At 53.4% G+C, this 65,950-nt stretch overlaps 4 protein-coding genes and 1 pseudogene across 6 annotated transcripts; 2 read left to right on the top strand and 3 right to left on the bottom strand.

Annotated features, from left to right (window-relative positions):
• Positions 1 to 12,391: 12,391 nt before the first annotated feature.
• Positions 12,392 to 14,132, top strand: LOC128845984 (ribonuclease-like). The gene is made up of 2 exons (XM_054045081.1): positions 12,392 to 12,728; positions 14,065 to 14,132. Exons 1-2 carry the CDS (start codon positions 12,392 to 12,394, stop codon positions 14,130 to 14,132), a joined length of 405 nt encoding a protein of 134 aa, XP_053901056.1.
• Positions 14,133 to 16,918: 2,786 nt separating this feature from the next.
• LOC128846609 (ribonuclease-like) lies at positions 16,919 to 20,972 on the top strand. 2 transcript variants are annotated; one of them, XM_054045835.1, is made up of 2 exons: positions 16,919 to 16,957; positions 18,930 to 20,972. In XM_054045835.1, the coding sequence occupies exon 2, from the start codon at positions 18,948 to 18,950 to the stop codon at positions 19,392 to 19,394; it is 447 nt and encodes a 148-aa protein (XP_053901810.1). In that variant the 5' UTR covers positions 16,919 to 16,957; positions 18,930 to 18,947; the 3' UTR covers positions 19,395 to 20,972. The 2 variants fall into 2 exon arrangements, with proteins under 2 accessions (XP_053901810.1, XP_053901809.1); XM_054045834.1 differs by lacking the exon at positions 16,919 to 16,957 and adding an exon at positions 17,414 to 17,825.
• A 15,251-nt stretch (positions 20,973 to 36,223) lies between these two features.
• LOC128845983 (ribonuclease-like) lies at positions 36,224 to 55,272 on the bottom strand. Its single transcript, XM_054045080.1, is given in 4 exon segments — positions 36,224 to 36,433; positions 36,435 to 36,689; positions 52,289 to 52,390; positions 55,231 to 55,272. Coding segments are annotated over 4 exon segments (609 nt in total).
• Positions 55,273 to 56,166: 894 nt separating this feature from the next.
• LOC128846670 (ribonuclease-like) lies at positions 56,167 to 60,339 on the bottom strand. 2 transcript variants are annotated; one of them, XM_054045912.1, is made up of 2 exons: positions 60,284 to 60,339; positions 56,167 to 57,084 (listed from the first exon to the last, which is right to left on the bottom strand). In XM_054045912.1, the coding sequence occupies exon 2, from the start codon at positions 57,064 to 57,066 to the stop codon at positions 56,626 to 56,628; it is 441 nt and encodes a 146-aa protein (XP_053901887.1). In that variant the 5' UTR covers positions 57,067 to 57,084; positions 60,284 to 60,339; the 3' UTR covers positions 56,167 to 56,625. The 2 variants fall into 2 exon arrangements, with proteins under 2 accessions (XP_053901887.1, XP_053901888.1); XM_054045913.1 differs by lacking the exon at positions 60,284 to 60,339 and adding an exon at positions 60,258 to 60,282.
• Positions 60,340 to 62,655: 2,316 nt separating this feature from the next.
• On the bottom strand, positions 62,656 to 64,798 carry LOC128846948 (ribonuclease-like; annotated as a pseudogene).
• Positions 64,799 to 65,950: the final 1,152 nt, after the last annotated feature.

Raw genomic sequence — 65,950 nt, 5'->3', positions numbered from 1 at the left:
GAGCAGTCCGGAGCCAGGTGTGGTGAGCAGCTCGGGGAGAGCGAAGGGGACCCTGGGCAGTGGGCCCAGCCCAGGGAGATGCCCCCAGCCGAGACGCCTTGCAGGCCAGACTTGAAGGGGGATCGTAACCCCGACGGGACAGGGGTGATGCTGGGAAGAAGGATCCTGACACCTAGAGCCTGAGAGCGTGTGGCCACCGCCAGAGCAAGTGTCCAACCCGCAGCATCCCTGCAGCACAGCCAGGGCCTGAGAATGAGGCCTGGGACGTGTGAGGAACAGACTGAACTGCCCTTACATTCCAGAGATGCTGTTTGTGATGCCCCATGCCACAGAGCAGGGTGACTTGTTTTCCTGTAACCTGTCCCATTTTTAACTTATTTTTTTTTAAATGGTTGCTGTTTAATAAATTGTATTTGCTTTGAAGTGTATGTAATGATCAGGGGTCAGGGAAGCATCCAGTGCAGAGAGAGCACCCCAGAGTGGGGACACCCTAGCCCCTGCCTTAAGTGACCACAACAAGGTTGGGGATTGAGCCCCCCAGGAATCCTAGGCCCAGCCTTGTTGGGGTTACGAGGACTCTGCCACACAGGAGAGTGGAAGGGGAGTCCTCTAGGTCAGGCAGGGCTCTGGGTAAAGGAAGTGGAAGCAAGGACTCAAATCCTTTCACTAGCCTATTTCGCCGGGGTAGTATATAAGCCAGGAAAGTTCCCCACAATAGCGGGACCATTTCGCCGCTTACATTAGCAAAGTCTTGACCATTACTTTAGTTCAGGCCTCATACCGGGCCTCTGATATAAGGGTTTATGTTTCAGGGCCTCATCTTACTACACCCCTCCTCTTGGGAAGCAATTAATCTGGTGGCGTGTGCACTGTACACAGAAAATGTGCTGCACACACATTCATCTAGGAGGTCTTGTATTTATATCCACTAGCTGGAGGGGATGGCATAATCCCCCACCAGCCCTTACTTGTTGCATGCCTTTTCTGGCTCTGATTTGGTAACCACATTCCATACCAGACTGGACATGACAGCACTCCCTGCCTGTAGCAGGACACAACCCCAGTTTATCTTTGTCTTTGTTCCCTCCTGCCTTGTGAAATAGCTCAATGTGAGAGAACAGCACGGTGGGGGAAAAGCAGACCAAAACGATGAGGTTAGCACAGCATTAAGGTTTCTTGGTGCTATGTCGTCCTCTCGCAGAACATTTCGCTGGGCAAAATGAAATGTTCTGAAAAGCAGGCAATGAAAAGTTAAGATGCCAGCACAACCTTAACTCTGTCCTCTTTTAGCCAGGGCCGGCTTTAGGAAGTGCGGGGCCCAATTCGAACATTTTTAGCGGGGCCCCGGCAGGGATGACTAAAAAAAAAAATTCATGTAAAAAAAAGCCTTTCATTTCTTAGCAACCGGTTCCCTATAAAAAGTTCTGATTTAAGGGATGTGCCACAGTATGTATTTTTTGTACCAATAGGGTTACCATGTGTCCATATTTTCCTGGGAGGAATTTTTAAATTTTAAATTTAAAAAATTCCTCCCAGATTTTAAAAATTCCTCCCAGACGGCGATTTAAGAACCAAAAAGCCTGACATGTCCGGGAAAATACGGATGTATGTTAACCCTACCTGAAGTTCTTTTTTTAAAAAGATGGGCCTGAACTAGAAATGAGCTCCGTTTCACATGTGAGGGTCCCCACCACTCCCTGGGGGTGTGCACATATGTGGGTCCCAGCTGCTCCCTGCCCCCCTCATTGAAGTTTCCGGGAAAGGTGTGCAGGGTTACTGCCCTGGGAACTGCAGGGCACCACTGGACATGGGGCTGGCTGGAGGCAGGGCAGGGGCTGACTGGAGGTAGGGTCTGGCTGCAGGCAGGGGAAGGGGTGAGGGGCTGGCTGGAGACAGGGGTGTGTGCGGTGGGCTGGCTGGCTTCAGGCAGGGCCGCAGGGGTGTGTGGCATGGGTTGGCAGGGCTGGAGACAGAGGAGTGCGGGACTGGCTGGCTTCAGGCAGGGGTGTGCGGCAGGGGTTGGCTGGAAACAGGGCAGAGGGTGCGGGGCTGGCTACAGGCAGGGCAGGGGGTGCAGGGCTGGTGTGGGCAGGGCATATGTTGCAGGGCTGGTGCGGGCAGGGGTGTGTGTGGGGCTGGCTGGCTTCAGGCAGGGCTGCAGGGGGGTGCGGCAGGGGCTGGCTGTGGGCAGGGGGTGCAGGGCTGGCTGCAGGCAGTAGCAGGGCAGGGGGTGCAGGGCTGGTGCGGGCAGGGGGTGTGGCAGGGGCTGGCTGGAGACAGGGCAGGGGATGTGGGGTTGGCTAGAGACGGGCTTGCTGCGGGCAGGGCAGGGGGTGTGGGGCTGGTGCAGGCAGGGGGTGCGGGTACAGCCCACCCTGTACGGTGAGTGCCCCCTCCTCCTCCCTCCTCCACCGGGGTAGCAGCAGCAGCAGCAGCCCGGGACTTGGGGGCTATTTAAAGGGCCCGGGGCTCCCCTGCTTCCATGCCCCAGCCCTGTATATAGCCAAGGGAGCCCTCGGGAAGCGGCGGGGCTCCAACGGCTATTTAAAGGGCCAGGGCGGTAGAAGCAACAGGAGCCCTGGACTTTTTAAATAGCCCCCAGAGCTCCGCAGCCCTACCCCAGAGCTCCAGCAGTGGGGCTCTGGTGGCAATTTAAAGGGTCTGGGGCTCAAGCCCCTGCTGGGAGCCCCAGGCTCTTTAAATTGCCCCTTGGGGAAGCCGGGCCACCCTGGTACTGGGGCTTGGGCGCGGGGCCCTTTTAGGCGCGGGGCCTGATTCAGGGGAATTGGTTGAATTGGCCTAAAGCCGGCCCTGCTTTTGGCAATACCTAATACACCCCACTAATGTTTATTCTGCCAACCTGGTTCACTTCCATGTACAAACCCATTCACCCACAGGATTCCTGTTAAGGCTAGTAAAGGACAAAGTGGCATTAGCAGCATCATATTCCACTCAGTGTGGGCAGTATCCTTTTTACAAAAGTCCTATGGCCCGCCACTCCCGCAACCTGCAGCTATGCAATTCTCCATCGGGGTTCTCCCATCACTGACGTTAATCCACCTCCCCAAAGGGCACAGCTAGGGGAACGGAAGAATTCAGAATTCTCACTGTTCCATCTGGGGATTTTGATTTGTGTACAAATGCAAAGTCTTTGAGATTGCAACTCCATGGCATGGACACCCAGAGTTAGCCGAGGCAAACGAGGCTGCTACCTCATGCTCATCGGGTTAACAAAACGGAGCCAACCAGCGGCGAGGGTAACCTATAACGGAGGGCAGTACCGCATTGTTTCTAGTCACAACATCTATGTACTTGGGAGCCGCACATGTGATGCTGACTCTTTGTTCTACCGCCTGGGGACACACCGAGTAATAACCCCAGTCCCAATCTTTGACAATGACTCTATAATGGACAGGAAACCAGATCCCAGGAGAAGCTGGGAGAGTCTGTCCCAATCTTTAGCAGCATACATATCAGCCCCTTAACCAGGCCCCACTAACAGGGCGGGGCAAAGAGGGCAATTGCCCAGGTGCCCAGGCAATTTAAAAGGGCCTCCCATCCCCCCCCCCCCAGCTCAGGCCGGTGCGAAAGCAGCCAGGAAGGGGATGGAGGGGGAGGAACTACTGGCAGGAAGGAAGGAAGCAGGAAAAACAATGAACAGAGACATGGGGGTGGAGCACTGTAGCCTCCAGGGGGAGCTGGGAGCCTGGGCTCAGCAGCTGCTCCTTCCCCAGCTGGGCCGGTGCCAGGGACAGACTTTCATTGAAAGTCTTTGTGTGCCCAGCCCTGGGGGACTTTCTCTGGCTGGACTCAGCCCTGGGCTCTGCCGCCCCTGACCTGGAGCCATAGGCACCAGGTGCGGAAGAGAGCTGGGGCCAGCGCTGGGGCGGGCAGGGAGGAGGCGCTGCACAAAGGCCCCAGTAGCTGCAGGTCTTGTAGCCCCTGGGGAACACACCTGTGCAGGGCTGAGACAGCGATGGAGCCACTGCCCTCACGCTGCCCCCAGCTGGGGCAGGCTCTGCCCTGGGGCAGTGCTGGGGGCTCGGATGGGGACAGAGCAGGCGGGACATAGAGGGGTTTCCCTCTGTGTGTCTGGGGGCAGGGAATGGGTCAGGCAGGGACGGGCTGGAAAATCAGCCAGAGATGGGGGGAGGGGAAAGACGGTGTGAAATGGTGCTGGGGGGGGGTTGAATTATCTCTGTGCAGCCAGGGACCCCCAGGGGCAGCCGAGCTGATGCTAGGGGGCCCCCCTCCGATTTGGCCACTTATCTCTCCAATAGTGAGAAAATTCTCCCCCATTTCTGCTGCTTATCACTGACGGGTATAAAATCCAGGCAGGTTTCTCCCCTTTTCTCTCACGTTACTGACCCTTTCTCTAGTCTCCACCTCAGATTTTGCCCCATTTTCGCTCTAGTTCATCAATGTCAATTTAAAATCTCCTCAGATTTGGGATATTTTCCCATCCATTTGACCTGCAGCAAATTGTCTTTGGTAGGTGGGAAACTGTTACCCTGAGTCATACCCCAAATGGGAAGGGGGTTAGTGGGTGCAGCTTGCACAGCCTGGAGATGCGGCTGCCCGTTCTCTGCCAGCAACAAGGCATGGAATGGCCCAGGAAGGATGAGGAGAAACGTCTGCAAATGGAGGCTGCCCAGGCCCAGGTTACTCACTCCTAGCTGCTGCCCCCCACAACTGCCCAGTGCAGCTCCCCACCAGCCACTAGCTGATAGTCACCTGCCTACCCCTGCTGCTGCCCCCTCCCCACTGCTGGGGAGTTTTCCTGCTCCATACCCCCTCACTTGCCCTCTTAAAATACCTCCCCAAATGGTTCCCTGCTGCCCATGTAGACTGGTGGTGGTGAGGAACTATTACGTTTGCTTTATTAATTGAACTTTCATATACAGTCCCCCTGGGCCCTTTTAAATCGCCTGGGCGGGCTGCAGGGCTCCTAGGCACGTGTGGGGTGGTACCCCTGGCGGCGAAGGCAGCCAGGCGGGCGTGTGGAAGCCCTGGCCGTACTGGAAGAACGTGCCCAGCAGGGCAGCTGGAAGCAGCTTGCTAGGCACCAGCCAGCGCAGGCGCAGCACCACCCAAATGTTGGGTGGACCATGTCCGGACGGGCACGGCTTATGCATGCGGCGTAAACCTCAGCCATCCCTTTCTAGGGGCCCCGTTGACTGTTCTGCCCTGGGGCCCAAAGTTGCTGTCTGCAGGCCTGCCCTTAACTTTAAGCATAAAGGCTTACTCATGTTCTACAAATTAGCAACAGCATGGCAAAGGCCAACAATTCCTTAACCCACCAGATGTTACATGGTGGAGATGGAGAGATTCTTTTTACACTCGGACAGAGAGAACATATAAGGCTCTGATTACGTCACAAACTGTTAATTGTTGTCGCATTGATTGTGCTTTGTGGATTAAGATGCATGGTTACACAACAAAGGCCAACTCGAATGTTTTGCAATTTCCTCCATGCCGCAGGCCAGAACAGAAGCCAGTTTGTATGTGAGACTTTCTGAAGCGGTTGCTAGTGTCTAATGTAAGTGGTTGAAGGGAACTTCTACGTGAACTGCAAGTCGCATGCATATGCAACATGCTTTTCAGGGATTTTTGTCTCTGACTAGGTGTCTCTCTCAGTTGGACACTCTGGACAGAGTTCCAGGGTGGGTGGGGGGAGAACAGGTAGGTTGGAACCCAGGGGCCCTAGTTTCAGAGGCAGCCAGGCTGTGTGGCTGACCCTGGAGGAAGAGTGGGATCCCAAGGCACACTGAAGGGGTCCCTGCAAGGGACTGCTTAAAAGCTGGGGCATAGCACCATTTGTGTGGATCTGTGACAACAAGCCAGAATGGATATTGTGATCACTGAGTGTGACCTGCATAGAGCACAGGCCAGAGACCTTCCTCACAATAACTTCTAGCGCAGAGCGGTCAGAGAAACACCCAGGCTTGATTTTAAAATGGCCAGCAATGGAGAATCCACCACGACCCTGGGTAAATGGTTCCGATGGTTAGTGACTCTCACTACTAAAAATGTACCCCTTATTTCCAGGCTGAGTTTGTCTAGCTTCGATTTCCAGCTGTTGGATGGTGTTAGACCTTTCTCTGCTGGATTCAAGAGCCTGTTATCAAATATTTGTTTCCCACATAGGTACTTATAGACTGGGATTAAGTCACCCCTTAACCTACTCCTTGTTAAGCTAAATAGATTAAGCTCCATGAGTCTACTGCTAGAGGGCAGGTTTTCTAATCCTCTAATTATTCTCTTGGCTCTCCTCTGCACCCTCTTGTGGCATGTTCGCTTTACACGGAAGGTGCACGTCACATACATGCATCGGAGACTCCATGTGTTGGCAGCAGATCTGTTCACAGCCTCGAAGGCACTTGATTTGTCATGCACCCGTCTGTGCTTGTTCTGTGCCGTTCCTGTGTGCGGTTTGGTAGCCCCACTCCGTACCGGTCGGGACATGAAAACACTCCCTACCCGTATCAAGACATAGCACTGATCTGTCTTGTCTTTGACAGGTTTTGTGCTTGCCAGTGTCAAAGCTGACGTCAGGTTGCAAAGGGTTCCGGAGTCTAGGTCAACTCGAGGGCACAGAGCTCCTCTAGCCCCCTATGGGCGCCTCCCCCCAAGTTCGGACTTAGGTGCCAAACTCCCAGAGGCTTGGCTCACACTCCTCTCCTTGGCCTCTCCCACTAGCTACCCCCAGTGGCTCCTCACCTAGGGCAATGGCTTTGGGAAATCCCACTCTGAGCCGCTATCTCTCTCCGCCCATCATAAAGGGAGCCTGGGCGACAAACGTAGCCTCGGTGGATCCCAGGGGGTTTCTAAGCACCTGAAAGTCAGGAGACATGACTGTCAGCATCCCAGCGCCAAAGTACCTCTGTGAATCTAGCCCTTACAGGCTAAAGGGGCCAAGCAGACAGAGAAAGGGTTATTAGCGCCCATTGCACAGGGGGAAACCAAGGCACAGAGCAGCTAAGGCTGGCTTTGGTGATCCCAGTAAGATGCCCAAGTCCCATTGGAATACACTGGGATTTAGCCTGCAGACTCCTGAAGGGCATTTAAAAGTCCCATCCTAAAAGGGAATGAAACCCAGGTCTCCTAAATCCCAGTGGAGAAACTGAACCGCAGCCCCAGCCTGCCACTGTCACTTGTTTGTCAGTTGTGTTATTGGTCCTGTCTCCCAGCCCCACCAGACTCAGACCACTAGACCCCACTCCTCTCCCAGAGCCAGGGCTAGAACCCAGGAATCCTGACTCCAGATGTCCCCCAATGTTCCTTTCACTCTCTTGCTAAGATTCTGATCTCAGCAGTCCCAGGATCAATCCGGAGTCACCCCTGAATGCAGTGGGGTCAGGATTGGATTCTGCTCCCAGCCCCGGTGTCATTCTGCAGTGACCCTCCCTCTGCATTTCCCCCCTGGCTGGAGTCTGTTCTCAGGTCACCCAATTCCCGGGGCTCCTGTCAGAGATGGATCCACTGCCAGCAGAACTAAGATAGGGTTACCATACATCTGGATTTTCCCGGACATGTCTGGCTTTTTGGTCCTCTAATCCCCGTCCGGGGAGAATTGCCAAAAAGCCGGACATGTCTGGGAAAATAGGGAGAGGTCTTGGGGCTTGGGTCCGGGCTGGAGCCGCTGGGGCTGGCGCCGCTTGACCAGGGCCGGGGCCGGGCCGGGGCCGGGCCCGGGCCCGAGCCGCTCGGCCGGAACTGGGGCCCAAGCCGAGCTGGGCCGGAGCCGCTGGGACCGGGGCTGCGGGTGCTTGGCTGGGGCCGGTGCCCCAGGGCCCGAGCCGAGCTGGAGTCACTAGGGCCGGGGGTGGTCGGCCGGGGTTGGGGGTGGTCGGCCGGGGCCGGCACGCTCGGCCGGAAGTAGGGCCGGTGCCCCAGGATCCGAGTTGAGCTGGGCCGGAGACGCCGGGGCCAGAGCCTCTTGGCTGGGGCCGGCTGGCCGCCAGAGGGAGCCGGACTGGGCCGCGACTCCCCCGCTACCGCCCCAGCCCCAGCCCCAGCCCCAGCTTACCTGCTGCCTCCCTGTTTCAGGCTTCCCGCGAACATTTGATTCGTGGGAAGCAGGGGAGGGGGAGGAGCAGGTGGGCGGAGCGTTCAGTGGAGGAGGTGGAGTTGGGGTGGGGCCGGGGCCCCGTGGAGTGTTCTCCTTTTTTTTATTAAAATATGGTAACCCTAACTAAGAGTCCTCGTCTCTCCTTCCCCTCTATACAGCCTGGCTGGGCAGCTGGGTGTGGTGGGAAGGGGAAGTTGCTCCCACTGAGGGCCCCAGAGACACTGGTGGGGGAAGGAGAGTAGTGCGGGAAGCAGGCACCAGACCAGGTGCTGTGGGGCGGTCCTCTCTCCACATGCCTGGCTCTGGCTGGGGTACCAGATCTGGGGTGGGGATTGGGGAGGGAACTCTCCCCTTCCCCCCCGCTCAGACTGGCAGGGCCCTTGGAGGTTTCCACCTCCCTCTGCAGCATGGGGTGCAGGGCGCCTGCTGGGATCACCTGGGCCTGTGTCACCTGCCAGGGCAGGGCCTCGGCACTGGGGACACCTCAGGCTCTGCCTCTGTCTCACAACAGCTGAGTATTTAGAGGGCTGCAATGCTGTAGCTGAACTGAAGGCACTGGGCTCAGCAAGGGGAATGGGGGTGCAGTGTGCCAGACAAGAGCTCAGCACCTCTGGCCCTGGTAGTTCATAGCCCTGGCACCTCCAGTCCTGGCAGTTCACAGCCCCGGCACCTCCAGGCCTGGCAGTTCATAGCCCCAGCACCTCCAGGCCTGGCAGTTCATGGCCCTGGCACCTCTAGGCCTGGCAGTTCATAGCCCCACCACCTCTGGACCTGGCAGTTCACAGCCCCGGCATTTCTGGGCCTGGCTGGGCTGAGCCCCAGCATCTCTAGACTTGCTGTGTCAGTTATGAATGTAAAATAATTGCTCGAGCCCAGGCACCTCTTTCATTACAAATTAAGCACTCCTCTGATGTGTCCTATTGGACAGGGGGAAACCGGGCTGGCTGGGCTGAGGGGCGATCCACGGGAGAGCAGGGGTAGATCAGGCTGGCTGGGACGAGGGGCCAATTTGGGTGGGGGGGCAGGGAGATGAGTCTAGATGGACCGTGGGAGGCAGTGATCCACGTAACAATGGGCTGGAGAAGCTAGGCTGCAGGAGAGAGAAGTTGGAAGGAGGCCACTGGCAGTCAGTCTGTGTGCACAGGGCTGGAATGCCCAGCTGCCGGTCCAGTGTAACTAGTTCCCTGAGAAAAGAGCCCACACAGTGTTAGGGACACTGTGTCCTTGTGTTACCAGCTTACAGTTCATGAACCAGGTGGGGAGAGGATGGACAAACTGGGCCAGTGGGCTGACCTGGGCCAAGGGGTAGGGATAGGCCAGGCTGGCTGCACTGATGGCTGCTGCAGTTCTAGCAGCCAGGCCTGCCCCGCTCTGTGGCTAGGGTCTCTGCCTCTCTCGCTGGAAGTGTGTGTGTGCGTTTGTGTTTGGGTAGGGCCGAGGGTGGCGTGTAGATGGGTGTGTGTGTACTGGTGTGTGGCATCTGTGGATGGGGCTGTCTGGGTGTGTGTCTAGATGGATGTGTGTGTGTTAACCTGGCATCATTCCCTTCTCTGCACACCATTACGACACCCCACGTGGGAGCAGGGCTCTTGGGGTAACAGCGGGGAACGAGCAGCCATTGGCACATCCCGTTGCCCGGTGGAGTTACCAACCGTTAGCCCATTGCACCATCCTGGGTTGGGAAACTTCCCCTGTGTGTGCAGAGTTTCCCCACCCCCCCATCCCAGGGAGAAGAGCCTGCCCCAGACCACAGGCAGGGATTCAGCAACATCCCAACCACCAATCAACCCCAGGCGAGCCAGTGGGGCTGGGCAGCACAGGACAGGTCCTTGGGCCTCGTTCCCTGCCCGGGATGGGCTGGGGCTGGTCCAGGCTGATGGAGTTAGGGGCAGCACCGTTAGGGCCAGATCTGGGCCTGCCCTGGGACTGGGAGGTATCAAAACCCCGTAAGCACCAGGGGACACTGCACGGTGAATGGGACAGGAGCTGGCGCAGAGGGGCTCAGCAGAGCCCCCATAGCCAGTGCTAGTGGAGAGAGGTGGCTGGGAACCAGCCCCTGGAGTCAGTCCTTCCCTGGTCGTTATCTGGTCAGGGGGAAGAAGAAGAAACAGAGCGTCAGACTGGACAGTGTATCCAGACAGCTTGGTCTGCCCCAGAGCCCCCTGGGCCAAGCCAGCATGTCCCACCCCGGATCCCCCTGGACCCAGCCAGCCCCGGATTCTCCTGGGCCCAGCCAGCCCAGCCTGTCCCGGATCCCCCCTTGGCCCAGCCAGCTCGGCCAGCCCCAGATCCCCCTGGGCCAGCCAGCCCAGTCCCCCTACTCCAACAGGACACATCAGGGGATCAGATGGTGACAAGGTCAGCTGGTGAGAAAGCCCCAGATCAGCCAGACACAGAGACCAATGCACCCCCGGCCACAGAGTGACATACACACACTGAGAGCACACACATACCCAGACACGTGTATTCACACATGCATACACACGCGCTTTACAAATATGCATACACACACACACACACATGTACCCTGCACAGATATACACACTGCTCACAGATATACACACAACACACACAGACTTGTAGACAAACGCACTCCTACACGCTGCACACACACCGCAGGGAGCAGGACAGAAACCCAGGAGCAGGGGCGGCTCCAGACACCAGCGCAGCAAGCGCGTGCCTAGGGCGGCAAGCCGTGGGGGGCGGCCTGCCAGTCGCTGTGAGGGCGGCAGTCAGGCGGCCTTCGGTGGTATGCCTGCGGGAGGTCTGCCGGTTCTGCGGCTTCGGCGGCAATTCGGTGGTGGGCAGGCTGAAGGCGCTGGACTGGCAGATCACCCACAGAAACGCCGCCAAATCCGCGTGACTGCTGTGCTTGGGGCGGCAAAAAACATAGAGCCGCCCTGCCCAGGAGAGATGCCAAGAAGCCCCAGGCAGTCCCTGGTCCCCCATGTTCCCTCCAGCCCTAGTCCTAACCCCAGGCCCTGGGGCTCAGCACCCATCTCCCACTGGCTCCGATGGGCATGGGTGTCTCCAGCAGCCAAACCTGCCCATCCCCTGGCTGGGTTGCTGCCCGTTGCCATGCCCAGGGACCGGCGCAGGGAACCTGGACAGGGACTGACTGGGGCAGCGGGTTGTGGTTATGGGGTAACCAGGGCACCCAATAAGGGAATAAACCTGTAGCAGGGTAGATTCACTGGTGCACCTGGGTCAGAACTCCTGGTTCCATCCCCAGTCTGGGAAGGGAGTGGGGTCTAGTGGGTTAGAGGAGTGGGGCTGGGAATCAGGATTCCTGGGTTCCATTCCCATCCTTGGGGAAACACTGGGCTGAGGATCACAGGGGCAGGTGCAACAGGCACTGGAGCTGTGGGGTTCTCAGTGTCTCAGCATCCTGCCCTGTGCCCATTTTCCCCGTAACTCCCTGCCCCACCTGGAGAAGGAGACTCAGGGACACTCATCTCTGATGGGAGCCCCAGAACTTGGGTGAGCTGAGAGCAGAGCCCAGCCACGGGGGAAAAGCAAAGGAAGGGTCACTGCAGATTGACCCTGGGGGCCTGGGAGCAGAAGCGGACCCTGACTCACTGCACTCAGGGGGTGACTCTGGATTGATCCCCAGAGCAGCTGAGACCACATTCTTGGCAAGAGGGTGAAAGTCAGATTGGAGAACAGCTGGAACTCAGACTCCTGGGTTCTATCACAGGTTCTGGCAGAGGAGTGGGGTCTAGTGGTTTGAGCAGGGTGGTGGTGGTAGTGGGGGGCTGGGAGTTAGGACAATGGACGCATTACAGAGAAAGCAGTAGTGCTGACAGTTCAGTTTGTGGCCGGATGCTCTGCTAGGCGTGGTTCTTCACGGGGGTTTAGGAGCCCTGGGGTTCATTCCCTGTTTCTTAGGATGAGGATTTCCAAGGGCCCCCCGGAGTCTGCAGGCCAAACCCTGGGGTGTGTCCATGGGACTTGGGCCCCCAGAGGGAGCTGAAGAACCCAACTGGAACTTCGCTCTGCTCAGTTTCCCCACCTGTAACCGGGGGGAAGAAGAACCCTTTCCTTCCCTGCTTCCTGCGCAGCGTGAGCTCTGCCTGCATTTCATTCTGTGCCTGGGACACTCAAAGCTGAAAGGGGCTCTGATCTCGTCCATGCAGCACCTGGCACAATGGGGGCCCCGATCTCGGTCAGGGTAATGAGGCTTTAGGGATAGAATGGACTGGCAGGGGGAGGGGTTCAGGCTGAGGAGGTTCCATGAAGGAGGCAGATCCCCACCCCGCACTGTCTCCATCCATTTCCCCCCTCTCCCCAGTTCAGGTCAATCCAGTGACAGACACTGCCATGGTGCCGAGGGGATCCTGCCCCTTGCTCTTCTTGACCCTCATCCTGCTGGCCGCCTGCCTGGCCCAGTTCAGACCGCCCAACAGCTTCCAGTGGTTCGTGAGAGAACAAGTTGATTTCCCCAAGACCAGCGCCACCAATGACCATCGCTACTGCAACGTCATGATGCCACGCTGGAACTTGACCACCCCTTTCTGCAAATCCACCCGCACCTTCACCCACGCCCCCGCCAGCCAGCCCCAGGCCATCTGCGGCCATGGTGGGACATCTCACAGATGCTACCACTGTGACAGTAAGTCAGGCTTCTGCTTCACCACCTGCCGGGTGGTGCCTGCCTGTACGTACTGAGGCAGAGCCAACACCAACAGGATCCGCCTGACCTGCAGCCAGGGAAGGCACATGAGCTTTGACAGAGTCCTGTAGAGCCCAGGTGCTGACCATGGGTAGGGGGTCCCCTGCTGCCCCTTTCGCTCCTGGACAGCCCTCTGTTGCTGCGGGCTCTTCTGTCCCGTCCCTGCCCCTCCTGGACAGCACCCACGATAAGTCTCCACAGGGACATTCAGCATCTCCCCTTATCCCACAGGCTGGCAGCTTGGGGCCTGAGGGAGGGTTTCCCACACTGGGTGCCCAGTTCCCATCCACACAAGTGAAAATGCAGGCACCCAGCCCCCACGACTGGCACTGAGACTCTCAGCCTGAGCCCAGCGCCCACCTTGCTGGATGCCCATCATACAATACAGCCACCCCTTCCTATCCCATGTCCATTGGGTATCGGGGGCAGGTTGTGGGGAGAAGATTGTCCCAGGCGGGGACCTGGAAGCTGTCACTGAGTTTTGTTTCATTGCTGCTTCTTGCAATAAAACACTTTCCTGCCAATGCAGAACCAGTCGGTGTGTTTGGGGATCTGGGGGCATTTTAGGGCTCTCAATGGGGCCTGTTTGCCTTGCTGAGCCTGACGCTGAGCCGTGAGGTGTGGAGTGATAAGGAAAAACTTCAGGAAGAAACAAAACCCGTAGAGGGAGGGATGTCCTGTTTAGGGTACAGACAATGGGGTCAGGAGGTGTCACGGGGGGACTGAGACGCACCCTGATCCTTCCCTGAGGAGACAAATCTCAGCTTGGCCTGTCTCTGAAAGGAGGATCCCAGCCAGCATGTCTGGACAGTGCTGCAAAGACTGTGGGTGGGAAAACTTCATCAGTCAGGAACGTGTCCACTTAGCTCACTCTCGGCTCTACCAGGTGGACTCTGGGTTTAGTTCCCACATAGTCTTTTGTTTCCAGTACTTTTCCTTGCGATTCCACCAATCGCCCCCTGGATTAAATAAACTTCCCCTGGATTTCAGTGTAACCCACACCAGCGTTGTGCGTCCAGGGGGCGGTGCCGGAGAGGGGCCTGAGGAGCTGGGGCCCTGTCCCTCTGCCGGCAGTGGGTCTGTGAATGCCGTGTGTGCCGTGGAGCCGAGGCTGGGCACCGCAGAGGGACGCTCGGGGGTTGGCGTGTGCCTGTTGCTCCAGAAGAACGGCCAGACTGGGTCAGACCAACGGGCCAGAGGTCTGTCTCTGACAGCGGCCGGTGCCAGATGGTTCAGGAGGAATGAACAGACCAGGGCAATTATCGAGTGATCCATCCCCTGCCAGCCAGGCCCATCTTCTGGCTTCTGCTCACCCGCATAGGGACAGAGGCGCCCGCGTACACCGAGAGGGGCGGGTTTGTGTCACCTGTGGCCAACGGATTCGGGTAGCTGCCCCCAGCAGGCACAGACCCTCCTGCTAAGGGTAGAGGGTGGCTCACGGCCCTGGGCACCCTGGTGTGGGGCAAAGTGGAACAGAGGTGCACACAGCACCTGGCAGGAGTAGGGAATGAGGGACCCTAGTATGGAGAGAGGGCACTGGGGGCACATGGAGGCCCTGGCAGGGAAGAGATTGGAGGGAGATGCGAGGACCTCTGGCGGGTAAGGGCTCTGGGGTTATTAAAGCTTCCCCTGTGTGTACAGGGTTTTCCCAGCCGTCACATGACAGCAGCCTGCCCCAGACCGCAGGGAGCTAGAGGGGATCGTGTCCGATACCTGCGACATCCCAACCACCAACTGACACCCGGCGAGCCAGAGGGGCTTTGGCAGGCTGCGGCGGGCACTCGGGAGTTGCTCCCTGGTCAGGATGGGGGGGGCCCAGATCTGAGCCAGCCCTAGGACTGTGGGGGTGTCAAAGGCCCGAACCTGTAAGCACCGGCGGACACTGCAGGGGGGATGGGACAGGAGCCGGCACAGAGTTGGCCTGGCAGGGCCCCCACAACCGGTGCCAGTGCAGAGGGGTGGCTGGGAACCGGTCCTGGAGCCAGCCCCTCCCTGGCCGTTATCTGTGGTGTCTGGGTTGTTCAGGGGGAAAAGACAGAGAAGAAACAGAGCCTCAGACTGGACAGTGTATCCAGCCATCCCGGCCTGTCCCAGATAATCCTGGGCCCAGCCAGCCCAGCCTGCGCTGCATCCCCCTTGGCCCAGCCAGCCCGGCCTGCCCCGGATCCCCCTTGGCCCAGCTGGCCTGGTTTGCCCCAGATCCCCTCTGGGCCCAGCCTCCCCTACTCCAACAGGACACATCAGGGGATCAGATGGCGACACGTTCAGCTGGTGAGAAAGCCCCAGATCAGCCAGACACAGGGACAAATGCACCTCGGGCCCAGAGTGACACACAGACACTGACAACACACTGACACACACACACACATGAGCACACATGCATACTGGGGTTGCCAAATTTCTACTCACACAAAACTGAACACCCTTTCCTTGCCCCCTGCCCTGCCCCTTCTCCAAGGCCCTGACCCCGCTCACTCCATCCCCCCGTCTCTCGCTCTCCCCACCCTCACTCACTCGCTCATTTTCACTGTGCTGGCTCAGGGGGATGGGGTGTGGGAGGGGGTGAGGGCTGGGGTTGTGGGCTCTGGGGTGGGGCCAGAAATGAGGGGTTCAGGGTGCAGGAGGGGGCTCCAGGCTGGGGCAGGGGGTTAGCGTGCAGGGGGGTGAGGGATCTAGCTGGGGGTGTGGGCTCTGATGTGGGGCTGGGGATGAGGGATTTGGGGTACAGGAGGGGGATCAGGGATGGGGCAGGGGTTGGAGTGCGGGGGTGTGTGTGACGGCTACAGTTGGGGTTGCAGACTCTGGGGTGGGGCTGGGGATGAGGGGTTTGGGGTGTAGGAGGGTGCCCCAACCTGGGACTGAGGGGTTTGGAGGGCAGGAGGGGGATCAGGGCTGGGATAGGGGGTTGGGACACGGGGCCGGGGGAGTTAGGGCTCCGGCTGGGGTTACAGGCTCTGAGTAGGGCTGGGAATGAGGGCTTTGGGGTGCAGGAGGGTGCTCCAGGCTGGGACTGAGGGGTTCGGAGGGGGATCAGGGCTGGGGCAGGGGGTTGGGGTGCAGGAGGGCGTCAGGGGTGCAGGCTCCGGGCAGCGCTTACCTCAAGGAGCTCCCAGAAGCAGCAGCATGTCTCCACTCTGGCTTCTATGTGGAAGCATAGTCAGGTGGCTCTGTGTGCTGCCCTGTCTGCAGGCGCCACCCCCGCATCTCCCATTGCCCGTGGCTCTTGGCCAATGTAAGCTGAGGGGGCGGTGCTTGGGGCGGGGGCAGCGTGCGGAGCCCCCTGGCTGCCACTAAGCGTAGGATCCGGAGGGAGGACATGCTGGCTGCTTCCGGGGAGCCGCGCGGTGGGGAGGCTAGCAGGGAGACTGCCAGCCCTGCTGCGTGGTACCGCCAACCAGACAGTCAATGGCCCAGTCAGTGGACATCTGGTCACCCTAATGCATACACATGCACTTTGTGCGCGCGCGCACACACACACACACACACACACTGCACAGACACACGCCTGCTCATATATACTCTGGCTCCGTCTCTCTCTCTCTTGCTCTCTCTCTCACACGCACACTGCAGGACTGGGACACACACCCAAGAGAGACAACCGCGCCCCTGCAGCCCTCGCCCTTTCACCAGGCCCTGGGGCACAGGTGGCACCAGGAGGGCAGGACTAGCTCCTACTGTGCTGGGCATGGGCGTCTCTAGCAGCCAGGCCTGCCCTTCCCCTGGCTGGGAACCTGGGCAGGGACTGACTGGGGCAGAGGGTTGTGGTTATGGGGTACCAGGGGATCAGTAAGAGGGTAGATTCACTGGGGCACCAGACCCGTGCGGTTAGAGGGTCCGGGAGCCAGGACTTATGTGTTCTGTTCCTGGCTCTGGGAGGGGAGTGGGGTCTAGTGGTAAGAGCAGGGGGACTGGGAGCCAGGACTTCTGGGTTCCATTTCCATTCTTGGAGAAACCTTGGGTTGAGGATCACAGGGGCAGGAGCACCAGGCACTGGGGCTGGTGGGTTCTGAGTGTCAGAGGACCCTGCCCTGTGCCCACTTCCCCCCTAATTCCCTGCCCCACTGAGCATCTCTGGGCCCTTCAGTGGGAGGAGCTGCCTCACCCCAACTGCCCAGTCAGACTCTATATAAGGACACCCAAAGGGGAAGGAGACTCAGGGACTCTCAGCTCTGCCAGCAGCTGGATCCATATCTGATGGGAGCCCCAGGACTCAGGTGAGCTGAGAACAGACCCTCCCCGTGGGGAAATGCAGAGTGAGGGTGTGATGGGATACCCTTGGGGTGCAGCCTGGGACCGAGATGCAGCCTGGGACTGTGCCCCCGAACTCTCCCCAGCCTGGGCTGTCTCTCATAATGCTTTGCTAGTGACCAGCAGCAATCCCCTCCAGGCACTGTGATCACTCAGCACAACTGCATGTGGAGCCCCACATCCAGCTAGATTGCATGAATGCTCCCAGAGCCACTCATGAATCACACAGAGAAAGGCACCAGCCAAATCGCCCCAGTTCCCAGCACTATACCCCAGGAATATACCGTCTTGCACTGCTCAAGATGGGCAGTGCAAATTTATTAATTGGTTCACCACTTCAACAATGGAAAGTGGACATACACCAAACCTAAGCAGATTTGCCCCACACTTCATACAAACTCACTGGTAAAGATAAACAATTAAACAAATGTATTGACTATAAAGCTTAGATTTTAAGTGATATTAAGTGACAGGCAAAAAGTCAGAGTTAGTTACCAAAAGAAATAAAATATAAGCACGCAGTCTAAACTCTCAACCCTATTACACTGGGCGGCAACTAGATTAGGCAGCTTTTCTCGCCCCACTGGATATTGCAGTCCTTAATATACAGGTTTGTTCCTTAAACCTGGGCCAATCTCCTGTGTCGGAGTCTTGTCTTCTTTTCAGTGTCTTGGTTGCTTGCAGCTGAGGTGGGGGCAGGAGAAGGGCCCAGTATGTGTCCACTCTGTCTGTTTTATACTCTCAGTCCATGTGCACAAGTCCAGGCATGTCTGGGGGCATTGCTGAGTCTCTCCAAGCAAGGTTGAGCAACTCCTCTGGTGTGGTCTTGTGCAGGTCAGTCATTGCATCGTAGCTCTCTTGCTTGACAATGGCTGTTAATGGGTTGTTTGACACCCCACCCGGGCGTTGGTTACTTTCCTTGCTGTTGTCTCTAGGGAGCTGATATCTGGCTGATTCCCCAATTTACAGCATGTTTTAGTGACCACCATACAACACAGTTCTCATAACTTCATTTGTATTAATGATACACATATATGGATAGAGAAATGACTTTCAGCAGATCATAACCTTTCCCCTGATACCTTACAAGGCCTGCTTTATATGTAAGATCATGATTATATGAAAGTGAGGAATATGGTGGTTACAGTACGCTCCCCCAAGGTATAGAATGTCACAGGGTCACTGCGGATTGACCCCGGGGGGCTGGGAGCAAAATCCGGCTTGGGCCATATCGCACTCGGGGGTGACTCCAGATTGACCCTGGGGACTGAGTTCAGAAACCTGGCAAGACAGTGAAAGGAACATGGGGGGACACTGGGAGTCTGGACACACATGTCCATGGGAGTTGGGCACCCCCGAGGGAGCTAAAAACTCCAATGTAAACTTCTCTCTGCTCAGTTTTCCCACCTGTAATGGGGGAAGAAGAACCCTTTCCTTCCCTGCTTTCTGCGCAGCATGAGCTCTGCCTGCATTTCCTTCTCTGTCTGGGACACTACAAGCAGAAAGGGGCCCTGATCTCGGTTGGGGTCTGGGCAGCGCCTGGCACAACGGGGCCCTGATCTCAGTAGGGGTCTGTGCATTGCCCAGAACAATGGGGCCGTGACATTGGTTGGGGTCTGGGCAGCGCCCAGCACAACGCGGGCCTGATCTCATTTGGGGTCTGGGCAGTGCCTGGCACAATGGGGGCTTGATCGCGGTTGGGGTCTGCGTAGCGTCCGGAACAACGGGGCTCTGATCTCGGTCGGGGTCTGGGCAGCGCCTGGCACAATGAGGGCCCTGATCTCAGACAGGGTACTACATGGGCCTGATCTCAGACAGGGTAATGAGCATTTAGGGGTAGAATGGCCTGGCAGGGGGAGGGGTTTGGGCTCAGGATATTCCATGGAGGAGGAAGATCCCCACACAGTCTCCATCCATCTCCCCCACTCCCCACTGCAGGTGGATCCAGTGACAGACATGGCCATGGCCCTGAGGGGACCCTACCCTTTGCTCTTCCTGACACTTGTCCTGCTGGTAACCTGCCTGGCCCAGATCATCAGACCACCCGACAGCTACCAAAACTTTGTGAGCGAACACGTTGATTTCCCCAAGACCAGATCCCCCAATGGCCAGAGCTACTGCGACCACATCATGCGGCTCCTGAGCCAGAACATGGCTGCCTGCAAACTCACCCACACCTTCATCCACGCCTCCGCCAACCGGCTCCGGGCCATCTGCACCAGCAGAGGGAGATGCAACCAATACAATGAATGTAACAGCAACACAGCCTACCCCCTCACCACCTGCTGGCTGGACAGCCCTCCCCGCCCACCGAGCTGTGTCTACAGGGGAATACCCCAGATCCGCAGGATCCGTGTGGTCTGTAACTGGGGGCTGCCTGTGCGCTTCCTCAGAGTCCTGTAAAGCCCAGGTGCTGGCCATGGGCTGGGAGGTGGGGGTCCCCTGCTCCCCCTTTTGCTTCTGTTGTTGGGGGCTCTCCTGCCCCAACCCTGACCTTCCTCGACAGTGCCTGCCATGCAACTCCACAGGGACATTCAGCGTCTCCTCTCATCCCACGGGCTGGCAGCTTGGGGCCTTCAGGTGTGGGGGGGTTCCCACGCTGGGTGCCCGGTTCCCATCCACATGATTGAAAATCCAGGCCCCCAGCTCCCCTGACTGGCCCTGAGACCCTCAGCCTGGGCCCAGCGCCCGCCTCGCTGGGTGCCCATTACACAATACAGCCGCCTCCTCCCACCCTGCATCCATTGGGTATCGGGGGCATGTTGTGGGGAGAAGATTGTCCCAGGCGGGGACCTGGAAGCTGTCACTGAGCTTTGTTTCATCGCTGCTTCTTGCAATAAAACACTTTCCTGATAATGCTGAACCAGTCGGTGTGTTTGGGGGGCTGGGGCATTTTCAGGGTCTCAGTGGGGCCTATTCACCCTGCTGAGCCTGATGCTGAGCTGTGTGGTGTGAAGTGAAGGAAAAGCTCCAGAAAGAAACAAAACCTGCAGGGTGAGGGGTGCCCTGTTTAGGGTACAGACAATGGGGCCAGGGGGCATCACCGGGGGCCTGAGATACACCCTGATCCTTCCCCAAGGAGACAAACCTCAGCTTGGCCTGTCTTTGGAAGGAGGGTCCCAGCCAGCCTGGCTGGACATTACTGCAAAGGCTGCGGGTGGGAAACTTCCTTAGCCAGAAAGGTGTCCTCTTTACTCACTCTCAGCTCTTCCAGGTGGGCTCTGCACCCAGTGGGCATCCTGCCCTGACATTTCCTTTTGCCTCCCCTAGCTCTTATGCACCTTGGGTGGAAAATTTTCCTACCTAAAGACAGACACCCTGCAGCCCCGTCCCTTCTCCGATTTCCCCAGCCTCAGTGCATGGGCCCCAGGGTTGTGAAAGCTTCTTCTGTGTGTGTGTGGAGGATTTTCCCAACCGTCACGGTGACAGCCGTCTACCCCAGACCACAAGGGGCCAGAGGGGATTGTGTCCGATGCCTGTGACATCCCAACCACCAACCAACACCTGGTGAGACAGCAGGACTAGGCAGCATGGGACGGGCCCTTGGGCCTCACTCTCTGCCCGGGATGGGCTGGGTCCAGTCAAGACTGAGGGGGTTGTGGGCAGCCCCAGTAGGGCCAGATCTGGGCCTGTTGACGTCACTAGGCATCACCCTAGGTAACTCGGGAGGGTGGAAAATCACAAGTGTCAATGAAGCCTTCCTGCACTAGGCCTAAGTGAACCAAACTCCTTCCATGTTTAAACTCTAATCAACCTCAAAAGCCAGGTGCAATTGGAATATGTAAGCAACCAGTTATCTGTGTGCAACCCCCTGCTCACACCGGTATCAAGCGGTAATAATGAAGCCTACATGTTTCTGGCTGAAGGGAAAAAGGACAAGATAACGGTTTAAAGAAGTTACTAACAAGCTAGGCTTATAGCTGCCAAGAATGACTTAACTGCTTAAATGTAATTGCTATTTGCTTAGTAACTATTACCAGGGATGGGAGGGGTAGAGGGAGGAATGGGGGGGAGAAAGAGAGGGCTAGAGGGGGAAGGGGGGGATGAGGTTTAACTGCAAAATGTATAAAAGAAGAAAAGCTGTTTCTGTTGGTGTGCTTGATTTGAGACGTGCCAGTCTCCTTGCACCGCTTTGAGATCTTGTCATAACTATATGGGGAAGGGTGTAACAGCTCTCCTGTGTACAGCACTATAAAATCCCTCCTGGCCAGAGACTCCAAAATCCTTTTACCTGTAAAGGGTTAAGAAGCTCAGGTAACCTGGCTGACACCTAACCCAAAGGACCAATAAGGGGACAAGATACTTTCAAATCTTGAGGGGGGGGGGGGGAAGGTTTGTGTTTGTGCTCTTTGTTTGGGAAGTCGTTTGCTCTTGGGACTGAGAGGGACCAGACATCAATCCAGGTTCTCCACATCTTTCTAAACAAGTCTCTCATATTTCAAACTTGTAAGTAAACAGCCAGGCAAGGCGTGTTAGTTTTACTTTGTTTTCTCAACTTGTAAATGTACCTTTTACTAGAGTGTTTATCTCTGTTTGCTGTACTTTGAACCTGATGCTAGAGGGGGGTCCTCTGAGATCTTTAAGTTTGATTACCCTGTAAAGTTATTTTCCATCCTGATTTTAGAGAGGGGATTTTTACCTTTTTTCTTTAATTAAAAGCCTTCTTTTTAAGAACCTGATTGATTTTTCCTTGTTTTTAGATCTAAGGGAATTGGATCTTGATCCACCAGGAGTTGGTGGGAGGAAGGAGGGGGGGATGGTTAATTTCTCCTTGTTTTAAGTTCCAAGGGGTTTGGATCTGCATTCACCAGGGAATTGGTGAAGAGTTTCTCAAGGCTTCCCAGGGAACGGAATCCACTTGGGAATGGTGGCAGTGCACCAGATCTAAGCTGGTAGTTAAGCTTAGAAGTTTTCATGCAGGCCCCCACATTTGTACCCTAAAGTTCAGAGTGGGGAAGCAGCCTTGACATGGTGGCAGAGCGGTGGGATTCATTTTAAACCCAAAAGCCAGTAAGATTTTTTTTTCCTTCTAGCTGCTTGGAAAGCAGAGCTAAAGGTAGATGCATATCTTATCTCTCCTTGCCTGAAGGCAGAGGTGTTAAGTTTTTTTAACAAGGGTCTTTGTTAAGAGAAGGGGTCAATCAATGAGCAAACAGCTGGTAAAAGGAATTTACAAGCTGAATTGTTTTTTTTTCTTTCTACCTCTCCGGGATAGCTAGTTAGAAAGTCTGTTACCTCAGCAGCAGCCTGAGCTGAGTGCATCCCAGTTTCAGTCAACTGCAGAGGGGTGTGGCCCAGCACAAGAAAACAGGAAAATGACTACCAAAGAAGTAGCTAACAAAATAGAACTGGCCAAACTAGAAGCAGAAGAAAATTAGAAGACTGCTTCAATTAAAAAAACTCAAGCAAAAAGCTGAAGAAAAAGCCAAAGAGCAGGCCCACAAGAGAGCTATGGAGCTGAGAGAAAAAGAAATGGAGCATGAAATGAAATTAGCACAGGCTAGGCCGGGTACACCAGCCAATCCTAGCAACCCCTCTCCAGGTACCCCTTCCCATCCCAGAAAATTCCCCACCTACAAGGCAGGCTGTCATAACTATAAAGGGAAGGGTAATAGCTGTCCTGTGTACAGTACTATAAAATCCCTCCTGGCCAGAGATTCCAAAATCCTTTTACCTGTAAAGGGTTAAGAAGCTCAGGTAACCTGGCTGGCATCTGACCTAAAGGACCAATAAGGGGACAAGATACTTTCAAATCTTGGGTGGGGAAGGCTTTTGTTTGTGTTCTTTGTTTGGGAGTGTGTTCGTTCTCGGGACTGAGAGGGACCAGACATCAATCCAGGTTCTCCACATCTTTCTAAACAAGTCTCTCCTATTTCAAACTTGTAAGTAAATAGCCAGGCAAGGCGTGTTAGTTTTCCTTTGTTTTCTCAACTTGTAAATGTACCTAGAGTGTTTATCTTTGTTTGCTGTACTTTGAACCTGAGACTAGAGGGGAGTCCTCTGAGCTCTTTAAGTTTGATTACCCTGTTGCCAGCACAGGTGTGCTCGAGGACAGCAACAGCGGGTTCGTTGCCCGGTGTGCTTCGCGTCAATAAACACACCAGGTGGAGAAGCAAATAAAGTTTATTTGGGATCCCAAAGCGGTGCAAGGAGACTGGCAAGTCTCAAATCAAGCACCTTAACAGGAACAGTTTTTCTTCTTTTTATACATTTTGCAGTTAAGCCTCACCCCCACCCCTTTCCCCTCTAGCCCTCCCTTTCTCCCCCCCTTCCTCCCTCTACCCCTCCCATCCCTGGTAATAGTTAAGTCATTCTTGGCAGCTATAAGCCTAGCTTGTTAGTAACTTCTTTAAACCGTTATCTTGTCCTTTTTCCCTTCAGCCAGAAACATGCAGGCCTCATTATTACTGCTTGAGCAGGGGGTTGCACACAGATAACTGGTTGCTTACATATTCCAATTGCACCTGGCTTTTGAGGTTGATTAGAGTTTAAACATGGAAGGATAGAGTTTGGTTCACTTAGGCCTAGTGCAGGAAGGCTTCATTGACACTTTGTGGCCTTCCACCCTCCCGAGTTACCTAGGGTGAGGCCTAGTGACGTCAACAACTCCCTCCTTTGAGAATACTCAACAAGCTTTTGGCTGAGTTTTCTCATATTCTGTGGACAAGATATGATTAAATGCTATGAAGCTGGGGTTTTCAATGAGAGGGTATGCCGGGATTTTTGAGGAACGGGGGGCACAAAGCTTACGGAGGAGCATTTTAAAACAAGCAATTAGGAGGAGGGTGACCAGGCACAATACCACACCAGTGAGGAGGAGACGCACAAGGCCACCCCCCAGTCCTCCTAGGTTGGGCAACCAACTTCAAAGGGAATCGAAAACTGTGGGTTTCCTTTCCTGGGCCTTCCACTGCTTGAAAGCCTGTTTGGCCGACAGGACGTGCTTGTTAATGTCCTGTGAGTTTTCCGGGACATAAGTACAACATTCATTCCCAATAAGGGCACACACCTCGCCCTGGGAGGCTAAAACATAATCTAAGGCCTGTCTGTTTTGCAGGGACAGCAACCGGAGCTGGTATAGTTCTGAGTTAAGGCTTTTCTCTATGGCCAAGGTTTCATTGGTGATCTTGGTGAGAAACACAGAGAGCCTATGATAAAATTGGGTTAGCCGTCCCACCCCATGGGATGGGAGGAGGATTATACCCAACCTGTCTTCTTCCTTAATGGGCTCTGAGGTGGCATACAAAGATTTATGCTGCCTGGGGCGGCCAGGGGTTGTCCCTTAATGCATACTGGTATTCAATGGTACAGTTTTGTGACAAGGGGGTACCCGAGGTATTTCTTCCCCTACTGAACCATCCCCAGCAGATATCTGACCAATTTTGGGGGACCACCCTCCAGGGTAACCCTGCTGCGTGGTGCGGGATTTGGGAGCATACTTAGCAGTTAGAGAGGTTAAATTCTTGGGCAAAGCAAACCTTCAAGGACTCATACATGTTTGTTTCCAAGTTAGTAGGGATCCCTTTCCATCCCAAATGTGCCTGGGGGGAAATGGGAGGTAACGAAAGGAGTGTCCCTATGGCAAAGAGTACCACTGTGGCAGACCCTGGACCTGAACTCATGCTGGGCAGGTGACCCTAGGGCCTAATAATTACAATTCCCCAAATACCCACAAAATATCAATTACCAATAGTAGGCAGATTAAAAACAAAAGGACCAGGCCACCAGGTTAGGCCGGCCCTGTGAGAGTAAACACAACCAACGCTTAGAGTTTTCATGGGGAGTGCGCTGCGACTGTCCAAAGAGACCACAGGGCATTCCCAGCAGGCCTTATTGTCTTTTGAATAACAGTTTAAGTCTCAGGTCGTCGCTGGTAGTCTTTTTCCGTAGGCTGGACAGTCCACCGTTCAGGAGCGGGCACTGCCTTCAGACGGGAGTGATTGAATCCAGTTCTTGTGTCCCTTGACCTTTGCTGCTGTGTGGGAGACCAGCAGGATGGTGTGGGGTCCCTTCCACTTCTCTTGGAGAGGCTTGTCCTTCCAGGTCCAAACGAGAACGGAATTGCCTGGCTGCAAGGAATGGACAGGGGCATCCAGAGGGAGAGGCTGCAAATCTCTGGTATACCTGTGGAGAGAACAGAGAACAGCAGACAGAGAGCACATGTACTGAGATAAAAAGCCACACCCCATTTCCCACTCCCCTGCCAGAACCGGTGTACCGTTCATAGGCCATGCCCTTTCAAACATAATCTCGAAGGGACTGAGCCCTAACCTGCCCTTTGGGAGAGCGCGAATGCGGAGCAAAACAAGGGGTAAGGCATCAGGCCACTTAAGGGAAGCCTCTTGGCAGACCTTTGAGAGGTGCCGCTTAAGTGTCTGATTTGTGCGTTCCACTACTCCACTGGCCTGCAGTCGCCATGGAGTGTGGAGCTTCCAGGGGATTTGCAGGGCATTTGATATCTTTTGGTCGAGGGTTGTTCTTTTGGCAGACTAGACATTCAGCCTGTACCTGGGAGGCCAGGGGTCTAAGAGCCTCCCTGCCAGCGTATAATTCTTTGTTTCTTCACCAGGGTCAGTTCTTAATGTCTTTTGTAGTCAGGAATTCCTGGACTTTGTGGTTTCAGTGAAGCAAGTGTTCCTTCTCCTCTTTTCCTGAAACAGTGTGGTTCAGCATCATACGGGGGAGAGGTTACTAGCACATCACCCTGTCTTTAAATAGGCTTATCATCAGTTGGAGAGTCCTCCCAAGGTGGAGGGGTCTTTTTACAGTGAGAAGCCTGGGTTCAGGTGGGCAGTCCTTGGTACTTCACACCGGTGTTGGTGGTGAACAGGACTTGGAAAGGGCCTTTCCAGTGAGGAGCCAAAGCAGTTTTTCGTTGATGGACTTTACGTAGACTCAGTCTCCTTGTTTCAATGAATGGCAGGGCTGCTAGGGTCTTTGAGTAGCACTTCTTTTATCTGTGAGAAAAGAAACCTAACACATTTCATTAATGCCTGACAGTGTTTTGCAGATCTCATAGTTGCTTGGGCCCATTCAGGCCCTCCCTTTTCTTGGCTGTCGGCCAAGTCTTAGCTCTGGGCAGTGTCCTTGGATGGGCCAGCATCTTATCTTTGGACTGAGCTTGCTAGCTATATTTTTTTCCTCAGTTAACTCGTTCTGTTCTTTTTCCTTCTCTCCTTCTTGGCTTCTTTTAACTTACAAAGGAAACTTCCATTCTTCACTCATACACCTTTTCCCAACAATGAACACATACACATTGCCATTATGCACCCTTCCAGTAAAATAACTTCTATACAGAGCTTTGGAGCAACAAACCAGGACGAGCACACCCACTTTTGAGGAGTCCAACAAAGTTCAGGAGGCTCACAGTGGCTTTAAGGCAAGGGGTGAGACCCACAGCGGCAATTAACAAGTCATCCACATATTGCAGGAGGAGGACCCTGTCCTCATTGTCCCACTCCTCCAAGTCTCTGGCCAGGGCCTGGCCAAACAGAGTGGGGGAATTTTTAAATCCCTGGGCCAGCACTGTCTAGCAAAGCTGCTTTTTAACCCTCCTTTTGTCTTCCCACTGGCTCCACTCTGGGGCTTGCAAAGCTGAGGACTCAGTTGCAAGGGTCATTATCCAGGCATTCTCTGGGGGTAAGGTGAGGGTTATTTCATCTTGGGTGAAATGCAGGGTGGCTCCTAAGCAACAAAGCGGGTCCGGTCCCAGTAGAAGCGTTGGACAATCAGGGAGGTAAACCAGTTTGTGAGATAGAGTTCTGTTTCCCAAAGCACATTCCGCTGGGGCATATACTGGGCACTTGGTTCCTTTCCCTGTGGCACCCACCACAGTGAGGGACTCTGACACAGGCAGCTGCATGGGTTGGTTTACGACGGTTCGTGCAGCTCCAGAGTCTATTAAAAAGTCTATGTCCGAATCTCCCACCCGCATTTTTACTCAGGGTTCCGGGGGCAGGATAGTCCGTCTCCCCTGACACTCCTATTCTTGATCCTTCGCTGCCATCACAGGGGTACCTTCCCTTTCGGGGCACTCATTTTTCCAATGTCCCTCCTTTTGGCATCTGGCACACTGGTTGCGACCCAGACGCCTTTCCTGTGAGCCAGGGCGCCCACGTCCTCTCATTCTCCGGCCCCTTCCACCTTCCTGGAATTTTCCCCTGCCACTGGCCTGTGCTGCTGCGACCATCATTTTCGCTTGCCTCTTTTCCTTTTCTTAAGACACAACCTGATTACGCTCCACCTCAGACAGCAGGGTCCGCATAAGGACATTACAATCATCCCAGTCAGGCTTACAGCTAGCCAGGCACCCTTCAAAGACCGAGATAAACTTGCTTGGGTTCGTAGAGAATTCCCCTGCCTGTGCCTTAAAGGCTGCTAGGTCCACTGGGTTAAAAGGCACATGGGTGTAAACCTGCATAGTAGTGGCCTGATTCCTATCTGAGCCATGTCTGGACACCACGGTCTCAGTGATCAATGGATAAAATTCCACCGAGGGGGCAATCTCTGGGACCTGAGACACCTTGTCTTTATATGGTGGGGGTGTGATAGCCGAAGGGGACACCGGACTTGCCATTACAGCTGGGGGGGGGGGGGGTTTCTGGGGACTAACAATAGCTACTACCGAACCTGTCGGAGTCAAATTACACTTTTGCAAAATATCTAACCTATCTCTTAGCAACATAAACAACTGTACATACATATGTTCATTCCATTTACCCGTTTGCTGACAAAACAGAAGTAATTGAAGGATCGTATTATAATTAAGTGATCCTTCCGGTGGCCACCTTTCCTGGGTCCTCTAGCTGATATTGAGGCCAGTCTACTGTACAGAACCTTTTCAGTTTACTTTTAACCAACGGATCCAATCCAAACACTTTCCAGTTCACCAGAATGCATTCCAAGGGTGTACACCTTGCCCTGCCTGCCATACTCTGTCCCTGCCCCATAGGGAGACACTGGGCATCCCCAGGTCATAACAGGTAGACACTGGGCGTCCCCAGGTCAAGACAGATAAAGTCCCCACTGGACTGTTCCTACCTTATCCAAGGGTCTGGTTCTGCACCGTCGCCCTATCCACGGGACCGGTTCCCCACCGTCGCCCGCAGCTGCTTCTCCACTACTCGAGCGCGTTGCACCGTTGTGCCCTCCGGGGTCGACCAAACCACATCTCCGCCGAGGCCCCCGGTAAAGTCACCGGTGCGCGCTGGGCGTCGGTCGTTGCCGCAATCTGTCGACCTCCGAGAGGGGTCCGGGCAAGGCTAAATTTCAGCCTCGAGCCCCACGTTGGGCGCCAAAACTGTTGCCAGCACAGGTGTGCTCGAGGACAGCAACAGCGGGTTCGTTGCCCGGTGTGCTTCGCGTCAATAAACACACCAGGTGGAGAAGCAAATAAAGTTTATTTGGGATCCCAAAGCGGTGCAAGGAGACTGGCAAGTCTCAAATCAAGCACCTTAACAGGAACAGTTTTTCTTCTTTTTATACATTTTGCAGTTAAGCCTCACCCCCACCCCTTTCCCCTCTAGCCCTCCCTTTCTCCCCCCCTTCCTCCCTCTACCCCTCCCATCCCTGGTAATAGTTAAGTCATTCTTGGCAGCTATAAGCCTAGCTTGTTAGTAACTTCTTTAAACCGTTATCTTGTCCTTTTTCCCTTCAGCCAGAAACATGCAGGCCTCATTATTACTGCTTGAGCAGGGGGTTGCACACAGATAACTGGTTGCTTACATATTCCAATTGCACCTGGCTTTTGAGGTTGATTAGAGTTTAAACATGGAAGGATAGAGTTTGGTTCACTTAGGCCTAGTGCAGGAAGGCTTCATTGACACTTTGTGGCCTTCCACCCTCCCGAGTTACCTAGGGTGAGGCCTAGTGACGTCAACAACCCTGTAAGGTTAATTTCCATACTGATTTTACAGAGGTGATTTTTACCTTTTTCTTTAATTAAAAGCCTTCTTTTTAAGAACCTGATTGATTTTTCCTTGTTTTTAGATCCAAAGGGGTTGGATCTGTATTCACCGGGAGTTGGTGAAAGGAAGGAGGGGGAAGGGTTAATTTCTCCTTGTTTTAAGATCCAAGGGGTTTGGATCTGTATTCATCAGGGAATTGGTGAAGGTTTTTCAAGGCTTCCCAGGGTGGGAATCCATTGGAAATGGTGGCAGCGGACCAGGGCTAAGCTGGTAGTTAAGCTTAGAAGTTTTCATGCAGGCCCCTACATTTGTACCCTAAAGTTCAAAGTGGGGATCCAGCCTTGACATGGTGGCAGAGGTGGGATCTTTTTAAACCCAAAAGCCAGTGAGATTTTTTTTTCCCTTCTAGCTGCTTGGAAAGCCAGCTGGAGGTAGATAGATGCATATCTTATCTCTCTTTGCCTGAAGGCAGAGGTGTTAAGTTTTTTTAACAGGTCCTTTGTTAAGAGAAGTGTTCAAATGGGCAAACAAAGCTAAAGGGAATTTACAAGCTGAATTGTTTTTTTTTCTTTTTACATCCTCGGGAGTAGCTAGTTAGAAAGTCTCTGTTAACTCAGCAGCAGCCAGAGCTGAGAGCTTCCCAGTTTCAGTCAACTGCGGAGGGGGTGACCCAGCACAAGAAAACAGGAAAATGACTACCAAAGAAGTAGCTAAGAAAATAGAACTGGCCAAACTAGAAGCAGAAGAAAATGAAAGAAAACATCAGAGACTGCTTCAATTAACAAAACTCGAGACAGACCAGAGAGCAAGAGAAGAAAAAGCCAAAAAGGAGGCCCATGAAAGAGAGATGGAGCTGGAAAAAGCCAAAGAGGAGGCTCACAAGAGAACTATGGAGCTGAAAGAAAAAGAGATGAGCTGAAAGAGAAAGAGATGGAGGAGAGAGAAAAAGAAAGGAAGCATGAACTGGAAGTAGCAAAGGCTAAGCAGGATGCACCAGCCAATGCTAACAACCCTCCTCCAGGTACCACTTCCCATCCCAGAAAATTCCCCACCTACAAGGCAGGCGATGATACTGAGGCCTTCTTAGAAAATTTTGAAAGGGCCTGCCTTGGATACAGCATCATTCCAGACCAGTACATGGTAGAGCTGAGGCCGCAGCTCAGTGGACCCTTAGCAGAGGTGGCGGCTGAAATGCCTAAGGAACACATGAACAGTTATGAACTTTTTAAAAACAAGGCCAGACTCAGAATGGGGCTAACACCCGAGCATGCCCGTCGGCGGTTCAGAGCCCTAAAGTGGAAACCCGATGTGTCATTTACCCGTCATGCCTACCACATTGATAAAAATTGTGATGCCTGGGTATCAGGAGCAAATGTTCAATCTCTGGAAGATCTGCTTTCCCTAGTAAAAATGGAGCAGTTTTTAGAGGGTGTTCCTGAGGAAATAGAAAGGTACATCCTAGATAGGAAGCCCAAAACTGTAACTGAGGCGGGGGAGATTGGAGCCAAATGGGTGGAGGTGGCAGAAAAGAAAAAAACTAGTAGCAGTTGGAGCGAATATCAGAAGGGGCAAGCCGAAACAAAACCTTACCACCGGGGACAACCCAAGGCCCCACCCACATCCCAAGGGAAACCCCAGACGCCTTCTCACCCCACCACACCAGTCTCCACCAACCAATATCGTCCCGGTGATACCTTAGCAGGGCGATGTTTTAAATGTAATGAACTGGGACATATAAAGGCTCACTGCCCCAAGAACCTCAACCGATTACAGTTCATTACACCCCAATCACACCAAAGATCCCCAAACCCAGATGCCTCTCTCATACCCTCGGAGCGAAGGGAAACCTTGAGAGTGGGCGGAAAGAAGGTTACCGCTTGGAGGGACACTGGGGCTCAAGTGTCAACAATCCACCAATCCCTAGTGGACCCCAAACTCATCAACCCAGAGGCTACAGTGACAATTCAACCCTTCGTGTCACAGTCTGTAACCTTGCCTACAGCCACGTTGCATGTCCAGTACAAGGGCTGGTCAGGAATGTGGACTTTTGCAGTCTATGACAATTATCCCATTCCCATGCTGCTGGGGGAAGATTTGGTCAACCATGTGAAGCTAGCCAAGAGGGTGGGAATAGTCACCCGCAGCCAGGCTAAGCAAGCTTTCACCCCCATCCCTGTTCCTGAGCCGTCCACCAGGGCCCCGTCTGTGTTACCGGAGACCCAGACAAAGGTGGTGGAACTGGATCCCCTGCCAATGACTGCAACAGCCGTAGTGGATCCAATCCCAGAGACCCAGCCAAAGCCAGTCCCAGAACCGGAACTGGCAACGCAACCAGCACCAGAACCATTGCCAGCACTGAGTCCAGCGCTTGCAAACCCGTCTACAACTCCAACGCCAGAGGGCACCAGCGAGCCTGAACTGGCAGAAGCAGCAGATAACCCTACCCAAGAGGCTCAGCCAGAGCCTGAAATACCACATAGTGCACCAGCGGACAGTGGTTCACAGTCAATGGAAACAGCCCCAGCACCTGCATCGCTTCCAGAGGGACCAAGCCCTAGTCCACAGTCCAAGGAGGAACTGATGTCTCCAGCATCAAGGGAACAGTTCCAGGCCGAGCAGGAAGCAGATGACAGCCTTCAGAAAGCTTGGGCGGCGGCGCGGAGCACCCCACCGCCTCTCAGCTCTTCTAACCGATCCCGGTTTGTTGTAGAACAAGGACTTTTATACAAGGAGACTCTTTATGGTGGGCACCAGGAAGACTGGCATCCTCAAAGACAGTTGGTAGTTCCCACTAAGTATCGGGTAAAGCTCTTGAGCTTAGCCCATGATCATCCCAGTGGCCATTCTGGGGTGAACAGAACCAAGGACCGGTTGGGGAAGTCCTTCCACTGGGAGGGAATGGGCAAGGACGTTGCTAATTATGTCTGGTCTTGTGAGGTGTGCCAACGAGTGGGAAAGCCCCAAGACCAGGTTAAAGCCCCTCTCCAGCCACTACCCATAATTGAAGTCCCATTTCAGCGAGTAGCTGTGGATATTCTGGGTCCTTTCCCAAAGAAGACACCCAGAAGAAAGCAGTACATACTGACTTTCATGGATTTTGCTACCCGATGGCCGGAAGCAGTACCCTTAAGCAACACCAGGGCTAAAAGTGTGTGCCAGGCATTAGCAGACATTTTTGCCAGGGTAGGTTGGCCCTCCGACATCCTTACAGATTCGGGAACTAATTTCCTGGCAGGGACCATGAAAAACCTGTGGGAAGCTCATGGGGTGAATCACTTGGTTGCCACTCCTTATCACCATCAAACCAATGGCCTGGTGAAGAAGTTTAATGGAACTTTGGGGGCCATGACACATAAATTCGTAAATGAACACTCCAATGATTGGGACCTAGTGTTGCAGCAGTTGCTTTTTGCCTACAGGGCTGTACCACATCCCAGTTTAGGGTTTTCACCATTTGAACTTGTGTATGGCCGTGAGGTTAAGGGGCCATTACAGTTGGTTAGGCAGCAATGGGAGGGGTTTATGCCTTCTCCAGGAACTAACATTCTAGACTTTGTAAGCAACCTACAAAGCACCCTCCGACACTCCTTAGCCCTTGCTAAAGAAAACCTAAAGGATGCTCAGGAGGAGCAAAAGGCCTGGTATGATAAACATTCCAGAGAACGGTCCTTCAAAGTAGGAGACCAAGTCATGGTCTTAAAGGCGCTCCAGGCCCATAAAATGGAAGCGTCGTGGGAAGGACCATTCACGGTCCAGGAGCGCCTAGGAGCTGTTAACTATCTCATAGCCTCCCCCACCTCCAACATAAAGCCTAAGGTATACCATGTTAATTCTCTTAAGCCCTTTTATTCCAGAGAATTAAACGTTTGCCAGTTTACAGCCCAGGAAACAGATGACGCGTAGTGGCCTAAAGGTGTCTACTACAAAGGAAAAAGGGATGGTGGCATGGAAGAGGTGAACCTCTCCGCGACCCTTGGACGTCTGCAGCGACAGCAGATCAAGGAGCTGTGCACAAGCTTTGCACCAATTTTCTCAGACACTCCAGGACGGACTGAACGGGCATACCACTCCATTGACACAGGTAATGCTCACCCAATTAGAACCCCATCCTACTGGGAGTCATCTCATGCCCAACTGCTATACAAAGGGAGATCCAGGACATGCTACAGATGGGTATTATCCACCCCTCTAATAGTGCATGGGCATCTCCAGTGGTTCTAGTTCCCAAACCAGATGGGGAAATACACTTTTGTGTGGACTACCGTAAGCTAAATGCTGTAACTCGTCCTGACAACTATCCAATGCCACGCACAGATGAACTATTGGAGAAATTGGGACATGCCCAATTCATCTCTACTTTAGACTTAACTAAAGGGTACTGGCAAGTACCACTAAATGAACCCGCTAAGGAAAGGTCAGCCTTCGTCACCCAGGCAGGGGTGTATGAATTCAATGTACTCCCTTTTGGGTTGCGAAATGCACCCGCCACCTTCCAAAAACTTGTAGATGGTCTCCTAGCGGGGTTGGGAGAATCTGTAGTTGCCTACCTCGATGATGTGGCCATTTTTTCTGATTCATGGACAGAACACCTGGAGCACCTGGAAAAAGTCTTCAAGCGCATTCGGCAGGCAGGACTAACTGTTAAGGCTAAAAAGTGTCAAATAGGCCAAAACAGAGTGACTTATCTGGGGCACCAGGTGGGTCAAGGAACTATAAATCCCCTACAGGCCAAAGTGGATGCTATCCAAAAGTGGCCGGTTCCAAAGTCAAAGAAACAGGTCCAATCCTTCTTAGGCTTGGCCAGATATTATAGGTGATTTGTACCACACTACAGCCAAATCGCTGCCCCGCTGACAGACCTAACCAGAAAGGAACAGCCAAATGCAGTTCAGTGGACTGATGAGGGTCAAAAGGCCTTTAACCAGCTTAAGATGACACTCATGTCTGACCCTGTGCTAAGGGCCCCAGACTTTGACAAACCGTTCCTAGTAACCACAGATGCGTCCGAGCGGGGCGTAGGAGCAGTTTTAATGCAGGAAGGACCAGATCAAGAATTCCATCCTGTTGTGTTTCTCAGCAAGAAACTGTCTGAGAGGGAAAGCCACTGGTCAATCAGCGAAAAGGAATGCTACGCCATTGTGTACGCACTGGAAAATCTACGCCCATATGTTTGGGGACGGCGTTTCCAACTACAAACAGACCATGCTGCGCTACAGTGGCTTCATACCGCCAAGGGGAATAACAAAAAACTTCTTCGGTGGAGTTTAGCGCTCCAAGATTTTGATTTTGAAATACAACACATTTCAGGGGCTTCTAACGAAGTGGCTGATGCACTTTCCCGGGAAAGTTTCCCAGAATCAGCTGGTTAAAAATTGTTCTTGGAATGTGGAACATATTGTTAGTTTTTATATAATCAGTAGTATGTCTAAAGGTGCATGTGTCTTAATAACTCTGTTTTCTCCTAGAGCTCCAGGAAGAAATCACAGCCAGTGTGGAACCAGCTGTCCAACACTATCTGTGATTTGGGGGGTGTGTCATAACTATAAAGGGAAGCGTAACAGCTCTCCTGTGTACAGTACTATAAAATCCCTCCTGGCCAGAGACTCCAAAATCCTTTTACCTGTAAAGGGTTAAGAAGCTCACGTAACCTGGCTGGCATCTGACCAAAGGACCAATAAGTGGACAAGATACTTTCAAATCTTGGGTGGGGTGGGGGTGGGGTGTAGGTTTTTTGTTTGTGCTCTTTGTTTGGGAAGTTGTTCGCTCTTGGGACTAAGAGGGACCAGACATCAATCCAGGCTCTGCAAATCTTTCTGAACAAGTCTCTCATATTTCAAACTTGTAAGTAAACAGCCAGGCAAGGCGTGTTAGTTTCTCTTTGTTTTCTCAACTTGTAAAGGTACCTTTTGCTAGAGTGTTTATCTCTGTTTGCTGTACTTTGAACCTAAGGCTATAGGGGGGTCCTCTGAGCTCTTTAAGTTTGATTACCCTGTAAAGTTATTTTCCATCCTGACTTTACAGAGATGATTTTTACCTTTTTCTTTAATTAAAAGCCTTCTTTTTAAGAACCTGATTGATTTTTCCTTGTTTTAAGATCCAAGGGGCTTGGATCTGTATTCACCAGGGAATTGGTGAAGAGTCTCTCAAGGCTACCCAAGGGAGGGAATTAGCTTTGGGAGTGGTGGCAGCAGACCAGATCTAAGCTGGTAGTTAAGCTTAGAAGTTTTCATGCAGGCCCCCACATTTGTACCCTAAAGTTCAAAGTGGGGAAGCAGCCTTGACAGGCCCCTTGTGGTCTGGGGCAGACGGCTGTCACTGTGATGGTTGGGACGATCCTCCACACACACACAGAGGAAGCTTTCACAACTCCGGGGCCCATGTGCTGAGGCTGGGGAAGTCGGAGAAGGGATAGGGCTGGGGGTGTCTGACTTTAGGAGGGAAAATTTTCCACCCAAGGCGCATAAGAGCTTGGGGAGGCAATAGGAAATGTCATGGCAGGATGCCCACTGGGTGCAGACCCCACCTGGTAGAGCTGAGAGTGAGTAAAGAGGACACGTTCCTGGCTAAGGAAGTTTCCCACTCGCAGCCTTTGCAGCGATGTCCAGCCAGGCTGGCTGGGACCCTCCTTCCAAAGACAGGTCAAGCTGAGGATTGTCTCCTCAGGGAAGGATCAGGGTGTGTCTCAATACCCCCATGACACCCCAATCCCCATTGTCCATACCCTAAACAGAACACCCCTCCCCCTGTGGGTTGTGTTTCTTCCTGGAGCTTTTCCTTGTGACTTCATACCCCACAGCTCAGCGACAGGCTCCACAATACAAATAGGCACCATTGAGAGCCCTAAAATGCCCCCAGCTCCCCAAACTCACCTGCATTGGCAGGAAAGTGTTTTATTGCAAGATGCAGCAAGGAATTAAACTCAGTGAGAGCTTCCAAGGCCCCACCTCGGACAATCTTCTCCCCACAACATGCCCCCAATACCCAATGGATGAGAGGTGACTGTACTGTTTAATGGGCACGTAGTGAGGCGGGTGGTGGGCTCAGGCTGAGGGTCTCAGTGCCAGCCCGGGGGGAGTTGGGCTCCTGGATTTTCACTTGTGTGGATGAGAACTGGGCACCCAGAATGGGAAATCCCTCTGCAGGCCCCAAGCTGCCGGCCTGTGGGATAAGGGGAGAGGCTGAATGTCCCTGTGGAGACTCATAGCCGGCTTTGCCCAGGAGAGGCAGGGATGGGGCAGGAGAGCCCCCAGCAACAGAGGGCTGCACTGGAGTGAAAGGGGAAAGCAGGGGACCCCCTGCTCCCAGCCCATGGACAGCACCAGGGCTCTACAGGACTCTGATGAAGCGCACGGGCTGCTGCTGCCGGTTACAGCCCACACGGATCCTGCGGGTCCGGGATCTGGCCCTGTAGACACAGCACCCTGAGCGGGAGCTGGGCACCACCCGGCAGGTGGTGAGCTCGTAGAGTACTTTGCTGTCACAGTGCCAGATTGGGCTGCATCTCCCTGCCAGGACGCAGATGGCCTAGAGCTGGCTGGGCGGGAGTGTGGATGAAGGTGCTGGTGATTTTGCAGAAAGTGCGGATCAGACCCCAGTGCTGCATCATGGTGTCGCAGTAGCTCTGGTCGTTGAGGGCGCTGGTCTTGGGGAAATCAACATAATGTCTGAGGAACTGCTGGTTGCGGTTTCTTGACCTGCACTGGGCCAGGCTGGTGGCCAGCAGGAGGAGGGTCAGGAAGAGCAAGGAGAAGGGTCTCCTCGGAGCTATGGCTGCGTCTGTCACTGGATCAACCTGCGGTGGGGAGGGGAGAGATGGATGGTGTCATAACTATAAAGGGAAGGGTAACAACCTTCCTGTGTACAGTACTATAAAATCCCTCCTGGCCAGAGGCACCAAATCCTCTTACCTATAAAGGATTAAGAAGCTCAAGTACCTGGCTGGTACCTGACCCAAAGGACCAATAAGGGGACAAGATACTTTCAAATCGGGGGGAGGAGGGAAGCTTTTGTTCTGTCAGTTCCGTGCGGCTTTGGCCGGAGCAAGATCAAAGAAGCAAGCAATCCAACTCCTATAGAATTAGTAAGTATTTAGCAAGGAAATGCGTTAGATTTACTTTTATTTTGGCTTGTGAATTTTCTCTGTGCTGAGAGGGAGGGTATTCTTGGTTTTCTTTTTGTAACTTCAAAGTTTTGCCCAGAGGGAAACACCTTGTGTTTTGAATCTGATTGTCTGTGAAATTATCTTATCTTACAGAGGTACTCCTTCCATCTTTTTTCTTTAATTAAAATTCTTCTTTTAGGAACCTGATTGATTTTTCATTGTTTTAAGATCCAAGGGTTTGGGTCTGTGTTCACCTGTACCAATTGGTGAGGATATTATTCTCAAGCTGTGATGAAGTGGGGGATTTTCTTGTTTTTTTCTTGTTTTCGGTGGGGTTTCAATGGTTTGCATGCAGAGGGGGTGGGATTCAGTTTCCCTGGGTGTTACTGGTTTAACGAGGAGAGGGGAGAGGGAGTTTGTTGTTACAGAGGACCAGAGAGGGAACTTGGGACCCCAGCCAATGGCCTGGAGGATGGATACCCCAGCGACCGGTGACCTGAGATCCCAACCCGGAGACCCAGCTCAGGAGTTGCAGCCGGTTCTGGCCAGTGGGAGAACAATGGGCTGCAGAGTAAGGACCCAGTGACCTAACCAGCCAGTTCCAGCCAGGGGACAGAAGCGAGGAGAGGAGGCTCCAGTTTACGACCCTGTTTACCTGGCGAGAAGTCAATGGGCAGAGATGGGACTTGGGGCCGGGGGATCTCAGATGCCGAGCTGGGAAGCAGGGGGGTCTGGCTTGGAGAGGGGGAGCAGGCAGAGTCCACCTGGATGCAGAGAGCCTGGGATGTGCTGGGCTGAGGGAGGCCAGGCCTGAGGCCCTGAGAGTTTCCTGTGCTGTGTTCAATTCTCAATAAACCCTCCTGTTTTACGCTGGCTGGGAGTCACTCCAGTCTAGAGAACAGGGTTGCATCAACCCCTTCGGGGGTGGAGGCCCGGGGGGGTCCAGAGCGAGTGGACTCCCTGAGGGGGCCCACAGCGAGAAACAGGTATGCTAAGGCTCAGAGAGGTGCAGCTCCAGGAGGTGGTGGGGCTTAACCCCGAGAGAGAGTGGACCCCCGAGAAGGGCTGTCGCACTGAAAGGGGAACCCCCCACGGACCGCACTGGGCCAAGAGTGGGCATGATCTGTGAGTCCGTGACACAAGCCTCCCCTGGAAAGGAAGTGTTGGGGATTGGGGGATTATTCTCAAGCCTGCCCAGAAAAAGGGGTGTAGGGGCTTGGGGGGATATTTGGGGAAGGTAGGGCTCCAAGTGGCCCTCCCTAAATGTTTGTTTAAATTGCTTGGTGGTGGCAGCATTACCTAATCCAAGGTACAAGGAAGGATTTGTGCCTTGGGGAGTTTTTAACCTAAACTGGTAGAAATAAGCTTAGGGTGGGTCTTTCATGCGGGTCCCCACATCTGTACTCTAGAGTTCAGAGTGGGGAGGGAACCCTGACATGGTGACAGAGCGGTGGGATCATTTTGAACCAGAGATAATTTTGAATCAGAAACACAAACCTCAGGACAATTTTTTTCTTCTTCTTTTAGCTGCTTGGGGAAAGCAGGAGGTTTTTTCCTTTGCTCGCTCTTTGCCTGGAGGCAAAGGTGTTAGGTTTTTTTTTAACAAAGGTGTTAGCTACAGCCAAGGAATTCACAAGCAGTTTTTTTTTCTTTCTTACTCTCGGGATTAGCTAGGATGACAGAAAGTGACGTCTAGAAAAAATTGTAATTAGCCAGATTTAAGGATGAAGAGAAACAAAAAGAACATGATAGACAGATGGCCAGAGAAGAAGCTGCCCACAAGAGGGCTATGGAGGCCCAGAGGGAGGCCCAGAAGCATGAACTGGAGTTAGAGAGGATAAGGGCTAAGCAGAATGTACCAGACAACCCTGGAAATCCTTCTCCAGGTACCGCTTCCCATCCCAGAAAGTTCCCCACCTACAAGGCAGGCGATGATACTGAGGCCTTCTTAGAAAATTTTGAAAGGACCTGCCTTGGGTACAGCATCTCTACCGACCAGTACATGGTAGAGCTGAGACCACAGCTCAGTGGACCTTTAGCAGAGGTGGCGGCTGAAATGCCTAAGGAACACATGAACAGTTATGAATTTTTTTAAAAAAAGGCCAGAATTAGAATGGAGCTAACATCCGAGCATGCCCGTCGGCGGTTCAGAGCCCTAAGGTGGAACTCAGACGTGTCATTTACCCAACACGCCTGCCACATTGAAAAAAATTGGGGTGCCTGGATATCAGGAGCAAGTGTTAAATCTCTGGAAGATCTGTCTTTCCTAATGAAAATGGAGCAGTTCCTAGAGGGTATTCCTGATGAAATAGAAAGGTACATCCTAGATAGGAAGCCCAAAACTGTAACCGAGGTGGGGGAGATTGGAGCCAAATGGGTGGAGGCAGGGCCGGTGCAAGGATATTTTGCACCCTAGGCGAAACTTCCACCTTGTGTGCCCCCGCCCCCCCCCAGCATCGCTTATTAAAAACTTTCAAAAATAATGTGGCACTGTTCATTAGAATTAATACACGTTTGGCTTGAAAATTTATTAATTTAATTATTTAGTCTACATATTTAATGAAAAGAAATGAATAACCTGACAGTGCTGACATTGTTATTGTTTTCACTTTGCACAACATAGCATGGATCTTAAAATAAATCACATACATTATATACAATACACCATCACAGGGTATTATAATTTAGAATTTATTTTTCTGTGGGGAAGGGAAGCAGACCAGGTTGAGTTAGTGGAGTATCTGGTTAGGTGGGGAAGGGGGGGTTCGGGTTTGGGTTTGGCTGGGGAGTGCAAGGGGAGTAGACCAGGTTCGGTCACTGGGAGGATCGGGTTTGGCTGGGGAGGGGAAGGGAAGCAGACTGGATTTGGTCAGTGATGGTTCGAGTTTGGTTGGGAGGAGAAGGAAACAGAATGGATTCAGGTCAGTGGGGGATTGGGTTTGTCTGGGGAGTGGAAGGGAAGCAGACAAAGTCAGTGGGGTATCGGGTTTGGTGGGGAGGGGAAGCAGACTGGGTTCAGTCAGTGGGGGTTCGGGTTTGGCTGGGGAGTGCAAGGGGAGCAGTCTGCAGACCAGGTTCGGTCACTGGGAGGATTGGTTTTGGCTGGGGAGGGGAAGGGGAACAGACCGAGTCAGTGGGGTATCGGGTTAGGTGGGGAAGGGAAGCAGACCGGGTTCGGTCAGTGGGGGTGTCATAACTATAAAGGGAAGGGTAACAGCCCTCCTGTGTACAATACTATAATCTCTCCTGGCCAGAGACTTCAAAATCCTTTTACCTGTAAAGGGTTAAGAAGACCTGACCCAACGGACCAATAAGGGGACAAGATACTTTCAAATCTTGGTGTGGGGAAGGCTTTTGTTTGTGCTCTTTGTTTTGGGGGTTGTTCGCTCTTGGGACTAAGAGGGACCAGACATCAATTCATGCTCTCCAAATCTTTGAACAAGTCTCTCATATTTCAAACTTGTAAGTAACAGCCAGGCAAGGCATGTTAGCTTTATCTTTGTTTTCTCAACTTGTAAATGTTCCTTTTTGCTAGGGGGATTACCTCTGTTTGCTGTAACGTTGAACCTAAGGCTAGAGGGGGTTCCTCTGGGCTCTTTGAATCTGATTACTCTGTAAAGTTATTTTCCATCCTGATTTCACAGAGATGATTTTTACCTTTCTTTCTTTAATTAAAAGCCTTCTTTTTAAGAACCTGATTGATTTTTCCCTGTGTTAAGATCCAAGGGGATTGGATCTGGACTCACCAGGTGGGGGGAAAGGGGAGGGGGGAATGATTAATTCCTCCTTGTTTTAAGATCCAAGGGGTTTGGATCAGTGTTCACCAGGGAATTGGTGGAGGAGTCTCTCAAGGCTACCCAGGGAGGGAAAGGTTTTGTTGGGGAAGACAGAGTTTCCCAAATAACTCATAAATCATTTGGGTGGTGGCAGCAAAAGCAGATCTAAGCTGGTAGTTAAGCTTAGAGGTTCTCATGCAAGTCCCCCACATGTGTACCCTAAAGTTCAGAGTGGGGAAGGAACCTTGACAGGGGGTTCAGGTTTGGCTGGGGAGTGCAAGGGGAACAGACCGGGTTCGGTCACTGGGAGGATCAGGTTTGGCTGGGGTGGGGAAGGGAAGCAGACTGGGTTGATTCAGTGCGGTATTGGGTTTGGTTGGGAGGGGAAGCAGACCGGGTTCAATCACTGGGAGGATTGGGTTTGGCTGGGGCGGGGAAGGGAAGCAGACCGAGTCAGTGGGGTATCGGGTTAGGCGGGGAAGGGAAGCAGACCAGGTTCGGTCAGTGGGGATTCGGGTTTGGCTGGGGAGTGCAATGGGAGCAGACTGGGTTCGGGTGTGGAGGGGGGCTGCAGGCGGGGTAGGATTCAAAGAGCCGCAAGGTGAAATGGGCGCTCTCCTCTCCAGTCCTTGGCATGCAGCAGCAGCGGGCCAAGTGCACTTGCAACAGGGCAATGGGAGCTTGTGGCCTGCTTTGCCTTCACGAGTCCGTGCTGCACCCGAACTGGGGAGTTGAATGCTGGGCTCTCGCTCCGGCAGGGGGGCGTGGGGCAGGCAGGACTGTGAAGGCAGAGAGTGCGCGGCCCTCACGCCAAAGCAGGGTTGGGAGGGTAGAAAGCTGGGATGCAGGGAGGTGGGTTAAAGCAGCTTAGCCGCCCCTCCATACAAGAGAGCCCGCAGAGCTGCGAGCCGCAGCCTCCGTCCCTTCTCTCCCCAAGGAGCAGAGTCTCTGCCCTGGAAAACCTGCAGCCCGCCCTCCGAGGAGCTGCCATGTGCAAGCCTGCCCCGCTTGCACCACACTGACAGCACAGCTCAGCCCCAGCATGGTGGGGGTTTACACTTCCCGCCGCAAGCTGCTCCACTCTCCTTCTGGCTGCTGCTGTGCAATCTGCAAGACAGAGGAGCTAGTACTGTAATAATGGACCTACCAACACAGCAATCTGTACAATTATTGATTCACAATCAAAGGACTTCGCTGGCTTTCTAAATGGCAGGAGTCGGAGAGCAATTGGGAGCATGGTTCTTATCTTGTCCTCCCTACAGTCTGTGATCTAATCAAAGGACTTTGCTGGCTTTGTAAATGGCAGGAGACAGGAGTCGGAGAGCAATTCACTGGGAGCATGGTTCTTATCACGTCCTCCTCCCTATAGTCTGCGATCTAATCAAAGGACTTCCCTAATCGCTGGCTGTCTAAATGGCAGGAGAGCAATTCACTGGGAGTGTGGTTCTTATCTACGTCCTCCCTACAGTCTGCATCTGCAACCTGCGTCTTGATTGCTATCTGGTCCTATTTTTAGGCACCGCTTTTTGGCGCCTCCCAAATCTTGGCACCCTAGGCGGCCGCCTAGTTTGCCTAGTGCTTGCACCAGTCCTGGGTGGCGTGGCAGAAAAGAAAAAAACTAGTAGCAGTTGGAGCGAATATCAGAAGGGGCAACCCGAAACAAAACCCTACCATGGGGGGCAGCCCAAGGCCCCACCTACACCCCAAGGAAAACCCCAAACCCCTTATCGTCCCACCACACCAGTCTCCAGCAACTCACCTCGCCCCAGTGACCAGTCCGCAGGGCGATGTTTTAAATGTAATGAGCTGGGGCATATAAAGGCCAACTGCCCCAAGAACCCCAACAGATTGCAGTTCATTACACCAGAATCATACCAAAGGTCCCCAGGCCCAGATGCCTCCCAGATACCCTCAGAGCGAAGGGAAACCATGAGTGTGGGTGGGAAGAAGGTTATCGCGTGGAGGGACACTGGAGCACAAGTGTCAGCTATCCACCAATCCTTAGTGGACCCCAAATTCATTCAACCCAGAGGCCCCGGTGATGATTCAACCCTTCATGTCAAACTCTTTAAACTTGCCTACCGCCAAGTTGCCTGTCCAGTACAAGGGCTGGTCAGGAATGTGGACTTTTGCAGTCTATGATGATTATCCCATTCCCATGCTGCTGGGGGAAGACTTGGCCAACCATGTGAAGCTAGCCAAGAGGGTGGGAATGGTCACCCACAGCCAGGCTAAGCAAGCCTTCACACCTAGCTCTGTCCCTGAGCCTTCTACAAGGGCCCAGTCTGTGTTACCAGAGACCCAGACTGAGGTGATGGAACCGGACCCCATGCCAATGTCTGCAGCAGCAGTAGTGGATCCAGTCGCAGAGACCCAGACAGAGCCAGTCCCAGAACCGGAACTGGCGGAGCAGCCAGCACCAGAACCATTGACAGCACTGAATCCAGCACTTGCAACCCTGTCTACAGCTCCAACGCCAGAGGGCACCAGCGAGCCTGAACTGGCAGCAGCAGATAACCCTAGGCAAGAGACTCAGCAAGAGCCTGAAATACAAGATACTGCACCAGCAGAGAGCAGTTCACAGTCCACAGAACAGCCCCATCACCTACATCCCTTCCAGAGGGACCAAGCCCAAGTCCACAATCCAAGGAGGAACTGATGCCTCCAGCATCAAGGGAACAGTTCCAGGCCAAGCAGGAAGCAGATGACAGTCTCCAGAGAGCTTGAACAGCGGCATGGAGCAACCCACCGCCTCTCAGCTCTTCTAATCAATCCAGAGAATTAAAGGTTTGTCAGTTTACAGCCCAGGGAGGAGATGACGCTGAGTGGCCTGAAGGTGTCTGCTATGAAGGAAAAAGTGACAGTGGCATGGAAGAGGTGAACCTGTCCATGACCCTTGGACATATGCAGCGACAGCAGATCAAGGAGCTGTGCACTATCTTCGCACCGATGTTCTCAGCCACCCCAGGATGGACCAAACGGGCATACCACTCCATTGACACAGGTAATGCTCACCCAATTAGAGCCCAACCTTACCGGGTGTCTCCTCAAGCCAAAACTGCTATAGAATGGGAGATCCAGGACATGCTACAGATGGATATAATCCGCCCCTCTAACAGGGCATGGGTATCTCCAGTGGTTCTAGTTCCCAAACCAGATGGGGAGATACGCTTTTGCTTGGACTATGGTAAACTAAATGCTGTAACTCGCCCAGACAACTATCCAATGCCACGCACAGATGAGCTATTGGAGAAACAGGGATGTGCCCAGTTCATCTCTACCTTAGACTTAACCAACGGTACTGGCAGGTACCGCTAGATGAACCCGCCAAGGAAAGGTCAGCCTTCATCACCCATGCAGGGATGTATGAATTTAATGTGCTCCCTTTCAGGCTGCAAAATGCACCTGCCACCTTCCAAAAACTTGTAGATGGTCTCCTAGCGGGATTGGGAGAATCTGCCGTCGCCTACTTCGATGATGTGGCCATCTTTTCTGATTCATGGACAGAACACCTGGAGCATCTGCAAAAAGTCTTCAAGCGCATAATGGAGGCAGGACTAACTGTTAAGGCTAAAAAGTGTCAAATAGGCCAAAACAGAGTGACTTATCTGGGGCACCAGGTGGGTCAAGGAACTATCAACCCCCTACAGGCCAAAGTGGATGCTATCCAAAAGTGGCCTGTCCCAATGTCAAAGAAACAGGTCCAATCCTTCCTAGGCTTGGCCAGATATTACAGGCAATTTGTACCACACTACAGCCAAATCGCTGCCCCACTGACAGTCCTAACCAAAAAGAAACAGCCAAATGCAGTTCAGTGGACTGAAGAATGTCAGAAGGCCTTTAACCAACTTAACACGACAATCATGTCTGACCTTGTGCTAAGGGCCCCAGACTTTGACAAACCGTTCCTAGTCAGGGAGCTGCCCCCTGCTAAGGGTAGGGGGTGGCTCACAGCCCTGGGTACCCTGGGGAGGAGTCACCCCGTGGCATGGGGCAAAGTGGGAACAGAGGTGCATGCAGCCCCTGGCAGGAGGAGGGAATGGAGGACCCTGGTCTGGAGGGGGCACAATCGGGGGCATATGGAGACCCTGCCAGGGAAGAGATTTGGGGGCATTGCATGGGACCCTGAAGTAGAGGGGGGGCACCCATGGAGCTTGGGGGCGGAAAGGGGAGATGCGAGGAGCCCCTGGCGGGTATGGGCCCCAGGGTTGTGAAAGCTTCTCCTGTGTGTGCAGGGTTCTCCAAGCCATCATGGTGACAGCCGCCTGCCCCAGTCCACAGGGAGCAAGAGGGGATCGTTTCCGATGCCTGCGACATCCCAACCGCCAACCGCCACCTGGCGAGCCAGCAGGGTTCGGCAGTGCGCGATGGGCCCTCGGGCGTCACCCTTCCTGGGATGGGGTTGGGCCACGCCGCACTGCTGGGCTCGTGGGCAGCCCAGGTAGGGCCAGATCTAGGCCAGCCCTGGGACTGTGGGGGTATCAAAGCCCCGAGCCCGTGAGCACCGGGGGACCCTGCAGGGGGAATGGGACAGGATCCGGTGCAGAGTGGGCCTGGCAGGGCCCCATAGCTGATGCCAGTGGAGAGGGGTGGCTGGGAACCAGCCCTGGGGCCAGCCCCTCTATGGCCGTTATCTGTGGGGTCTGGGATGGTCAGGGGGAAAGAGAGAGAAGAAACTGAGCATCAGACTGGACAGTGTATCCAGCCAGCCCAGCCTGCCCCGGATCCCACTTAGCCCAGCCAGCCCGGCCTGCCTCAGATCCCCCTGGCCCCAGCCAGCCTGACCTGTCCCAGATCCTCCTGGGCCCAGCCTGGGCTTCCCTACTCCAGGAGGACACATCAGGGGATCAGATAGTGACAAGGAGACACAGAGAGTCAGAAAGTCGGCAACCCTAACACTAACAACACACACACCTGGACACACACACACACACAAACACACTCTGCACCCAGAGCTGAAGGGAGTTTCAGTTTGGAACTGGCTGGGAAATAAAGAGGGGCGCTCCAACGAACAGGGCTCTGGCCTCCCTGGGGCCCCCAGATGGGGTCCTGTTGTCTGTATTGGCAAGACCTGTTTTGGACTGTGTTCCTGTCGTCTAAATAAACCTTCTGTTTTACTGGCTGGCTGAGAGTCATGGTGAATCGCAGGAAGCCGGAGGTGCAGGGCCTTGTCTTCCCCACACTCCGTGACACCCACCCACAGACTTTGCAGCGCTGTCCAGCCAGGCTGGCTGGGACCCTCCTTTCAGAGACAGGCCAAGCTGAGGTTTGTCTCCTCAGGGAAGGATCAGGGTGTGTCTCAGTCCCCCCGTGACACCCCCGATGCCCATTGTCTGTACCCTAAACAGGACACCCCTCCCCTGAGGGATTTGTTTTTCCCTGGAGATTTTCCTTGTGACTTCACACCCCAAGGCTCAGCGTCAGGCTCAGCAGGGAAAATAGGCCCATTGAGAGTGCTAAAATGCCCCCATCCCTCCAAACACGCAGACTGATTCTGCATTGGCTGGAAAGTGTTTTATTGCAAGAAGCAGCAAGGAAACAAAACTCAGGGACAGCTTCCAGGGCCCCACCTGAGACGATCTTCTCCCCACAACATGCCCCCGATACCCAACGGGTGAGTAATGGGAGGGGCAGCTGTACTGCTAGGGTTACCATTCATCCGGATTCCCCCGGACATGTCCGGCTTTTTAAGCTAAAAATAGCATCCGGGGGGAATTTGTAAATGTCCGGACTTCCCCCCCATGCAGAGCACGCGCGGCTAACAGTGCTGCCAGCCGGACGGTGTCACTTACATGGGGCTCCGACACTCAGCAGCAGAAATCACTCCCTCCCTCCCTGCATCGCAGATCGGCTCCGGCAGTCTGGAGCTCCTCCCCCGCTGCTGCCCAGCGGCTCAGGCAGTTCCTGAGCAAGTTCACCGAGACATTAGGTGAAGAAAGGCCAACAACAAGGGGGCCAGGGGGTCGGAGAAGGGGCAGGGAGGTTTTGGAGGGGGCAGTCAAGAGACGGGGGGGCTTTCTCGGGGTGTGGATAAGGTTTTGGGCAGTCAGGGTACAGGTAGGGGGTAGGGTCCTGGGGGGCATTTGGGGGGGGGGTCTTAGGAGGGGGCAGTTAGGGGACAAGGAACAGGGAAGCTTAGGTAGAGGGTGGGGTTCTGGAGGGCAGTTAGGAGCAGGGGTCCCAGGAGGGGGCAGTCAGGGGACAAGGGGGGGGTTGGGAGTTCTGGGGGGGGTGTCAGGGGGCAGGAGTGGGGAGAGGGATCGGAGCAGTCAGGGGATAGGGAGCAGAGGGGTTTAGATTGGTCGAGAGTTGGGGGGGGCTGTCAGGGGGTGGGGAGTGGTTGGATGGGGCGTGGGAGTCCCAGGGGTCTGTCTGGGGGTGGGGGTGTGGATAAGGGTTGGGGCAATCAGAGTACAGGTACGGGGTAGAGTCCTAGGGGGCCAGTTAGGATGGGGGGAGGGTCTCAGGAGAGGGCAGTCAGGGGACAAGAGGCAGGGAGGCTTAGGTAGGCTCTCTTAATGGCTCTCCATGCGTCTCTGGACCCTCTCAGCTGTCGGGCTTGGACGGAAACATTGCCTGAGGGTAGTGAGAGAATGGGTTATCGGTGAGGTGGGGGTGGGCATGAGCCCGGTCAATAGGGGCAACCCCTACCAAGATCTGAGCCTTTTCTCACACGCCCGTTAGAGCTCGACATTATGCTGTTTGGGACCCCTCTTTGAGGAAAGCCTCTGGATTGCAAGTCCAACCGCTACCTCCTCGTGGTGAGAGTCGGTAACTGGCTTGGATAGCCAGGCGGATTGCGGAGGCCGAACCCACATTCCACATTTAGTGGGGTGTGGGATGGGGTTGGGCAGCCCCATATGGTGCCACATGGATGCCCCCCTGGTAAGGGTAGCCTCCCCCAGGTACGGGTTGACTCCCCCTGGTAAGGGTTAGATTCCCCCTGGTAAGGGTAGTCTCCCCCAGGCACGGGTTAGTTTCCCCCTGGAAAGGGTAAGTTTCCCCCAGGTACGGGTTAGTTTCCCCCTGGAAAGGGTTAGTTTCCCCCTGAGAAGGGTAAATCTTTTAGCTATGGAAAAAAGTAATTTATATTTTTATACCGGATTGGCGCTGGACCGAGTTAATAACGCCCCCACTGTTGGCTTTGATGCCCCGGATGACAGTGTTAAATATATTAGGGGTGTGATCAGGGTCGCTGGACCAATGGATAAAATGGTGTGGACTATAATGAAGTCTCATGAGCATGAGAGTGAGAATCAAGTCCTCCCAGTGGAGCATGGAGAGGAGGTAGAGGAGAATGTTTGTGATGATCATGGTGAGGAGATTTTATCTATCTTACCGATGGTTTTTACAAGGGACACTTTTAATGATTTAACTATGGACAGTTTTAATCCAGATTTTAAGTATTTAAGTACATTTGATGATCCATATGTTAGGGAATCAAGTACTGATTTTAATAGGGATCGTAATAAGGATCTTAACAGTACTGGTAGTAATATAAATATATTAGAAAGTAGTTCGTGGAAGGACGGGGTTTTTTATTTAGAGTATCCCGTTGATAGTTTTAATTGTCCAAGATGTCCCCAGATATTACCAACATTTGGTAAATGGGCCAAACACATTAATGTGGTTCATAAAAGTAAAGCCATACGAGTTGTATGTAGTAAATGTGGAAAATCTTCTCAATATCATAATATAGCTTGCCACTACCCCAGGTGCATACCCAAGAAGGCGGATACCCCAATGAAGAGCCATACGTGCTCGGTCTGTGGGCTTGGTTTTCATACTAGATCTGGATTGAGCCAACACTGTAGACATAGACACCCTGCTGTGAGGAATGAGCAAAGAAAAGAAGATATGGCTGCTAAAAGTAAGATCAAAGAGGGATCGACTAGATCTCGTATATGGACTAAAGATGAGGTTGCGCAGCTTATACAGTTGGAAAGGAAATATATTGGGAAAAGGAATATAAATAAATGTATTGAGAGCGAGATGAGGACCAAAACGAATAAACAAATATCAGATAAAAGACGAGAATTAGCAAAGAAGAAGTTAGTGGTAACAGGAGATAGGGAGGAAGTGACTGAGGTAGAGGACATTAGAGTAAATATATTAGAAATTCCGCCCCCAAGAGAGAGGATTTTCCCACTAAAAGGACATCCAGAAGTGGATTTAGTGGAGAAAATATGTAAACGGGGAAAACAAAGTAGGGAGGGAAGAGAAATAATAAATAGTTTAGGGGAAATTGAAGGATTATTAAAGGAGGATTTAACAAAAGCTCTCGGATGGGCAATGTTGGAAAAATTATGTTATTCATTAGTAGAGGGACAGGACCCTAGAAATGAAAGTCAAATAGAGTTGAGGAATAAAGGAAAAGGGAAGATTAGAAAGGAGGGGAGAAGGAAGCAATTTAATGCAATTAGGAGATATGCTACAAAGAAAGCTAAGTATAAATTCTATCAACCATTATTTGATAAGGATAGAAGAAGATTGACTCGCATTATAATGGGAGAGCCAGATAAGGCTAAGTGTGCTATCCCTATGAAAGAAATTGAGGAATACTATGTAAATATTTTGGGAACAATTGGACATGGTAATATGATAGGGTGGCCATCATCCACAGAGAATGTGGATAATGATATATTAATGAGTCCGATCTCTGTGGATGAGATTAGAATAGCTTTAACAGAAATAAGAAAAGATAGTGCTCCTGGCCCAGATAAAGTAAAAGTGAGCAATTTGTGGGATATTTTTAATTTAGACTCCTTAATACTTACAAAAATTTTTAATATATGGTTTCTAAATAGACAGGTACCAGATGAATTTAAGAAAAATAGAACGATTTTAATACCAAAGACACAAGATGAGGAGGAAATGAAGAAGTTAACATCTTGGAGACCATTGACAATTGGGTCAGTTTGGATTAGAATCTATACCAAAATATTAGCAAAAAGACTGGTGGAAACAGTTAAGATATGTAGTAGACAAAAAGGATTTATATCCGCCCCTGGGTGTGAGGAAAATATTGCTATATTAGATAATTTGATTAAAGGGGCTAAACGAAATGGGAATGAAATTGCAATAGTGTTCGTAGATCTGGCTAAAGCATTTGATTCTGTGGGACACGGACATATAATAGCCGGGTTGAGAAGATTTGGTATAGATGAACATTTTATAGATATTATTAGGGACCTTTATGATAATTGCACAACTAGGGTATGGGTGGGTGATGAAGCTACTGAGTCTATTTTAATTAGGAGGGGGGTCAAGCAGGGTGACCCGTTGTCCCCAATTTTGTTTAATATTGCTATGGATCCCCTTTTAACTAGATTAGAAGTAGAAGGAAGTGGTTTTTATGTTAAGGGTAATAGTGTCACGTCATTGGCTTTTGCCGATGATGTGGCAATTTTAAGTAGCTCATATAAAGGAATGATCAAAAATTTGGGTATCTTAGAGGAGTTTTGTAAAAATACTAATCTCTCTGTTAATGTGAAGAAAACGAAAGGCTTTCATATTTTAACTAAACATAAAACCTATGTAGTTAATCCTAAGGATAATTGGCAGATAGGGTCAGAGAAGATTGAATATGTTCAACCAGGGGATTTTGAAAAATATTTAGGGGCTAGAATAGATCCCTGGATAGGTGTAGGGGGACCGGTACTTAAAGAAAAATTGAAAGATTGGAGTGAGAATTTAATTAAGGCCCCATTAAAACCGGCCCAAAAAATATTAATTTTACAGACATACATCTTACCGAAGCTATTTTATAATCTTCTTTTAATAGAACCCCCTTTTAATCTTTTAGACGATCTTGATGTGTTAGTTAGAAAAATAGTTAAAGAGATTTTACATTTACCTCAGTGTACCACAGATGGGATATTTTATTCTAGAGGTAGGGATGGTGGTTTAGCTCTCACTAAGTTTAGTGTGCAAATCCCAAATATGTTAATTCGTAAATGGAAGAGACATATTGTCTCGAGAGATGATTGGATGGACCTATCTTATCTATATGCAGGAGAAAATCTTGTGGATAAAATATTGTCATTTAGTGCAGTAACATCTCATCCCAAGAAATGGAGGGAAGAGGAATTTTTAAGATGGTCGGAACTGAGATGTCAGGGAATAGGGATAAAATATTTTAAAAATGATTTAATTAGTAATTCGATTTTTAGAAACTCTAGTAAAGTTAAATCGTCAGCGTATATCGCAGCATTGCAGCTTAGGGCAAATATTTATCCTACTAGGGAGACATTAGCAAGAGGAAGAGGAGGTGTGAATGCTCTTTGTAGATGGTGCGGTAAAGTGCGGGAGACTGTTCCCCATATCTCAGGACAATGTTATAAGACTAAGAATGCTAGGATAAAAAGGCATAATAGAGTAGTGGCTGCAGTTGTAGATAAGGTTGGTAAATTAGGGTGGAAGGCAATGATAGAGCCCCATTTGAGAAATAGTAAGGGTGAGTTAAGAAAGCCGGATATTATATTTATAAAAGGAGATACAGCAGTGGTGGTTGATGTTACAGTGCGATGGGAGGATAATGCCGGAAGTTTGGAACAAGCCCACAGTGAGAAGGTGGCTTATTATCTTGAGTTAGAGGAAGAAATTAAAAACTTAACGGGAGGTAAAAATATTCACTTCTTTGGTTTTGTGCTTGGGGCGCGTGGCAAGTGGAGTGAAGGTATTAATGATTTGTTACAATTATTGGGAATGGACAGAAGTAAAAATTTTAAGGAGAGTATATGTAGACTTGTTTTATATTCCACTATTGGTATGATGGCTATATTCAGTGACAGGTAAAGATCCCGGAGTTTCCATTCCGTGTATCTTGCCAAAACTAAATTTTAGCTATTTTGGTTTCCATGCTCTAAATTTTCAAATTTTTAATATTGTTTTGAACATTAACATATTTAGTGTTATTTAATATCTGCCCTTCAATAGAATGGTTTTAACTATATAATAAATACTTATTAATGGATGAAATTCCAATTTAAATTATTAGTTTTTTTTTTTTTTTAACTACTGGATGTGGATGCGGACTGGCCGCGTATAGTAACCAGGAAAGGGCAGGTAGTCACGCCTGTACATAAATAGGGGGTGGAGTCCTGGGGGGCAGTTAGGGGCAGGGGTCCCAGGAGGGGGCAGTCAGGGGACAAGGAGCGGGGGGAGAGTTGAGGGTTCTGAGGGGGGGAAGTGGGAGGGGCAGGGGCGGGGCAGGGGCAGGATGGGGCGGGGCTAGGGCAGGACAGGGGCGGGGCTCCTCCCGTCCTCTTTTTTGCTTGCTGGATTATGGTAACCCTAGTACTGCACAATGGGCATCCAGTGAGGTGGGCACTGGGCTCAGGATCTCAGTGCCAGCAGGGGGGTGGTTGCCCAGATTTTCAGTCGTGTGGATGGGGACTGGGCACGCAGTGTGGGAAATCCCCCCGCAGGCCCCGGTGCTGTATTATGCGGTTGCAGTAGAGCCGGTTGTTGCCAGCGCTGGTCTTGGGGAAGTCGACATGTTGGGTCAGGAACTTCGCTGAGCTGGGCCAGGCAGGCGGCCAGCAGGACCAGGGTCAGGAAGAGCAAGGGGTGGGGTCTTCTGGGGGCCATGGCTGTGTCTGTCACTGGATCCACCTGCAGTGGGGAGAGAGAAAAGACTGATGGAGACAGCACAGAGTGGGGATCTGCCTCCTCCATGGAATGTCCTGGGCCCAAAGCCTGCCCCTGCCAGACCTTTCTACCCCTAAAGCCTCATTAACCCGACCGAGATCAGGGCCCCGTTGTGCCAGGAGCTGCACAGACAGACCCCTGACCGAGATCAGGGCCCCTTTCTGCTAGGAGTGTCCCAGACACAGAGTGAAATGCAGGCAGAGCTCACGCTGCGTGGGAAACAGGGAAGGAAAAAAGAACAGGAGTACTTATGGCACCTTAGAGACTAACAAATTTATTGGAGCATAAGCTTTCGTGGACTACAGCCCACTTCTTCGGATGCATATAGAGTGGAAGGGAAAGGGTTCTTCTCCCCCCCATTACAGGTGGGGAAACTGAGCAGAGAGAAGTTCCAGTTGGGGTCTTCAGCTCCCTTTGGGGGGCCCAACTCCCATGGACACACCCCAGGGTTTGGTCTGCATCTGGGAGGTGGGGTGGGGACTTGGAAATCCGCATCCTAAGAAACAGGGAATGAAACTCCAGGGCTCCTAAACCCCCGTGGGGGCACACAACTAGTAGAGCAGCCGGCCAGGAACTGAACTCAGTGTTACTGCTTTGTCTGTGATGTGTCCATTGTCCTGACTCCCAGTCCCAGGCCCACTTCCTCGTACCACTAGACCCCACTCCCCTCCCGGAGCTGGGGATACAACTCAGGAGTCCCAGCTTCAGGTATCCCCCTAAATCCTTTCATTCTCTTACCGAGATTGTGATCTAAACTTCTCCGGGGTCAACCTGGAGTTGCTCCCTTACTGCAATGGGGGCCGGGCAGGAATCTGCATCCTGTTCCGCCACACTCCACCCTACCCTACCCCACCCTATCCACAGTAACCCCCATCTGCAATGGGTCTGGCCCGGATTCTGCTCCCAGCCCCTCTGGTGTCAATCCACAGTGCCCCTCTCTCTGCATTTCCCCCCTGGCTGGGTTTGTGCTCAGCTTATCCAACTCCTGGGGCTCCGGTCAGAGATGGATCCAGCTGCCGGCAGAGCTGAGAGTCCCTGAGCCCCCTTCCCCTTCAGGTGTCCTTATATAGAGCCCAGCCAAGCAGCTGGGGTTGGGGTGCGGCAGCTCCTTCCACCAAGGGCCCCAGAGATTCTGGGTGGGGCAGTGAGTTAGGGGGGAAGCAGGCACAGGGCAGGATCCTGAGACACTGGGAACCCCCCAGCCCCAGTGCATCTGCCCCTGTGATCCTCAATCCAATGTTTCCCCAAGAATGGAAATGGAACCCAGGAGTCCTGGCTCCCACCCCCCCTGCTCTAAGCCACGAGACCCCCCTCCCCCTCCAGAGCCAGGGATAGAACCCAGGAGTCCTGGCTCCCAGCCCACCCTGCTCTAACCATTAGACCCCAATAGCCTCCCAGAGCCGGGGATAGAATGTAGGAGTCCCGACTCCCCATTCCTCTAACTGCATGGCTTTGGTGCCCCAGTGAATCTACCACCTTACTGGTGTCCTGGGTACGCCATAACCACAACTCCGTGCTCCAGTCAGTCCCTGCCCACGTTCCCTGCCTGGGTTCCTGGGCATGGGGGTCCCTGGGCATGGGTCCCAACTAGGGGAGAGGTAGGCCTTGCTGGTGGAGATGCACGTGCCCAGCAGAGTCAGTGGGAGCTGAGTCCTGCCCCAGCGCCACGTGAGCCCCAGGGCCTGGGGCAAGGGTGAGGGCTGTAGAAGACATGGGGCTCGGTACTCTCTCCCAGGTGTGTGTCCTGCTCTTGCAGTGTGTGTGTGTGTGTGAATGTTTGAATGTGTGTGTGAGAGAGAGAGCTGGAGCCAGAGTATGCATGGGAACATGTCTGTACAGTGTGTACGAGTGTGTGTGTGTGCATTGTGTACAAGTGTATGAGCAGTGGACACGTGTGTATGTGTGTGTGTATGTCTGAGCAGTGTGTATGAGTATATGTGTGAGCAGAGTGTGTACGAGTATGTGAATGCATCTGGGTGTGGAGTGTGTTCGGATGTGGGTGTGTGTCTGTGTGTGTGTGTTGTCAATGTGTTTGTGTCATTCTGTGGCCGGGGGTGCATTTGTCCCTGTGTCTGGCTGATCTGGGGCTTTCTCACCAGCTGACCTTCTAACCATCTGATCCCTGAGGTGTCCTATTGCAGTAAGGGAGGCCAGGCTTGGCCCATGGGGATCTGGTTCAAGCCAGGCTGGCTGGGCCCAGGAAGATCCGGGGCAGGCTGTGCTGGTTGGGCTGAAGGGGATCCGGGGCAGACCGGGCTGGTTGGGCCCAGGGGGACCTGGGATAGGCCGGGCTGGCTGGATACACTGTCCAGTCTGATGCTCTGTTCCTCTGTCTTTTTCTGCGTCCTTCCTGGACCCCTCATATAACAACTGGGGAGAGGCAGGCCTAGAGCCCAGTTCCCAGCCACCCCTCTCCACTGGCACTGGCTATGGGGCCCTGCCAGGCCCCCTTTGCGCTGACTCCTGTCCCATTCACCCTGCAGTGTCCCCCCGTGCTCACGGGCTCGGGGCTTTGACATCCCCACAGTAGGTCCAGATCTGGCCCTGATGGGGCTGCCCATGACCCCGTCAGCCTGGACTGGCCCCAGCCACATCTCAGACAGGGAGCAATGCCCGAGGGCCCTTCCCGCCCTGCCTGCCCCACTGGCTCCCTGGGTGTCAGTTGGTGGTTGGGATTTCGCAGGCATCAGACTTGATCCCATCTGTCCTTTGTGGTCTGGGGCAGGCGGCTGTCACCATGACAGTTGGGAGAACCCTGCACACACAGGAGAAGCTGCTTTCACAGCCTGGGGGCCCATACCCACCAGGGGCTCCTCGCATCTCACCACCCCTGGCCCAAGCTCCATGTGTGGCCCCCGCTCCCCTCTACCTCAGGATCCCCTGCAACTCCCCCCAATCTCTTCCCTGTCAGAGTCTCCATGTGCTCCCCATTGCCCTCTCCCCATACCAGAGACCCCCATCCCCCCTCATGCCAGGTGCTGCATGCACCCTTGTTCCCATTTTGCCCCACACCAGGGAGTGACACCTCCCTGTGGTGAGCAGAGCTGTGAGCCACTCCCTGCCCTTAGTGGGAGGGTCTGTGCCAGCCGGGGGCAGCTCCCTGACTCTGCTGGCCACGGGCAACACAAACCCTCCCCTCTCAGTATACGTGGGCGCCTCTGTCCCTCTGTGGGTGAGCAGAAGCCAGAAGATGGGCCTGGCTGGCAGGGGATGGATCACTCGATAATTGCCCTGGTCTGTTCATTCCCCCTGAATCATCTGGCACCGGCCGCTGTCAGAGACAGGCCACTGGCTCGTTGGTCTGACCCAGTCTGGCCGTTCTTCTGGAGCAACAGGCACACGCCAACCCCTCTGAGCGTCGCCCTGCGGTGCCCAGCCCCGGTTCCATGGGGGACACGGCATTCACAGACCCACTGCCGGCAGAGGGACAGGGCCCCCAGCTCCCCAGGTCCCTCTCCGATGACAGGCCCCCTGGACGCACAGCACCGGTGTGGGTTACACTGAAATTCAGGGGAAGTTTATTTAACAGCAATTTGCTGCAAGGACACCCCTCCCCCTGCAGGATTTGTTTCTTGCTGGAGCTTTTCCTTGTGGTTTCACACCCCACAGCTCAGCATCAGGCTCAGCAGGGCAAATAGGCCCCTTTGAGAGCCCTAAAATGCCTCCAGCCCCGGGCAGGGGACTGGACTCGATGACCTCTCGAGGTCCCTTCCAGTCCTAGAATCTATAAAACACACCGATTCATTTTGCACTGGCAGGAAAGTGTTTTATTGCAAAAAGCAACAAGGAAACAAAACTCAGGGACAGCTTCCAGGTCCCCGCCTGGGACAATCTTCTCCCCACAACCTGTCCCCCACTACCCAATTTATGTCGGGTGGGAGGGGGCGGCCATACTGTATAATGGGCACCCAGTGAGGCAGGTGCTGGGCTCAGGCTGATGGTCTCAGTGCCTGCTGCAGGGGCTGGGCACCCGGATTTTCACTTGTGTGGATGGGGACTGGGCTCCCAGCATGGGAAATCCCCTGCACCCCGCAAGCCTGAAGCTGCCGGCCTGTGGGATAAGAGGAGATGCTGAATGTATTTGTGGCAAACATTGTCCCAGGAGGGGCAGGGACAGGGATGGGGCACGAAAGCCCCCAGCAGCGAAAGCGGGGGAACAGGGGCCCCCCTGCTCCCAGCCCATGGCCAGAGCCCGGGGTCTACAGGATTCTTTCAAAGTGCACGGGCAGCCGCTGGTTACAGGCAACGCGAATCTTGCGGTTCTGGACTCTGGCCCTGTAAACACAGCGCCCCGGGCGGGAGCCGGGCACCACCCGGCAGGTGGTGAGGCGGAAGGATGCGTTACTGTCGCAGAAGTTGCGTCCGTGGCATCTCCCTGCACCCCTGCAGATGGCCTGGACCTGACCGGTGGGGGCGTGGATGAAGGTGTTGGTGAATTTGCAGACAGGGCGGGTCAGGCCTCGGCGCTGCATTATGCGGTTGCAGTAGATCCGGTTGTTGCCACCGCTCTTGGGGAAGTCAACATGTCGGTTCAGGAACTGCCGGTAGGTGGCGCCTTCGCTGAGCTGGGCCAGACAGGCAGCCAGCAGGACCATGGTGAGGAAGAGCAAGGGGCGGGGTCCCCTTGGGGCCATGGCCATGTCTGTCACTGGATTGACCTGCAGTGGGGAGTGGGGAGAGATGGATGAAGACAGTGTGGGGTGGGAATCTGCCTTCTCCATGGAACCTCCTGGGCCTGAACCCCTCCCCCTGCCAGCCCATTCCACCCCTTAAGCCTCATGACCCCAACCAAGATCAGGGTCCTTATTGTGCCAGATGGAACCAGATTGCTGGCACTTAAAATTAAAAAGGTTGTAGAGCAGTTTTTAAACAAAGGTCTGGGGGAAAAGCTGACAGGTGTGGAAAAGCACATGATTCAGACAGAGACATCCCTTTGGGGTGGATCTTTTAGTGGAATTCTCTATGTCCTAGTAAGGAAGAGAATATGGAAGATGATAAAATACAGGTAGGATCTGATGAGAAACAGTCAAATGAAAAAAAGTCTCATTCAATTACATCATGTAATGGCAGACAGCTAACTAGTGACAAGTTTTTAAAGTGCTTATACACCAATGCTAGAAGTCTAAATAATAAAATGGGTGAACTAGAGTGCCTCGCATTAAATGAGGATATTGATATAATAGGTATCACAGAAACTTGGTGGAATGAGGATAATGAATGGGACACAATAATACCAGGGTACAAAATATATCGGAAGGACAGAACAGGTGGTGCTGGTGGAGGAGTGGCACTATATGTGAAAGAAAACGTAGAATCAAATGAAGTAAAAATCTTAAATGAACCAAACAGTACCATCGAATCTCTATGGATAGTAATTCCATTCTTGAACAATAAGAATATAGCAGTAGGGATATATTTCCGACCACCTGATCAGGATGGTGATAGTGACTGTGAAATGCTCAGGGAGATTAGAGAGGCTACTAAAATAAAAAACTCAATAATAATGGGGGATTTTAACTATCCCCATATTGACTGGGTAGAATCATAGAATATCAGGGTTTGAAGGAACCTCAGGAGGTCATCTAGTTCAACCCCCTGCTCAAAGCAGGACCAATCCCCAGACAGATTTTTGCCCCAAAACCCTAAATGGCCTCTTCCAGGATTGAGCTCACAACCCTGGGTTTAGCAGGCCAATGCTCAAACCACTGAGCTCTCCCTCCCCGGTACATGTCACCTCAGGACGGAATATAGAGATAAAGTTTCTTGACACCTTAAATGACTGCTTCTTGTATCAGCTAGTCCTGGAATCCACAAGGGGAGAGGCAATTCCTGATTTAGTCCTAAGTGGAGCACAGGATCAGGTCCAAGAGGTGAATATAGCTGGACCCCTTGGTAATAGTGACCATAATATAATTAAAATTAACATTTGTGTGGCAGGGAAAACATCACAGCGGCCCAACATTGTAGCATTTAATTTCAGAAAGGAGAACTATACAAAAAGGAGAAGGTTAGTTAAACAGAAATTAAAAGGTACAGCGCCAAAAGTGAAATCCTTGCAAGCTGCATGGAAACTTTTTAAAGATACCATAATAGAGGCTGAACTTAAATGTATTCCCCAAATTAAACAACATAGTAAGAAAACCAAAAAAGTGCCGCCGTGGCTAAACAACAAAGTAAAAGAAGCAGTGAGAGGCAAAAAGGCATCCTTTAAAAAGTGGAAGTTAAATCCTAGTGAGGAAAACAGAAAGGAGCATAAACTCTGGCAAATGAAGTGTAAAAATATAATTAGGAAGGCCAAAAAAGAATTTGAAGTACAGTTAGCCAAAGACTCAAAAAGTAATAGCAACATTTTTTTAAGTACATCAGAAGCAGGAAGCCTGCTAAACAACCAGTGGGGCCACTGGACGATCAAGATGATAAAGGAGCACTCAAGGGGGATAAGGCTATTGTGGAGAAACTAAATGAATTCTTTGCATCGGTCTTCACGGTTAAGGATGCAAGCCATTCTTTTTAGGTGACAAATCTGAGGAAGTCAAGTATCAGAGGGGTAGCCGTGTTAGTCTGAATCTGTAAAAAGCAACAGAGGGTCCTGTGGCACCTTTGAGACTAACAGAAGTACTGGGAGCATAAGCTTTCGTGGGTAAGAACCTCACTTCTTCAGACTTGCATCTGAAGAAGTGAGGTTCTTACCCACGAAAGCTTATGCTCCCAGTACTTCTGTTAGTCTCAAAGGTGCCACAGGACCCTCTGTTGCTTAAATCTGAGGAACTATCCCAGATTGAGGTGTCATTAGAGAAGGTTTTGGAACAAATTGATAAATTAAACAGTAATAAGTCACAAACAAAAGGAAGTATTTTTTTACACAATGTACAGTCAACCTGTGGAACTCCTTGCCAGGGGATGTTGTGAAGCCCAAGACTATAACAGGGTTCAGAAAAGAACTAAAATTCATGGAGGATAAGTCCATCAGTGGCTATTAGCTAGGATGGGCAGGGATGGTATCCCCAGCCTCTGTTTGCCAGAAGCTGGGAATGGGCGACAGGGGATGGATCACTTGATGATTACCTGTTCTGTTCATTCCCTCTGGGGCACCTGGCATTGGCCACTGTCAGATGACTGGATACTGGACTAGATGGACCTTTGGTCTGACCCAGTCTGGCTGTTCTTATATTCTTACGTGCCAGGCACTTCAGACACCAACTGAGATCAGGGCCACACTCTGGCAGGCCCTGCACAGACCCCGACCGAGATCAGGGCCCCATTGTGCCAGGCTCTGCCCAGATCCCGACCGAGATCAGGGCCCCTTTCTGCTTGCAGTGTCACAGACAGAGAAGGAAATGCAGGCAGAGCTCATGCTGCACTGGAAGCAGGGAAGGAAAGGGTTCTTCTTCGCCAGTTACAGTTGTGGAAACTGAGCAGAGAAAAGTTAATGTTGGAGTCTTCAGCTCTCTCTGGGGCACCCAACTCCCATGGACACACCCCAGGGTTTGGCCTGTAGACTCCGGGGGGCCCTTGGAAATCCACAACCTAAGGAACAGGGAATGAACCCAGGGCTTCTAGACCCAGTGGAGACACACGACGAGCAGAGCAGCTGACCAGGAACTGAACTCAGTGTTACTGCTTTGTCTGTAATGTGTCCATTGTCCTGACTCCCAGTCCCAGCCACCCTTCCTCTGACCACTAGATGCCACTCGCCTCCCAGAGCTGGGGCAAGAACCCAGGAGTCCTGACTCCACATGCCCCCCATGTTCCTCTCACTCTCTTGCCAAGTTTCTGATCTCAGTCCCCAGGGTCAATGCAGAGTCACCCCCACTCCCCCTGCATTTCTTGCCTGGCTGGGGTCTGTTCTCAGCTCACCTGAGTCCTGGGGCTCCCGTCAGAGATGGATCCAGTTGCCAGCTGAGCTGAAAGTTTCTAATTCTCCTTCCCTCCTCCAGGCCCCTTATATAAAGCCTGACCAGGCAGTTCGGGAGGAGGGGGCAGCTCCTCCCACTGAGGGGCCCAGAAGTGCTGGGTGTGGCAGGGAGTTAGGGGGGAAGCAGGCACAGGGCAGGGTCCTGAGACACTGAGAACCCCACATCCCCTGTACCTGGTGCACCTGCCCCTGGTATCCTCAACCCAATGTTTCCCCAAGAATGGAAATGGAACCCTGGAGTTCTGGCTTCCAGCCTGCCTGAGCTCTAACCCATGAGACCCCACTCCCCTCCCAGAGCCCGGTTTGAACCCAGGTGTCCTTACTCAGGTGCCCCAGTGAATCTACCCTGTAACAGGTATAACCTGGGTGCCCTCGGTACCCATAACCACAACCCCCACCCAGTCCCTCCCCAGGTTTCCTGATCAGGTCATCAAGAGGGGCAGCAACCCATCCAGGGGAGAGGCAGGCCTGGCCTGTTCCCAGCAGATTCTTGGATAACAGTCCTCCCCCCGCCCCCTAGCTGCACCTGAACCCCAGGGCCAGGGGGAAGGGCAAGGGCTGGAGGGGACATGGGCGGGACGGGACCTGGCTGGGGCTTGGTGTCCTGTCTCCTGGGTCTGTGTCCTGCCCTCTGCAGAGTGTGTGTTTGTGTGTGAGTGAGTGAACAGTGTGCAGGAATGTGTGCATGAGCAGTGTGTATGGGTGTGCATGAGTGTGTGTGTCTGTGCCTGAGAGTGTCTCTGGGTGTGTAACACAACCGCTGGAGAGTTTGTGGTGCCAGGGGAGTGTTACAGAGCTGACCAGACACAACCCCCCCAGCACAGTGAGTAGCCACATCCGGGATGGTCCCTGGCTGCCTGTGACGCCTCACCCAGGGCTGGCTCTCCTCCAGGCCAGGGTATTCTCTGCCCGACTGCCAAGCCTGTGCAGTGTCACTGAACTGAAATAAATTGTGTGTTTGTGTGTGTGCAAAGTGCACGTGTGTGTGCGCGTGTGTGTATGGGTGTTTTGTCAGCGTATTTATGTCACTCTGTACCTGGGGTGCATTTGTCCCTGTGTCTGGCTGATCTCGGGCTTTCTCACCAGCGATCTTGTCGCCATCTGATCCCCTGATGTGTCCTGTTATAGTAGGGGAGGCCAGGCTTGGCCCAGGGGGATCTGGGACAGGCTGGGCTGGCTGGGCGCAGGGCGATCTGGGGTAGGCCGGGCTGGCTGGGCTGAGGGGGATCTAGGACAGGCCGGGCTGGCTTGGCCCAAGGGGATACGGAGCAGGCCAGGCTGGCTTGGCCCAGGGGCATCCGGGGCAGGCTGGGGTGGCTGGATACACTGTCTAGTCTGATTGTGGATTTCTTCTCTGTCTTTTCCCAGCCCGGACCCCGCAGATAACGACTGGGGAGGGGCTGGCTCTAGGGGCCAGTTCCCAGCCACCCCTCTCTACTGACACTGACTATGGGGCCCTGCCAGGCCCTATCTGCACCGGCTCCTGTCCCATTCCCCCTGCAGTGTCCTCTGTGCTCATGGGCTCGGGGCTTTGACACCCCCACAGTCCCAGGGAAGGCCCAGATCTGGTTCTACAGGGGCTGCCCACGACCCCGTCAGCCTGGACTGGCCCCAGCCCATCCTGGGCAGGGAGCGAGGTCCGAAGGCCCATCCTGCGCTGCCCAGCCCCACTAGCTCCCTGGGTGTCAGTTGGTTGTTGGGCCATTGCTGGATCCCTCCCTGTGGTCTGTGGCAGGCTGCTCTCCCTGGGACGGGGGGAGGGGAAACCCTGCACACACAGGAGAAGTTTCACAATCCCGAGGCCCATGGGGAAGTCAGTGAAGGGACAGGGCTGGGGGGTGTCTGACTTTAGGAGGGAAAATTTTCCACCCAAGGCGCATAAGAGCTGAGGGAGGTGATGGGAAATGTCAGGGCAGGATGCCCACTGGGTGCAGTTCCCACCTGGTAGAGCTGAGAGTGAGCTAAGAGGACACGTTCCTGGCTAAGGAAGTTTCCCATCCACAGCCTTTGCAGCGATGTCCAGCCAGGCTGGCTGGGAGCCTCCTTTCAGAGACAGGCCAAGCTGAGGTTTGTCTCCTCGGGGAAGGATTAGGGTCTGTCTCAGTCCCCCCGTGTCATCTCCTGACCCCATTGTCCATACCCAGAACAGGACACCCCTCCCTTTGTGGGTTTTGTTTCTTCCTGGAGCTTTTCCTTCACTTCACACCCCACAACTCAGCATCAGGCTTAGCAGAGCAAATAGGCCCCATTGAGAGCCTGAAAATGCCCGAGCCCCCCAAACTGACTCATTCTGCATTGGCAGGAAAGTGTTTTATTGCAAGAAGCAGCAAGGAAAGAAAACTCAGTGACAGCTTCCAAGGCCCCGCCTGGGACAATCTTCTCCCCACAACCTGCCCCCAATACCCAATGGGGGAAGGGGTCTGGCTGTACTGAACGATGGGCACCCAGCAAGGCGGGTGCTGGGCTTAGGCTGAGGCGCTCAGTACCAGCCGGGGGGCTGGGTACCTGGATTTTCACTTGTGTGGATGGGAACTGGACGCCCAGTGTGGTAAATCCCCCCACAGGCTGCCGGCCTGCGGGATAAGGGGAGACGCTGCATGTCCCTGTGGAGACTTATGGCGGGTGTAGCGCAGGAGGGGCAGGGACGGGATAGGAGAGCTCCCAGTGATAGCAGTGAAAGGGGGAGGAGGGGCACCCCTGCTCCCAGCCCATTTCTAGCACCTGAGATCTACAGGATTCTGATGATGTGCACGGGCTGCTCCTGCTGGTTACAGGCCATGCTGATCCTGTGGGTCTGGGGTATTTCCCTGTAGATACAGCGCGGTGGGCGGTGGGGACTGAACACCAGCTGGCATGTGGTGAGGCGGAAGCCTGTGTTGCTGTCGCATTGGTTGTATGCGAGGTACACGCAGCTCCCTGTGCCGCTGCAAATGGCTCGGACCTGTCTGGTGGGGGCGTGGATGAAGGTGTTGCTGGGTCTGCAGCCAGGGTGGGTCAGGCTGAGGTGCCGCATCATGACGTTGCAGTAGCTCTGGCCACTGGGGGTCTGGTCTTGGGGAAATCAACGTGTTCGCTCACAAACCGCTCGTAGCTGTCGGGTAGTATGATGTTCTGGGCCAGGTAGGCGGCCAGCAGGATGAGGGGCAGGAAGAGCAAGGGGCAGGATCCTGTCGGGGCCATGGCCGCGTCTGTCACTGGATCGACCTGAGGTGGGGTGTGGGGAGGGAGATAGATGGAGACAGCGCAGGATGGGGATTTGCCTTCTCCATGGAACCCCAAACCCTCCCTTGCCAAATTATTCTACCTCTAAAGCCTGAATAAACTGACCAAGATCAGGACCCCATTGTGCCGGGTGCTGCAGAGACCCCAACCGAGATCAGGGCCCCCGTTGTGCCGGGCGCTGCACAGACCCCGACCGAGATCAGGGCCCCCATTGTGCCGGGCACTGCACAGACCCCGACCGAGATCAGGGCCCCCATTGTGCCGGGTGCTGCAGAGACCCCGACCGAGATCAGGGCCCCCATTGTGCCAGGCGCTGCACAGACCCCGACCGAGATCAGGGCCCCCGTTGTGCCGGGCGCTGCACAGACCCCGACCGAGATCAGGGCCCCCGTTGTGCCGGGCGCTGCACAGACCCCGACCGAGATCAGGGCCCCCATTGTGCCGGGCGCTGCACAGACCCCGACCGAGATCAGGGCCCCCGTTGTGCCGGGCGCTGCACAGACCCCGACCGAGATCAGGGCCCCCATTGTGCCGGGCGCTGCACAGACCCCGACCGAGATCAGGGCCCCTTTCTGCTTGGAGTGTCCCAGAAACAGAGTGAAATGCAGGCAGAGCTCATGCTGATCAGGGAGCAGGGAAGAAAAGGGTTCTTCTCCCCCCATTACAGGTGCGGAAACTGAGCAGAGTGAAGTCAACATTGGGGGTCTTCAGCTCCCTCTGGGGTGCCCAGTGTGCCCATGGACACACCCCAGGGTTTGGCCTGCATCTGGTGGGGAGCTTGGAAATCTGCATCCTAAGAAACAGGGAATGAACCCCAGGGCTCCTAGACCCAGTGGAGACACATGACGAGCAGAGCAGCCGGCCAGGAATCGAACTGTCAGCGTTACTGCTTTGTCTGTAATGTGTCCAGTGCCCTGACTCCCAGTCCCAGCCCCCCTCCTCTGACCACTAGACACCACTCCCCTCCCAGAGCTGGGGTGAGAACTCAGGAGTCCTGACTCCAGATGTCCCCCAGTGTTCCTCTCATTCTCTTGTCAAGTTTCTGGTCTCAGTACCCAGGGCCAATGCGGAGTCACCGCCTAAGTGCAATGTGATCAGGGCCAGATTCTGCTCCCAGCCCCCTGGGGTCAATCTGCAGTGCCCCTCCCTCTGCATTTCCCCCCTAGCTGGGTCTGTTCTCAGCTCACCCAAGTCCTGGGGCTCCCGTCAGAAATGAATCCAGCTGCAGGCAGAGCTGAGTATCTCTGTCTCCTTCCCCTTTGGGTGTCATTATATAGAGCCCTATCGGGCAGTTGGGGTGCAGCAGCCCCTCCCACTCTGGGGGCCAGAGATGCAGGGTGGGACAGTGAGTTTGGGGGGGAAGCGGGCACAGGGCAGGGTCCTGAGACAATGTGAACCTCACAGCCCCAGTGCTTGGTGCACCTGCCTCTGTGATCCTCAACCCAGTGTTTCCCCAAGAATGGAAAAGGAACCCAGGAGTCCTGGCTTTCAGCCTCCCTGAGCTCTAATCCATGAGATCCACACACTTCCCAGAGCCAGGTTCAAATCCAGGAGTCCTTACCCAGGTGCCCCAGTGAATCCACCCCATTACAGGTTTAACCTGGGTGCCCTGGATACCCCATAACCACAACCCCAAGCTAGTCCCTGCCCAGGGTCCCTGATCAGATCCCTGGGCATCAAGAGGGGCAGTGACCCAGCCAGGGCAGGGGCATGCTTGGCCTGTGCCCAGCAGATTCTTGGATCACAGTTCTGCCCCCTCCCTCCCCAGCTGCACCTGAGCCCCAGGGCCAGGGGGAAGGGTGAGGGCTGGAGGGGACACGGGGGGAGGAGTAGGGACTGGCTGGGGCTTGGCATTATCTCTCCTGGGGCTGCGTCCTGCCCCCTGCCGTGTGTGTGTGTGTGTGTGTGTGTGTTAGAGAGAGAGAGAGAGAGAGAGAGAGCAGTGTCCAAGAGTGTTTGTGTCTGAGCAGTGTGTGTGTGTATCTGAACAGCGCAGGTGAGTGTGCATGTGAGCAGTATGCAGGAGTGTATGTGTATGAGTGTATGGGGGGAGTGTCTAACCAGTGGGTATGAATGGGGGTGTGATTGTGTATGTGTGTGAGAAATGAATACGGGTGTGCATGCTCATCTGAGCGTTTGTGTCTGTGCAGTATGTGTGTGTGTCTCTGGATGTGTAACACAGGGGAGTGTTACACAGCTGAACACACACAACCCCCCAGCACAGTGTGTAGCCGTGTCCTGGACAGCCCCTGGCTGCCTGTGACACCCCACCCAGGACTGGCTCTCCTCCGGGCTGGTGTATCCTCTGCCCAACCTGCCAGGCCTGTACAGTGGCACTGAACTGAAATAAAGAGTGTGTGTGTTCAAAGTGTGTTTGTGTGTGTGTG

Source organism: Malaclemys terrapin, chromosome 12, assembly GCF_027887155.1.
Source record: "Malaclemys terrapin pileata isolate rMalTer1 chromosome 12, rMalTer1.hap1, whole genome shotgun sequence".
Taxonomy (NCBI): domain Eukaryota; kingdom Metazoa; phylum Chordata; order Testudines; family Emydidae; genus Malaclemys; species Malaclemys terrapin.
This window is presented reverse-complemented; position numbering and strand designations above follow the sequence as displayed.

Coding starts and splice junctions, on each gene's coding strand:
- LOC128846670 (XM_054045912.1), bottom strand. CDS start 57,066: ATGGCCATGGCCCCAAGGGGACCCCGCCCCTTGCTCTTCCTCACCATG.
- LOC128846609 (XM_054045835.1), top strand. CDS start 18,948: ATGGCCATGGCCCTGAGGGGACCCTACCCTTTGCTCTTCCTGACACTT.
- LOC128845984 (XM_054045081.1), top strand. CDS start 12,392: ATGGTGCCGAGGGGATCCTGCCCCTTGCTCTTCTTGACCCTCATCCTG. Junction 12,729..14,064: donor CTGCCGGGTGGTGCCTGCCT/GTACGTACTGAG, acceptor TCACCCGCATAG/GGACAGAGGCGCCCGCGTAC.